The sequence below is a fragment of the Pinus tabuliformis genome, chromosome 2_1 (assembly GCF_031772625.1).
Source record: "Pinus tabuliformis cultivar Carrire ecotype Pingquan chromosome 2_1, CPIR1, whole genome shotgun sequence".
NCBI lineage: Eukaryota > Viridiplantae > Streptophyta > Pinopsida > Pinales > Pinaceae > Pinus > Pinus tabuliformis.
The window spans coordinates 477,500,633-477,572,721 of record NC_142299.1 but is presented as its reverse complement, the minus strand read 5'-3'; the positions used below and the strand labels follow the sequence as shown (position 1 = coordinate 477,572,721).

General features: G+C 38.9%; 1 protein-coding gene across 1 annotated transcript; it reads left to right on the top strand.

The window, feature by feature from the left end:
• The first annotated feature begins 27,862 nt into the window (after nt 1–27,862).
• Nucleotides 27,863–53,554, top strand: LOC149200991 (uncharacterized). The gene is made up of 5 exons (XM_089399655.1): nt 27,863–27,980; nt 28,071–28,279; nt 28,379–28,480; nt 53,100–53,251; nt 53,417–53,554. The coding sequence occupies exons 1-5, from the start codon at nt 27,892–27,894 to the stop codon at nt 53,507–53,509; spliced, it is 645 nt and encodes a 214-aa protein (XP_089255781.1). The 5' UTR covers nt 27,863–27,891; the 3' UTR covers nt 53,510–53,554.
• Nucleotides 53,555–72,089: the final 18,535 nt, after the last annotated feature.

Below are 72,089 nucleotides of genomic sequence, written 5' to 3'. Positions count from 1 at the left end.
CGCTAAGTGGTATATTGAGTTGAATCGCGGAACATTTCAAGATTTCAACTCGTTGGCTATGGCATTCCTAACTCATTTTCAGTTACCCATTCGGTATGAGATAGGGACACATCTCCTTACGTCTCTCAAACAGGACACGGCCACGCATATATCCGATCATATACATGAATGGAGACGGCGTCGTCGCTTGATCAAATTTTGGATTCCTGATCAGCTCCTGACCGATTGGTTCACGACTTCCTTTGTCCCTGTGATCGCGCGAGACATCGCCATGGGAGCTTGTGTAACTGAAGAGCAAGCTATTGCGCGTGCTCAGTACCTCGACTTAGTATACTCTCAGTCAGGTACTTTATATGATTATTTGCCAGACGCCTCGAGACCCGGAACATCCAAAGCTCCGCCAAAACCATCTGTTGACGGAGTTATTGGCTCTGTAAACACGTCATCAAAGAAATCATCCGCGAACCCTGGGAAGCAAAAACAGAATGCTTCTAATGGAAATACTTCTCAGGGTCAATCTAATTCTGGAAGTACCTCCGAGGTTAACGTCGTTCAGTCCACCGCGGTGGATAAATCCTCGAAAGGGAAGAAGAAAGGGAAGGCTAAGAATAAGACCGAACAGCCCAAACAGGACTCCCCTAAAAATCCACCCGAGGAAGGAGCCAAGCGAAAACCTAAGTATCCTTGTCTTATCTGTGATGAGGATCACTACACTAAAGACTGCCCTAGGTGGTCTGAAGTTAGTCGACTATTGAAAGGTGCTCCTGGGACTCCTGCTGTGCTTAAAGAACCTTTCCCTTCTCAGCAAACTCAAACGGTGGCGGATCCATCGCAACCCTCTTCTTCATTTGGCTCTCAAGTATTTATGGCTGGGACAATTCCCATCCATGTCACTACTCGAGTAAAAGAATATCTATCTCCCACCGGGAAAGAGCCGGAGGTCCCCTCCAGTGCTCCTCCGTCCAGTTCTGGTCCTCTCCACATCGAAAGACCTAGCACTGAGACGATTATCCGACCCCCTCCGAAAGGTGTACTCCGGAAGTCTTCTTACAACCCTAATGCTCGTGCTGCCCAACACTACAGCATCGTTGAGGACTTAGCTCAGGCTCTGTCTACTATGTCCGCTCTAGAAGTCCTCCAGAGCTGCCCCTCCTAGAGGAAGTCCTTGCTATCGGCCATCGGTGGCATCGACCCGGCTGACTCAGAGCTGATTTCTTTTGATCTCGAGGGCTATACGCCGAGACTGCCCCACCAAATCGCTTTCCTTATACAGGTCATCATCAATGGCAAAACAATTCATCGTACAGTCATTGATGAAGGTGCCTCAACTCGCATCATGTCCGTTGCTTGCTGGAAAGCTATTGGTTCTCCTACATTGAGCCAATCTCCTACGACGTTAGAAGCCTTTGATGGAAGAGAGTCTCGTCCTTACGGTATCCTCCAGCGCTTTCCCATATCCTTGGAAGGAAAGACAGTAGAAGTGGAGGTCGAAGTTGTCGACGCTAATCTTACCTACAACCTCCTCCTTGGACGTAGCTGGACATACGCCATGCAAGCTGTGGCTTCCTCTCTTTTCCGTGTCATTTGTTTCCCTCATCAAGGGAAGATTGTCACAGTGGACCAACTCTCCTTCTTCGCCTCTTCTTCCGAAGGTAATGTCCCGTTCGTGGAGCATACCTCTAAATCATTCGAGAGTGTGGGAGCCGGACTCTTTAAGGATCCCGCTCTAATGGGTGTCTTTCCCCTTCCACCTCCGAATCTCGCCCCTATTAATATGATTTCCGTGCGTTCTGATCCATGGGTCCTTCCTCCCGCCAATCAGGAAGAATCCTGGGGCGATATGATGCCGTTGAGTCCTGCCGAGCTCAACTACATCGAAATCGTTGCCGTATCAGCTCCTCCCCTCGAACCTGCTCTTTCCAGCGGTGTTCCTGATTCGTATGTTCATTTCCCTTGGCTTGGAGATGATGCTACTTCGGATCCATTAAAGGAAACATTTCCTTCCGATGAAGCCATCATAGAGACCATGTCTCTTGAAGAGCCCCCTTGGTCAGATCATCACCACCGCTCTTCGTTTCTCCCTGCCCATCAGGAAATGATCGCATGTCTCGAATGGTTTGCTTCGTGTATCCCATCCTCGCCCCTCCAAACACCTATTCAAATCTACCAAGTATCTTCTGAGGGCAATATGGGAAACATCACGCAAACCCAACCCATCGACATCTCTGTGAAATCAGGGATTGTCGAGCACATTTACATAGGAGTCACTTGCACTCCAGAGGAAGTTCAACTCTACACTGACTTATTTCGCGAATTTCGTGATGTTTTTGCTTGGTCCTACGAAGAGATGCCCGACATCGATCCTAGTATAGTGGTGCACGAGATACCCACGTATCCAGGAGCCAAGCCTGTTCGTCAGCGCCTACGCCCTGTGCACCCCCGAAAGGCCACCGCCATCAAAGCAGAAGTCGAAAAGCTTCTCAAGGCTGGTTTCATTTACCCCATTCCACTGACGGATTGGGTGTCTAATATAGTTCCTGTGAAAAAAAAGCAAGGCAATATTCGAGTTTGTGTTGATTAACGTGATATCAATCGCACTTGTCCTAAGGATAACTTCCCTACACCCTTCATCGATCAGCTTATTGATGAGTGTGCAGGAAGCGAAATTTACTCGTTCATGGACGATTTTTCTGGATATAACCAGATCAACATCGCGCCCGCTGATCAGCATAAGACGGCTTTTATATGTCCTTGGGGCACTTTTGCCTATAAGAAGCTCCCTTTCGGTTTAAAAAATGCCGGCACTACCTTCCAACGTGCAATGTCCTATGCCTTTCATGATATTCGGCACATTGTGCAACCGTATCTGGATGACCTTCCAGCTCATTCGGCTAAGCGTCAAGACCATCCCTCCCATCTTCACGAAATTTTTCTCCGCTGTCGACACTACCGTATTAGACTTAATCCTCATAAATGTGTCTTCTGCGTTGAATCTGGCCGACTACTCGGGTTTATCGTCTCCCGAGAAGGCATCCGTTTGGATCCCCTCAAAGTCGAGGCCATCCTGAATCTTCCTCCCCCTGCTTCTTTGTAGCAGTTGCAGAGTTTGCAGGGCAAAGCAAATTTCCTCAGACGATTCATTCCGAACTATGCCGAGGTGGCCAAGGGTTTCACACGGTTGTTGAAGCGAGACACACCCTTCCATTGGGATGTTATCGCTCAGGAGTCTTTCGAGCGACTCAAGGGCCTCCTTGTCTCTGCTCCATTATTGCGACCTCCGAACTACCACCGTGATTACACTCTCTATCTGGCCGCCGCCGATACCACTATCGGCATGGTTCTAGTGCAAGAAGATGATGACGGCAATGAGCACATTATCTATTACCTTAGCCGCAACCTCCTGGATACGGAAACTCGCTACGCTTACGTTGAGAAGTTGGCATTGGCCACTGTGTGCGCCGTCCAACGCTTCCGACATTATATCCTGTTGCGCACCACGACCGTGATTTCTGACTGCAACCCGATGACGTACATTTTGTCGCGTCAGTTGTTGGGGGGCAAATACTCAAAGTGGATCGTAATCCTCCAAGAGTTTGACTTGGAATTTACTGCTGCCAAGTCTAAGAAATCTCTGGTCTTTGCTGAATTGCTCTGTTCTTTGCCATCTCCTTCTGCACCCTCTCTTTCGGAAGATCATATCCCGGACGAAACTCTTTTTCTGATCAGCACCCTCGATCCTTGGTACGGGGATATTATTGTTTATTTACAAACCTCCTCGTTCCGCCCCGCTCTATCCAAAGATGCTCGGCGGCGGATCCGCCATCAATCTCAACCCTATCAGATCATAGGGGACACCCTGTACCGCCTCGGCATTGACTCCGTTCTCCGCCGATGTCTTACCCTCGAGGAAGCTGAGAGAGTCCTGAATGACTGCCACTCTGGCGCCTATGGTGGCCACATGTCCGGATATGCCACAGCTCAAAAAATCCTTCGCGCTGGTTATTTCTGGCCCTCCATTTTTAAGGATTGCATTCTTGTTGTCCGCTCATGTCATGCATGCCAGATATACCAGCGGAAGATGCGTGCGCCACCGACCCCACTGCACCCTGTAGTGACCGTAGGCCCTTTTGCAAAATGGGGCATTGATTATACAACCTGTAAGCCTCGCTCGGCCGGGGGGCATGGGTTTATTATCGTTGTCGTCGATTACTTCACAAAATGGGCCGAGGCGATGCCCACATTAAACGAAGACGGTCATACAGCAGCGCAGTTTCTGTTCAATCATGTTATTACGTGGTTCGGAGTTCCACAGGCCATCGTCACAGATCACGGAAAACATTTCCGTAATCACATGATGACCGAGTTGACAACCCAACTAGGCTTACGGCACGATAGTTCAACCCCGTACTATCCTCAGTCCAACGGCCAGGTTGAAGCCGTTAACAAGATTTTGGTTACGATGCTTCAGTGCACTGTTGACATGCATAAGTCTAATTGGCATCTGATGTTGTTTCCCGCCTTGTGGGCCTACCGAACCTCTGTGAAGGATGCCACCGGTTTCACTCCATTTCAACTAGTTTACGGACTGGAGGCTACCCTTCCCATAGAATGTGAAATTCCTTCGTTGAAAATAGTCGTCGAGTTGCTTCCCAACACTACTCCGATAGAGGAACGGCTTCTTTATCTAGAACGGTTAGACGAGACCCATCGCTTAGCCTCTCTAGCCATCGAAGCTCAAAAGAAGAGAGTCAAAACTCATTTTGACCAAACCATTCATCCTCGTTCCTTTGTTGAGGGAGATCTTGTCCTGCTATACGACCAAGCAAATGACAAGCTGGGGGCAGGAAAACTCGAGCCCATGTGGCTAGGCCCTTATATTGTAAAGAGAGTGTTTCAAAATGGGGCATACGAGCTAGTTGACTACGAAGGTAATCCTCTTGATAAGCCTCGCAATGGGTTGTACTTGAAAAAGTACTATGTCTGATTCATGCACTTCAATTCATACATGTGTGTGTCTTAGCAAGTGTGTGTGTGTGTGTATGTTTTCATGTTTTTGGCTTGGTGTGAAAAGCGTGATTGCTTCTTATTGTGTTTTTGCTTCTTGTGCAGATGTCAGGTGCACCTTATATTGGTTTCGCTGATGGTGCCTGCCGCAGCACTCGTAATTTGTCCTCTGCAGCGTGGGTGATCTACGATCCTCACGGTGACTTGATAGATCTTCAAGGTGTGTGTTTAGGTTGTACTACAAACAATGTCGTTGAATATAGTGCTGTTATTGAATTATTAGCCGAGGCAATTAATATCAATATTCGTGCATTGGTTGTTAACCTAGACTCTCAGCTTGTGGTCCATCAGCTCAATGGGCGATATTCCGTCAGAGACCATCACATTTCAAGGCTGTACTTACGTGTTAAATTGTTAGAAAGGAATTTTGACTTTATCACATATCAGCATATTCCACGACAATTAAACACATTATCTGATGCATTGGCTAATCATGTATTAGATAGACATTTGCGTAATTTATAAATCAAACATTATACAAGCAAGCACATAAAAACACAATAATAAACCATAGGAATATGTATATATATATATCGTGTGGCGCACCAAGGCGCTCAAAAAATAAGTGTATATGTCTAGATAAAGCCTGTGTTCTTGGTACATCCGAGACACATGTCTCTCAAAAAACCATCAGTAGGAAATAAAGACCTAGATGTCTACTGTGGTGGGTTATGCTCTCTATAATTTGCAGCTGCCCGTGCCTCCCGCCTCAAGAGGCGGTGCATCATGGGTTCTACCCCCACTTATGGATCTGAGATGCTATGGGGACCTCCTCTATCCCCTGGTAATCTGGAATCCCTGCCAGTAAGCCCTCGAGGTTCTGTATCACAGTCTCCATCATATCGACTCTTGGAGGAGCCAGGGCCAGAGCTCCAACGCCCTGTGCATCTCTCCGTGCCTCTGGGGCCAAACCAAGGGGTCTCGCTGGTCCTACATCTGCATACCATAGCATTTATCGTCAAGACATGTACATGAAATCTACAAAAAGTCTATGCCAGCATATGGCCAGTCCTCCACAAAAATAGTCTGCCGATCCAACCACTTTCGGAAATATACTCCCCATGCCACTGGTCGGTCGCCACCTCCTCGTGGCATGACATGGCCCCATCGACTAGCCCTCGTCTCTCGGGGGCCTCTGGGTGGATCCACGACCATGTCCTGTAGCTGTAATGTCGGTACCCACTCCAGCATGAGCGGGAGTAAAATATACCCATAGCCAAACTTCTTCGACTCACCACGTCGGCAGTTGCTCAGCTGTCTCTTCATACTGGCTGTTACTGCTACTGCCCAGTTGAATATAGTGGGATTCAAACATTCGAGAGCCAATAGAAGATGGGTCTTCGAAGCCTCGTGATTGGCCAAGGAGCCCGCTGCCCGAGTCACCATGAAGAGTATGGTTCGAAGGACGATGTCCTCCACCGTAGGAATAGCTACCTTCCCACTCCGCGTCTTGCGTGCCTGTGGGCACACCCGGGCCATCAGCATATCCAGAGTTTCACCACTAGGTCGCTGCCCCTCCAGAATGGGCATCTCACCTCGACGTGATAACCCGGTCAAAAAATAGATATCTGTATAATCGAACTCGATATCTCGGCCTCGAATCACAAACTTCCCATCAACGGGATTCCAGGCTCTGATTAGGAACTCGAGAAGGTCAGGCTGTGCTCGCAGGCGCGGAGTTAGGAAGAATTTGAGCAACCCGCACGCCCGCATTGCATTACGGCACCCAGCATCGGCGAATGCCGCTATATCCTCATTATCATGAGCTCGCTCTTGCCAAACAAATGCCATTTTATCCTGCATGGTCACAAAAATTCATTAGGGCCCTGTCCATGAAATTTTATACGTTCAATTTGTTAAAAAACTTGTTTCGCAGCGCCAGTGCGACTGTTTTAAAAACAGTCGCGCTGATAATGGCGCCCTTTGATATTTTTCTTGGGTCAGCGTGGAAGCACACGTGTTTTCCGCGCTGATCCGGGGGTGGTCTGTGTAAATATTTTTTGATCAGCGCGGACCCGATAAGGAAATCCGCGCTGACCGAGAGCGAATTGAAGTTCAAAAAATTCGCCCAACTAGCACTTCCCACTGTGAAAATGCGGCTAAAATGCTTCAAAATGGAGCGCATAAGAGGGTGAACTTACCTGGAACAAATTGCAGGGTGGTTGATGTCCGCACGGGATGGAATTTGGTTCGTCAACCTCGCAGCTCCACAACGTCCTCCACGGCTCAAAATGGTAACAATGGTAAAAAACTTTTTAACCCCCTATTTATGGTAAAATTTTATAATTAACTATTATTTTTCATAAAAATGGGTTTTTTGCGATGTTTTTACAATGTGCTTGGTGCCAATATAGTTCTCCTATGTTTTTATGCATGCGGCCCGTATTATCTCGAACAGATTTACGCGTGCGGTATTTCTTGTGCAGGTTAGGACGGTTCAATACACACTTGATCCCGGAACGTCGTCTTTAGGCTCTTTTTCGATGGAAAATAAGAAAAGATAGCCGAGTCCCCCTCTCGGCTCGTTAAAAGGAATGAGAGGCGGTCGCTTTTAAAGCTTTTTTTTCGACCGTTTAACCTCAAAAGATTGTCGGGTGTTTGTCGTTTCGAACTCGTTACTGGCTCCAAAACGACGTACTTCTGACCGCTTTTCTACTTTTTCGGGTCAAAGTCACTACTTACGAAAAGTACTCCTCAATCGTACTGGTCGGGCGGTTCTTTCGGGCATTGTTTTATACTTTTTCGGGCTCAAGAGACACAACTTTACGAAAAAGGACCCCCTTGGAGTTTTCTTTTTGTTGTCTTTTCATACTCTCTAAACAGGAAAAGACGTCGAGTTCCTCCTTTGTCAGACTCGTTAAAGCTTAATGACATCGGATTCCGTCGAAATGACGCTCACAAGCACATGCTATCCCCATCAAGCTTGTTAAAAATAACTGGGGTACTCGCCAGCAATGGTGGGGAAAATGGATCCATAATTATTGTCGTGTCGGCAGTATGTCGCTCTTGAACATGGCACTAGTCTGCATTCATGTCTGGGTGGGGACCTCTCATCTTGTTTTACACTAGCCTCCGTGGGTTTGGGTTATCCTATTTGGCCTCTCATCTGCTCATTGCCTTGTCACCATGACCTCTGCTCATTTGATGTCAAATACTGCCAAGTCCACTGTCATGCCGTCGATATGTTCAAGAGAAGTTGACCTCTGCAAAATTACAACCTCCCTCTGATACCTCACACAAAATATCTTATCCTTCTCTGTCTCGTGTCGATGATGTGGGAAGCATTATGGCCCACCTTCGATCAAGGTCACTTCCTGTCGACTTCAGCTCATTATCCAGGAAGGTGACTTAGAGACTCCCTTCAGGTGCCTTAGAGCCTGCATGCCTCAATGGCAGGTTCTTCGTGTTCGACGTGAGGTTTTCATCATTGGCCTCCGATCGAATGATTCTGCGGGTGTTCGACACCAGCTCATTGATTCACACGCCGCGGATTGTACCTATAGTACCTTGAGGACCATTGTCATTATTGGTGGTACCTCTCGCGTCTGTTAATAGTTTTCATCATTGACTGGTAATCAGACGATGTTCATGCATGTTCGACTTCAGCTCATGTATTCACATGCTTGAACTTGTACTTTGTTCGGGTCGGGATGGAGCGCAAGACCCTGGATTTTGTCTGTTGCAATCCAGGTTGCGATTTTGTGGATTGTTATGATCATTACATGACTCATTGATGGATGGCTGTGCCCATACCTGAGTCTTCATGGATGGCTGCGACCATACCTTTATTATCATCATGGTCTCTTTAGCTGGGTGGCTGCATCCATACCACAGACCTCTTTCGTATGTCTTTTGGATGGCTGCGCCCATGCCTGGACTACATGTAATTGATTATCAGAGATATCAGTTGTACATACGTGCGGGTTCTTCCTGGTGGTGTTCCAGTTCAGCGAGTTTTGTAAAGCATTTCACCCCTCCCACTCTCTCGGGCTTCATGCTTTAGGGGGCATCTGTTACACAGTAATTTGTCACTGTCTCCCTGTCAGTCTTCCCACTGTGTCATGAGTTCAAATTAATCATGCTCATGCTCTCTAATGTTGCCAAATGACCCACTTTGCCAAAGTTTTACTATCATCGCAACTGTTGTTAAAATAACCGCGCTGACAGGCGCTTCATAACAGACGGAATGCGCTGCCAGCGCGGAAGCACACGTGTTTTCCGCGCTGGTCGAATTTCATGAGCTAGCGCGTCTGTTATTCATATCTGATCGCGCTGACATGACCTTCCCTGTTGTTCAGCTGCGATGTCAGCGCTCCAGTGCAGTTATGGACCCGCGCTGATCCAGTTTGGGCGAGTTTGTTCTAACAGCCAGCTTTCCAGATGACTCCAGACCTGGTTGTTGGCCTTGTAGATGTCGCCCTCCCTTCTCTGGCATGTCTGTTTCGTCATTTGAGCGACTTTCCTTGGAGATAAGCTCATCCTCCCATCATTCATGGAGACTCCTTCTCCTATTATGCCTCTACCATTGCCATGAGCAGCTAGTTTGGATAGTTTGGAATTGATAGTGCTTAGAGTGTTGCTGCTAGTGTGTGAAATTGATAGGTAGTTGGTGTGACAAGTGTGGGATTGCTAGAGATCTCAAGGAAGGTTGTGAAGTGTTTCTTTCTTGTGTAAACTTGTGTGAGAGAGAGTTTTTTTCTTGGGAGATCTACCTCCAAGGGTGAATGCTTAAGAGACTTGCTGGCTGAACCCTTTTGAGAAGGATTCGACGTCAAAACTTTGGTTGTACTCTTCTCTGTTATTTATTAATAATAGATGACTATCATTATGGTTCCACTCTCATTGTTTCATGTTTGATGTTGAGTTATATCTTTTCTGACCGATATATAATTGCATCTACTAGATTTTACGCTTGTTTTCGTGTTGTTCTTTGCATGTACAGGTATCTCATCACGGAGATCGTGTGGATCGTGACCGGCCAAAGCAAAGGGACGAAGGCGACATCCCTTCGACGAACACTAGCATTGGAATCCAAGTAGGTTCTCGCCATCTACTTTCTATTTGCAATTAGGAACTTGCGTGATAGCATTGTGTGATTGTTGCTAGACCCGGTCTGGGCTAGTAGGGATCGTCTTTGTCCGCAGAGAGGATTTACCACCTTAACAATATGTATATATATGTACATATATATATATATACATATATGTATGTATATATATATATACATATATACATATATATATATATATATATATACATATACATTTATGTATATGTATATATATCTATATGTATATATATATCTATATATATATATATATATATATATATATATATATATATATATATATATATATATATATATATATATATATATATATATCACGTATGTTAGAGTGTTTACATCAAGATATAAAAAATAGAGTGTTCTAGGACACTTGGCTTTCAAAGCCTACAAAATGTGTAAAAGAGCTAGAAAGGCTATCGGCCTGCACAGTGCTCATGATAGCACGAGACCGCTCTGATCACTCGGCCTAACAGCTGATGCAGTCTCACAGATACTCCCACTGTGTGTCTCTGCCAACACAGTGGCACCTCATCAATAGTGGCATACTCTGGGACTCCTCGAGTTATCGCCTCTAGGTTGCACTCTATTTTAGCTAAGGGGTCTGCCCCTTTTTCATAGTTTGCGCCCACTATCTGATGAGAAACTCGTCATGGTATTGGAGACATGCCAGGTGGTCTCTCTAGTCCCACATCTGCACATTTATCAAAATTTGAATCTCAGTTTACCCTTTTACAAAAAATCATAAAACTTGAAAAAATCTAAAAAACAAATTTGTACCTGCATCATTCCACTGTTAACCTAGTGGTAGAGGTAGATTTGGATCCCACCTGAAATCCGTACCAGCATAAGCATAGTCGTCTACCACGAGTAGTTGGTGTTTTAGCCAAGCGAAAAATTGTGTTGGGTAATGCATATGCTGACCTGTTCCTCCTCGAGGCATGAGTTAACTCCATCTCACTAGTCTGGGATCTCGGGGGGGGGCAGGATTTGGTACCTTTGCCCACTCGCTCTAAAAAGAATGTCACTAGTATCGAACCGAACCTGAATTGCTTCAGGTGTCCATGCTTCCCCTTGTTCAATTATCTTTTCATATTCGCCAGACGAGTCAGTATATAGGTCATGGGGTTACAATCAGAAATCACGGTGGTTTTCCGTAAAAGGATATAATGTCGAAATCTTTGGACAACATGGACTGCTGCCAAGGAAAGCTTCTCAACATGGGCATATAGAGACTCAATGTCGAGAAGATTTTGGCTTAAATAATGAACCACGTGCTCGTTGCCATCGTCGTCATCCTGAACTAACACCATAGCAATAGTAGTATCAGTTGTAGCCAAGTATAGGAAATAATTACATCGATAATCAAGGGGATGCAGTAAAGGATCACTAACGAGCGTGTCTTTCAAATAATCGAAGGATTTTTGGGGAACTTCATCCCAGATGAAAGGAATCCCCTTCTTAAGTAAGCGGGTAAAACCCTTGGTGAGTCCAGCGTAATTAGAAACAAATCGACGAAGAAAGTAGCCTTTCCTTGCAGGATTTTCAATTGCAGCAATGAGGTAGGGGGAGGTAAGTTGACAATGGCCTCAACTTTTAAAGGATCGATTCAGATACCTTTGCAGGACACCACAAAACCCAAGAGTCAACCAGATTCAACGCAAAAAACGCACTTGTGCAGATTGAGACGGATGTTATAATGTCGACATCACAGAAATATGGATCTTAAGTGATCCAGATGGTCATGACGCTTAGCATAATGGACTGATAAGTCGTCAATGTAAGGCTGAACAATGTGTCGAATATCGTGAAAAGCATTAGACATTGCTCCTTGGAAGGTAGCACCAACATTTTTTAAACCAAAAGGAATCTTTTTATAAGTGAAAGTGCCCCATCGACAGATAAAGGTTGTTTTATGTTGATCAGCTGGCGATAAGTTGATATGGTTGTAGGCACAAAAACCATCCATGAATGAGAAAATCTCACTCCCAGCGCACTCGTTGATGATCTAATCGATAAATGGAGTGGGATAATTGTCTTTTGGACATGCACGATTGATATCACGGTAATCAACACAGGGATGGATCATGCCTTGCTTTTTAGCAACTGGCACAATGTGGGACACCCGATCTGTCAATGGGATAACATAAATTAAACCTGCTTTTAAAAGATTCTCCACTTCTGCTTTAATAGCAACAACCTTTCGAGGATGCACGGGGTGAAGCCGTTGGCGAACAGGATTGGCACCATGATAAGTCGGTATTTCATGCACCACTATTGTTGGATCAATATCAGGCATTTCCTTGTATGATCACATGAAGACATCTCGAAATTATTTGAAAAGTTGAGTGTAAACACTGATCTCATTTGGAGAATAGGAAACCCCAATATGAAAGTTTTCGACAATTCCAGGTTTAATGGAAATGTCAAGAGGCATAGTTGCAGTGATGTTTCCCATGTTACCCTCTGATAGGACTTCATGCACCAGGACAGGGGTTTGAAGTGGAGGCATTGGGCAATGAGAAACAAATGCTTCAAGACACAGAGGCATCTCACCGAGGTTGGGAATAAAGGAAGAACAATGATGGAGATTGTTCCAAGGAGTTTCATCCAGAGACATGACCTCAACGATACTCTTGTCGATGGGGAATGTCTCGTTCAAATGATCCTGAGAATCCCAAGAACCAAGCTAAGGAGATGGCACATAAGTGTCCAAGTTCATACTGGAAACAACATGACTTTCTGAAGCAGCCATCGAAGCCAAGGCAATTCCTTGATAATTTTGCTCCAATGGACTTAATGGCATAGAATTGCCAAATGAATCAATTTGATATGGAGTAGGAATAATCCAAGGATCTGTAGAAACCGAGATCATATTGATTGAAGTAACATTCAGAGGTGGGACAGTAAAAGTACCCATTAAACCAAAGTCTTTGAAGAGACCTTCCCCCACACTCTCATAAGGAATCTCAGTATTTCCCATGTAAGGGACATTGTCATTCGATGAACCGAAAGAGAAAAAAGATAGTTGGTCAACGGTGACAATTTTTCCTTCGTGAGGAAAACAAAGCACCCAGAACAAAGAAGAAACCACACAAAACATAGCATGGTTCTAGCTTCACCCGAGAAGAAGGTTGTAGTTGAGATTTTCATCTACAACTTCCACTTCTAGTTCAATGGTCTTTCCTTCCAATGTAATCAACAAGTTTGTGAGAATACTATATGGATGAGAGCCTCTACCATCAAAGGCTTCCAAAGTGTTCGAGGACTGGTTAAGAGAAGGAGAGCCAATGGCCTTCTAACACGAAATACACGTGATGCAAGTGGAAGCACCTTCATTAATAATAGTCTAATGGATTGTCTTTCCTTTGATAATAACCTCTATTAGAAAGTCAATCTGATGAGGAAGATGAGGAACGTGTTTTTCAAGATCAAAGGTAATCAGTCTTGAATCGGTAGGATTAATAACACCTATAGCAGAAAACAATGATTTCCATTGCGTTGGATAGGTTTGGGGAACCTCCAAGGCAAACATCGCCGAAGGTGCTTGAGCTAAATCCTCAACAATGTTGTAGTGCTACGAAGCTCTAACATTCGGATTATAAGATGATTTCCGAAGCACACCCTTCGGAGGTGGTCGAATTACAGACTCACTGTTAGGGCGCTCAATATGGAGCAATAAAGAACTGGACGGGGTGGAAGTAGAAGGTATATCGGTAACTTCTTTCTCCATCATTTGCTTATGCAGGGTTTGATAGTCCTTTGTTCGAGTAGTAATCGAAATAGGTGATGAACTTTGCATCATGAAAACTTGGGAACCAGAGGAGGCAGAGGATTGTGATTGCTCTACCAATTGTGTCTACTAAGATGGAAAAGGTTCTTTTAAAACAACCGTAGTCCCTTTCAATAAGCGATTAACTTCAGAATGTCGAGGACAATCCTTGGTGTAATGATCTTCCTCACAGATGAGGCAAGGATATTTCGGCTTCCTCTTAGAAGCATCATCAACAGATGATTTGGGTGGATCTTGTTTTGGGGCATCGACTTTGGCTTTACCTTTGCCCTTTTTCTTACCTTTAGAGGCCTTATCTGCTGTGGTAGACTGAACAACATGTACCTTAGAGGTTTTACCAGGACTTGATGAATTTTTCGAAGGATTATTGGAACCAGTGTTTGAAACAGATTTCTGCTTCGAAGAAGCTTTCATGGAAGTCTGAGACACGGAACCAATTACACCATCAACAGGTGGTACATCAGGAGACTTTGATGTTGTCAGATCCAAAGATGGTCTCGAAGCATCAGGCAACATCTCATACAACGTGCTAGATTGCGAATAGACTAAGTCTAGATACTGAGCACGAGCAATAGCTTGCTCTTCAGTAACACATCCACCCATAGCTATATCCTTAGCAATCTTGTTAACGAATGATTTTGTGAACCATTCAGTCAATAAATCATTAGCAATCTTGAATTTGATGAGGCAACGCCAACGTCTCCATTCATGGATATGATCAGAAATGTGAGTCATGGTATCTTGCTTAAGGGATGTGAGCAAATGAGTGCCAATTTCATATCAAACCAGCAATTGGAAGTGGGCTAGGAATGCCATAGCCAAAGAGTTTACGTTAGCGTAGGTACCTCGAGGAAACTTGATATACCATTTTGCTACAGCACCTGTGAGGGTTCTTTGAAAGAGGCGAAAACGTATAGAATCGTCGACATATGAATTGTAGGAGCACCATAGGTGATATGTCATCACATTGGCTTACGAGTCCCTGTGGTATACCTTGAGGGTATTGGTAATTTCCAAATTGAATCTGACCATATCCACTAGGAATAGTGGATTGACCAGGCTAGACATAAGCTCCTGCTTGTGGAATGTAAGGTGGATTGACCAAGGCTTGCGAACCATATGGGACATAAGCCTGTTGGAGTGGAATCTGAGCTATATAAGGTTGTTGGTACTGGATATTACCCGACTCGGATGGACCAACATGGTTAGGAATACTACCAGAATAAGGTTGATTAACTCCAACCATGTGAGTTTGTAATCCACTCACATTGGTTTCACCTAACAAAAGAGGAATATTCGGATTTTTCCCCCAAGTAGTGGCACATTCAGTCCACTTGACGGAGGGGTGCAAGAACTAACTGAAACCTGACCTTAAACAGTTAGTTGCACCGTAAGGGTCAGTTGAAACAATGATATAGGTTGCAATGGAATCGTAGGTTGAACAAGAACTAACGTGACAACAGTCTGTACAGAAACTTGAGAGGTCACATTTGGAATGAACGGACCACAAGCAGGCATGGCATTAGATGACCAAATAGGATTTTGGTATAATGATGAAGCATTGGGCATTCCTGAATCCAACTGAGCTAAAGTTGTATAACCATGTGGAAGCAAAGCTCCACTGGTTCCAGGGAACATGTGAGATGGGGTTCTTCCTACAAAAGGAAAACCTTCAGGAGGAAATTCATAGTCTTGTTCCTCATGAACCTGAGGAGTGTGAGTCGTGGAAACTTCCAGATGACCTTGAGAGAGGTTGGTATTTCACCTTCTGACTCCGTATATGGAAACAATTGGTGTTGAGGAATCCAAGATGTGTGAGGAGATAACTCTAAAGGAATACCGGGTTGATCGTAATGACTGTAAGGACGCTGAGGAGATATCACAATAGAATCAAATAACGGATTTGGCGGATGAATAACAAGCCTCTGCGGACTCTCAGGGGTCTATATAGGATTATCAAGGGTATCAGGATCAGATTCTTGAGGTGACCAGGAATCCGATGGAGGTGGACGAGAAGACAGGGGTTGGATACTTGGAACAATCCCAAGTTCAAAACCTTGATCTTCAAGTGACTGAGGAAGCTCCAGATGAACTCCTTGGGAGGACCCTTCAATATCAGACAATGAAGGGGAACTGTGAGATGAACTCAATGGTTCAGCCACGATGACTTCCTCTCAAGAGAAGAAAAGGAAAGGAGGTTTGTTGAGGGCTTTCTTAACAATATTGAAATTAACAGGGAATTACTCAATATTAGTCCAAGAAGCAGCTGCTTGGGTTCGACATGTTTATCGTGGGAAATTATTTTTAGAAACAAAATGTTTGCCTTTTCATTTTTTAAGAGTCAAGAAAAGGACGAAAAGGTGACCCTAGTCGCTTTTGATGGTTTAGCGAGATTGAAAGGAAAAGTGCTCGATGATCTTTTCAAATTTAAAGAGTCAGAAAAGATCGAAATGACCACTCAGGTAACTCTAGGCAAAAGGAGTACCAAGTAACCGTGAACTGCAATATACACCTCAACAAATAAATTTACCAAGGACTTGACGTACGTGCAGGAAATCTCCCTGAATGTTGTGTTCGGTGTATCACATTTACAAGGCGGCAGACTCAACTTCCTATGGATAAAGGTTTGCAACCTATAAGGGTCTCCCTTTATATACTCGACGGTACGAGGAGCACAAGTCCGTGCTAGCACTATCTAATGCAAAAGCGAACGACAGCTGCTAAGTTTTATAGACGCCGGAACACGTCTCTAGCCTAGACCACTAAGTATGACCGTTAATGTTTCAAATGCTCCTTATATTAATTGATAGATTTTAAAGTTGATCTTGAAATTAAATTTCGATTTCAAGGCCTTAATGATGTTACCTATCCCTAAAATGCAGCTAAATAATGAAATGAAATCCTTCAATTCGATGAAAGTTATTTATGAAGGGAAGAAAATCACCCAAATCATGCATCAAACCAATGATCAATGCATCAACGACAATTTCCAATGCTTAATACAAAAAATGAAATCTAATCTTTCATTTCACAACAAATGCAATGCCCAAAAACAATCTTAAAGTAATCTGCCTTAAGATGCAATGATATATTTTATTTTCATTTTTTCACTTTAGTGCAATCAATGTAATCTAGTGCAAAAAAGTAAAAGAGAATGCAAGCAAGCCAACAAACATGAAAATCTCTTTCACATTAATGATTTGAATGCAACAAAAAAATGCTTCGAAAACTACTTAAAAGATAAACACTTTCGCTTTCGCTTTTCGAAACACAAACTCAAAGCAAACACTTCCTTTCGATTCAAATGAGACAATCAATTTGTAATCTATTGTTCATCAAATATAACTTAAGCGACTTTCACCGTGTCTACTCAATCTGACATTAATGAAAACAATTTAAGACTCAAGAACCAAAAGTGATTTGTTATTATAAATATTTTTGGCCAAAAAAAAATAAAAATCACATTGAAAATATTTGGTCAATGCGTTTCGAACCAGCTAGTGTGGTTCATCTTCAGGACAAGATGAAGAGACTCACAAGTAGGCTAAATAAGAAGAAAGGTCAACTTAACGATTAGATGAAAACGACTATTTTTGACTAGGGAGGGAGAATTATATTGTTTTCAAAAATAGTCGTTTTCGTCTAACCATTAAGTTGACCTTTCTTCTTATTTAGCTTGCTTGTGAGATTTGTCTCTTCATCTTGTCCTGAAGATGAACCACACTGGTTGGTTCGAAACACATTGACCAAATATTTTCAATGTGATTTATTTTTTTCCCGAAAATCTTCATATATTAATAAGTTCTGGATCACAGAAGCTTGAATTCGAACAAAAGTGATTTGTAAAGGAGGACCAAGGACACAAAAGACTCTTTAACACAGGTAATTGATCTGTGATGAGAAGACCAACGAGCGGATGAAGGATGACCTAGAAGACCTACAAACCCTAAAAGGCTAATCAATCTTCAAACACACTTAAACCAAGTTAAGAGGCGATTGCAATCAAACAATAAAAGAGTCAACTAAAATCACATTGGTAAATCACTGGGAGAAGGCAAAAAGAACTGAAAACAAGAAGACAAACCCTAAATTTCTTTAACTTCTGTTATCATCGCACTTGTTAAGAGAAAAGCAATGATCATCGCTACTGTAATCAACACATTCGTGATATTATCATGACTGTTAGGGCCAAAAACACAATGGGCGAGAAAAACAAAGAAAAAATACAAAATCTCAAGAACAGCTCAAATCAACAACCTTCAAGCATCTACCAGAAAGTGAAACTAGTTACAGACAAGCAATGAAGTCTGGGAATGGATGGTTGATCAAACTCATCAAAAGACAAGGTGAAGAATTGGAAGGAAAGGATCATAGGCTCCCCAACGGAGTCACCATTTTGTTGTCAAGGTTAATCCTCTCTGTGGACAAAGATGATCCCTCTAGCCCAATGAGTGGGTCTAGCAACTGAAGTGACAATCAACTAGACATCTTCCTAGGTTACAATTGAAAATAAGAACGAAAGAGATGGCCTACCTCATTCTGATGCTATTCTGATCTCCTTTGTTGAGGACCCTGAACCACTTGTATCACAGGCTTGTTCCTGCTTCTCTCAGTGTTTATATACCTGCACAAGTGATCAAGACACAACAAGGCATGCCAAAACGAATAGAAAATCCAATAGCAACCTACTTAACTGATCAAGGAATGTCAAGCTAAATGATACATGAACATATGCATTTTGGGAAGATGAACCAGTAGTTGTGTATTATTAGAAAATAAAGGGAAGCTTACAACCAAAGCCTTGATGTTGATAGGCTCTCCTTGAGTGGTAATCCAAGTCCAAGCCAAGAAATCTCCAAGCACTCCTCCTCTAATTCAAATGAATAGCCTCTAGGCACAATCTTAGCATAAGGGTGCAAATAGACATAAACCAACCATTTGGGAATGGGAGAGGATGAATTTGTAGGCTGGAAAGGGAGTTAGGACCTCTCCAAAGATAGGATTAGGCCCTCATCTCAAGGAGGTAGCTCATAGGGATAAGACCAAGAGGCCAAGTTTGGAGGATTCGACCTCATCTATGAAAAACAACCTCCAACTCGTCGCTCTATATGCTTCTAGATCACGAAGCTTCTCATCCTCTTTGGGATCATTGCGGGTATGCAAGGGAACATAGCGATTCCATCATTGGTCAAGTACAGTGAAACGCATGACCATCGTTGTTTTAAGTCAATTTAGGGTTTTAGAGCTATTTCTTCAGGGAAAGATCAAGGCATTTTCCAATCAGTGCCTTAAGAGGGATATGAGTTGCATACATGAATGAGTACATTGCATAATGTTCATGTTTCAAGCACTTTAGGGTATGTCACACAGAAGTCTAGGAGGTGTGACAAAATAATGTGTAACAGGACCCAACCAGTCCACCTGGTTGTTATACTCTTGCCTTTAACTTCCTTGTATTCATGCACCGGCTTCATCCGGGTCTTACATTACATGTTGAGTTTCATTCATCTCTCCCCAAGCTCCATTAACTTTCCTCTTCTCCAAACAATTCCCAAGACCCTCAAAACATAAAAGGAAAGAACAAGAAACAAACAAGAAGAAAATCATGAAAAACCAATAACAATATGACACCACAAACAAAGTGGCATGGCCATGCACCAGACATAAATGAAACTGCAAATAGGCGCAAACAAATCACAAAAGACTGAAAGTACAAAAGTCCCAACGAACACAATGACTCAATCCCCATGGGTTCCCAACGCTTCCAAAGGTAAGCTCAACCTGAGCCTTCTTCAAGATTTCATGGCAATCTCTTTTGCCACGCAATCCCTTGCATCATACTACCACAAACACACAATTGTCAATGCATAAATTAACATAAAAATATACCGATTATCTTACCTTGTCATGCCAAGCACGTTGCCTTGTAACTAAACACATCCATATATCACCTTTCAAAGGACTCAAATTCCTTGATGAATCTAGCCATAACTAGAACCATTTGTTATACCTGTCAAATACATGTTCGTAAATATAGCACATATCCACATAATGTCAGACAAAATCAAGGTTAAGAAACCTTCTTGTATTCATTCATTTGGAACTGCAGCTTCCAAACATTGCCAAAGGAATTCTTACCAAATTCCTTCATTTTACCTTTTTCCTTGCTATAATTGAGTCTTACTATGTACTATCACATCACCCAGTTGTTAGTTATATAAACAAATCAAATATTACCTTGTCACGCTAAAGCTAAGCATGTTACCCTACAATTGTTCACACATGTCAGTCACGTGTTCATAAGGATCAAGACATCCTATCTATTAATTTGAAACCAACCTTACCAAGACTAATAGCCATATCATAATTTTAATTAACTTGCAATCATTAGTCACAATACTACAACTAGTACCCACTTACACTCAAGTACATATTCATTGTCTCAGCACATCTTGAGTTAGTATAACCATCTTAAGACAAGATCATTCCTTCATACAATCTTATAGACACATACGCATACCATGCACTTAATCAAACATTCAAATAACCTATGAATATGCCGTGTTAGATAAATCAAATAGGCTACATAATCAAACTCATACCTCGATGTATCTCAGGGGAGGCTATCACATCTGCACAAACTAATCCAGATTAACATGATACATATAACATCAAGATCTTAAATGCAATGAACATAATCATCATGTGTATGACCACAATGCATATAACAACAAGACACTACCATGCATGACTGTTTGACGCATGTGCATATGACTGCACTGATTAACTAACATCTATCATGAATGTAACCACAACAACAATAGAATGATAGGCATGTACATAACCATAATGCATATAATAATCATTACCTAACATACTTGCATGCCCAACATACAAACCTGTATGCCGATTTGCTCTTACCCCAAGGTCTAGTGTTGTATCTCACTCTAATGATTTGCATCTCCTACTCCATCTCAGCCAATCATATCAACCTTATAACATACCAACAACATCATGATGATACAAGACCATAACAAAGACCATCACAATGCATGCATAACAACACATACACAACTAACATGCATGCATGACAAACACATTCTACCCATCCAGTCCAAATGTTTGAACCTAGAAGCTCTGATACCACCCTATGGTATCAGATATCACCTTGTGGAATTAGATATAACCCAAAGAACAAAGACCCGCTCTAATACTATTTTGTAACCACCTCTCCCACATCTACCTAATTTCACCGACTTGTCGGGGTAAACATGAGAGGGAGAGCTACTATGACATGAACCGACCTCTAAGCTTCGCTTATGGAAGTGGTGTTGACAACTAAACACACCAACCACAAACCAACATCCTAAAATACTTACATGACACTCAAAAGCTAAACAATAATTCCTAGTGCCCAAATCTTGAGCTGATTAGTCATTTTACTGACCTAGACACCTAGTCATAGGTATAACACTGCATCTAGGCAACTGTAACCCTCTAGTCGCATGGATAACACTGTATCTAGGTGATTGCAGTCCCAATTTCTCAATTTTGTGCCTGCAATTGTGGAATCAGTGCCACCTTTTCAGGGCTAGACTCCAGATCACTACCACAAAATTGATGAGACTTTCCAAAACAATAAATGACATAAAGGCAAAGCCTCTAACACAAAACTTGATAAAGGACTTGACATAACCAAGCCTAACAATGATATACATTTCGTCAAACATATGGCAAACATGTACTCTGCAAGTCATGAATGCATATCTGAACATAATGATCTTATACTTATTTGAGAATCATCAAGAAGGTCTAATTCCCTCTCACAATAGATATAAAAATATCTATTAGGTCATGCATTCAATGACCATTCATTTATCAATCAAAACATGTTAAGAGCCATAACTAGAAGATGTTGTGAAACCATGCTTATAACCAACATATAACCAGAATAATAACAATGATATAACAACCATCAAAGGCACATAATAACAAGTACACTTACTCATAAAAATACCATAGGAAAAGAGCTCTTATTAACATATGCAAAACAAACCAAGTCAGGGACTTCCACGTACCACCCAACCATAGATTGGAATGACCAAATCTCTCTTTCAACCAATCACGCCCACGCCATATTCCAAGTGTGGATGTGGGATCTCATGGAATAAACCAATCAAAACCAAGCCAAGGCTTCCAAAGGCCATACCACCTCAACCCTCAACTAATGATTCCACCTCATGGTTGGACATCACTAGCTATCACCAGACCGATCTCTACCTAAGTTGTCCAGGGTTCCAAAGCATTTGTTTCAACCTAGCGTCGAGACTAGTAACTCAACCCACAACTGTCACAGGGCTCCAAAGCATTTGTCCAACCAAGGTTCCAAGACTAGTAACTCAACCCACCAAGGGGCTCCAAAGCATTTGTCCAACCAAGGCTCCAGGACTAGTAACTCAACCCAAGATGTTATAGGGCTTCCAAAGCATCCAACCAAGGCTCCAAGAACTAGTAAATCAACCCACAACCATAAGGAACCTGTGCACTAATCAGAAATAACAAGTGGAAAAACCACAACACCATGGCTATCCAGGAAATGGCAAGGCTGGGCAAAACCACTATCAATCCAGGAAATCCTCCATGCTTACTAAGAAACCACGTGCATGTACTGTGCATGCTAAAACTAGCAAGGAACCATACGTGCAACTCGATATCTGCAAAGAAATCCAACTGTAGTTGTTGATCCTGCTATTCCCTTGAGCTTTCCCGCTTTCCTTTGCCCTCTTTCTCCAAATCCAACGTGCTCCAAGAAAACTCTATGTGTATAATAGTTTGAGAGAGAGAACATAGAGAGAGAGCTCCACCATAGAACTAACAAAATCTTCAACTGACAAAAGCCATGAACTGATCCTCATAAGCCTTTTTATCATTGAGGCCTCTATTTTCTTCATTTTACTTTATTTTTCCTTCAATTTTCCTCTCATGCAATTCTCTGGCCTTTCACCTTCCTTTTCTCCTATTTTCCATTATTTCACAAATAAAATGCCAATTATTACCTCTTTGCCTTTGCCAATTTCCTTAGCCATAATAAACCGAAATGAACACCCATTAAGATTTTTGCCCACCATTCAGCTTGGAATATGTGTCCCATGATTTTGGTTTAATTTTTCCTTTATTGAATTTATTACATGGATTTTTAACTAGGGCTGTTACAATTTGTCATTGTTGAAGAAGTAATTCCGTTGTAAGGGTTTCTGTGGCCTATCATTTGTATCAGTTGTTTAACATCATTTAGGAGCTGTTGAAGAAGTTTGCTTTGTTGTAACAATAAGGGAGTCATTGTCTTATGTTTTGCAACAGTGGGGTTTCTACAACACTGTGCATTCATTAATTGAAGAAGGCATACTACCAAGTACTACAATAGTTGAAGGAGTATGGTAGGGCCTCATCATCATTTTGAGCTTCTCTATCATTGATGTGTTAATGTGTTAAATTCCAAACATATTCAGGATATACATTCTAAGTAGAGGTTTGCAAGTATAAGTAGATATGAAGCAAGGGTTGACAGAGATATGATATGAGATTGGTATGATTGAGAACTGATGCTATTAGGGTTGGTGTAGAAGGTTATGTTTGCAAGAAGCACGACACAAATTGCATGATTCAGGACTGATAACATGGTGATGTTGAGATTAGCTTGGTTGTGGATTGTTGAAGAGAAGTTATATTGCAGTTAGAGTTTTATTAGAATGTTGGGAAGATCTGCATTGCAAAAACATAGATTGTTGTTGTTGTTATGCTTGATGTACAATGACAAGGTTGAACAGTGAGAGCATTGAGTTTGTTGAGGTGTAGCATTTTTAGAGGCATCACATCATCTTTGGATTGCATATAGTGATCTCACATTAGCAGAAGAAACATAGGTAAGTTGTACAGTGGTTTGATTGGTCAAAGCTTGTGTATCTTCCAGTGGTTCTAGATTGGTTAGCTTGAAGTTGGGGTTAGCTTGAAGTTATTAATTGAATACCTTTGTATGTGGGCCATTGTCCCTGGTACGGGAGCCCAAGTTTAGTCTTGATTGTGGTTTGAGGTAGCAAAAGTTGAAGTGTGGAGTAGGGAAGTTGAATTGTACAAGGGGACTAAAGACTCCTTTAGATTGGAGTTGTAAAACTCTTTAGGCCTTAGGGAGCATTAACATCCTTCTAACCCTTATTGGTAAAACCCTTGGGGAGTTTTGTACTTCTTTCTAGTTTAGCTCGTAAATTTAAATGTAACAATACATAACAATGCTTTGTTGAGAGAAAATCTTATGTACATTGTCTATGTGATGTGATGATGTTTCATGTTTTGTTTGATGCTCCAAATGTTTAAATGAATCTAACCAAATGTGTGAAAAGAGTGAAATATTGATTCACCCCCTCCAAGCATTTCCAACATATCTATCTTCAAATAGATTAACATTTCTCATGAGCTATATGACCTAACCAATTATCAATGGCAAAGCTTCCAATCTCTTAACGATGATATTATTGCATCGATTCTTTAAAACTCCTCAAAAGTAATCCCCCTTCCAACATCCTTTGGACCTAATATGTTTTCCACTTTACTTCAACATTTGTAAAAAGTAAACACATATCATAATTAAATGGTGTTATTTTCCACTCCTTTTCACATTAGTATACAAACACATTAAATGATGTATGCTATTTTCATATTCTTTACCTAAAAAAACATCTAACTTCTTTTTTAACATTTCCAAATTAAAGCCTTATTTTTAAAAACCAATAACATAAAAATACAAAATTTCCATAAATACTTAAATTTCCCCCATTATTTTGTTTCCCATTACTAAATAATTTTACCTACACCATCCTATTTACATGCATGCTTCTCTACTCCAAATCAATATAAAAGTACAAAAATTTTCTTTGAAAGGAAAAAACCCCTACTTCTTTGCTCATCACTTTTCCAACAAAATCCTTCCTTCTCTACCCACAGGGGCAGGGCCAAAACCCTCAATCACGACGCGAAGGGTGAAGATGTGTTCAATGGTCTGATGAGCTAGTCGAAAACCTATCCCATAGCTTTGAGTTGTCTCTGCCTTCCAACCTTTATGATATTCCGAGGCAGTGCCAAATTCATGTTGCTTCCCCACCCCCTTCCCGTTACCTATTCTCAGACAAAGATAGTAGAGAGGCCATTTGGGGGATGAACAATAGCAAAACAACTAATGAGGAAGGCTACCAAGTAGTGTTCTTTAAACATGATTTCCGTGATTTGGTTAGTTACTTGGTTGATCTCTTCAACCATGTAGTCCGTGAAGGTTTTCCATCGGCATGGTCACACCACATCATCCATTTGATCCACAAATCAGGCTCCAACTCAATTCCCAATAACTACAGAATGATCATGGTGGGCCACATGTTCTCGAAGTTGTATGCTCCTATTCTACATAGGATGCTCTCCAATGACCTTGAACAGAGACAACTGAGAGCTAGGGGACATGCAAGTTTTCAACCAACTCATCAGACCATTGACCACATCTTCACCCTTTGTGCTGTGATTGAGGAGGCACGACATTGCTCTTCGAAAGTCTAATGTTGTCTTGTAGATTTTTGGAAAGCTTTTGACTTTGTTTCGAGGGAAACCTTACTCTAGAGACTTAGAGGTATTGGCATCTCGATGACCCTATTGACAACTATTATGCACCTATATGAGTCTGTCCTTGGTCGTCTTTGCATGGCTCATGGGATGTCTGATTTCATTCGAAGCACTATTGGGGTTAAACAAGGTTGTCCATTTTCCCCTACCCTGTTTGGGATCTATATTGATGATTTGGAGGCTTTTCTACATGACCATATCCAAGACACTGATGGCTGCCTGCTTCACTAGGTCTTGATATCTATTCTTTGCTGACAATGTGGTCCTCCTCTTCTCATCTCCAGAAGGATTACAGAGGCAACTGGATGCCTTAGCTTTGTTTCGAGATCTTCGATAGTTGATGGTCAACCTGGGTAAAACCAAGGTTATGATCTTCAATGGGGTGAAGAAAACTTTGGACCTTCACTTCCTATTCAAAGGGGAGGAGGTTGAGATCACCAACACACGCACATACTTGGGGGTGCAATTCTCAGGGCCCCGCTTCAGTTTGTGACCAACACTTTAGCCTCAGATCAACAAAGGATATGGATCCTTAGCCATTCTTGAGAGACAATGCTTTCGACATCACTTCCAGGACATCTCGTCCAAGATGAGCGTCATGGACACCTTGATCTGTCCCATTGTTCTATATGTCTCAAAGATTTGGGGATTGTCTTTACTTGAGTTGGATTGCGCTTCAGTTGAGAGAGTCCAGATTCTTCTTCTCCGCTACATCATTAGATGCAAACAAACAATACCTCAACACATTATCCTTGCAGAGTTTGGAGCTCAACCCTTTCGGCTTGAGACAGTCTTCAGTTTGGTCTCATTCTTGCATCGTGTCCTGGGATTTGCAGAATCGATAAAGAGTAGGGACTGTTACCCTTACTTGGCATATTGCTCTTCTGAGACTATTGCCCATTCTACTCCATCGGGGTGGGCTAGATGTTGGTTTACAGGAGTTTTAGATCTCTTAGAGTCAACGAGCATTCAGTTGGATCGTCTCCCTCCTTTATGATATTCCTTGGATGCTCCTGGTCACCTTCTACCTACTGAACATGAGTTGAACAAGATCATCATGGAGGAAATCTACATGCAGTTCGTCCAAGTCACCTGGGTCAATCCTTTGGGAGGGTTGTGCCCAAAGATGGCCTTCTACGTTGAGCACTTCTTGGAGTTGAGAGACATGCTAATTATTCGACCCCAGTATACGTTTCACCATTGGATGCATGCTCTTCACATTCCTCTAGGCCAGTTTAGAGTAGGTTCTCATAGAATTTGGCTAGAGATGAACCACCAGATTGATAGACCAAACAAAATCTGCCAGGTATGTCATTTACAAGAAGTAGAGACCGGGTGCACTTCATTTTGGATGCCCTATCTACTACGAGATTAGAGGAAGGTTCCATTGTTTGTTCAAAGACTCTCAGATCCTCATAGACTTTTTCAGGTATCTCGTTTAGAGATGTTTGGCCCTACATATGCAGGAGACTCTCATGTTCCGAGCGTATATCTTCAGCCTCCCATCAGACCAGACCCCACATAGAGGATCACGACATTTTTCAGGCTACTACCTTCAGGCAGGGGCACGAATAGAACGATTGGTATTGTTTCGTATCCACACTCTAGACCAGTGAGGATCTATGGGACCTCACCCCACTGTACAAGATCTCAACAACAAAACCGTCTCAGATCCGTCCCTGGGAGACGGACTAGGTCCTCTAAACCTCAACATTGCGCGAACTCCCCTAGAAAATGAGTTAGTGGACAATCTGCACCTCCCATTGGCCCCTCATCGGGCCAACAAACTTTGTGGAGTTTTTTTTATTATATATATATATATATATATATATATAATTTTATTTTATTTTATTTTATTTTTATTTATTTATTTTTTTGTTTTTTTCAGTCAACCTCGTATGTTAGGAGAGATAGGTCTAATCCTCAGACCCATTAATTAGGGCATTCCATACATTGTATCTTTTATGTTCCTCCATTGTACCTTTTATATTCATGCATTGTATTTTCTTATAGGAGATCGTTTGGTTCTCCCGCATTGTATAGACATCATTGTACTCAACAGTGCCTTTGACCTACTTTATGGTCATTAGTTGGACATAAATATAATTAAATTATCTTATCTTATCTATATACAACTATATTTTATCTTCGAACATAAACTTTTATGCTCATTAGTTAGACATAAATATAATTAAATTATCTTACCTTATCTATATACAACTATATTTTATCTTCGAACATAAACTCTTAAATAACCGTAGAGGAAAATTCATTTATTAAAAAAAAAGGTTTTCAATTTATTTTTTAAATGAACGTGATTGTGCTAGAAGAACTTAGGCTCCCTAACAACGGTATTCAACGCAAGGCACCGTTGCAATCTTTTGTGCAAAACTCAAGGTGAGTGATTTAACTTCGTCGTTTGTGCTGTGGAGGTTTAGTAAGGGTTTACGAAATTATAAATGTGCCCTGTTGCCATGCATATCTCAGAACTTGGGCTAAGAAGGCCGAAGAAAGCAAGAATCGTAAAATGCAGGTCGCCGTTAAAAGAGCCCTCTACGAGGCTCTCAGAAGGCCATTTATTTATCATTCAGTACAAGCTTTTCCATCATCATCTCCATCCCCGAAATGTTCAGACGTCGAGCGATCGAATATTTGCAGGAGCTTCGGCACGTTGGTCTCACGGAATAATACACAGCGTATGTTGGTACACTATCTGCTGCTTGTTATATATTTTCCGTGATGCTTAGGTTACCCTCAGGTATTGTTCTCACTTTCGGAAGGACTATTTTTGGCAGATGTTAATTGCCAATATTCGGCGGATAGCAGAATGCAGCGGTTGTATTTGTCCACAGAAACAGAGATTCTAAAAGAAAACCTTATAAAAGAAGAGGCTACAGGTTACAGGCCTTCTGACTCTTTTATCTTTTGCTTTCTGCTTATTATTTTTACCTTGTCATTCACTTCAGTGAGCTAGGTACCCCAGGTCAGCCAGTATTAACGCAGTTCAAACTCATTTTAAGTGGAGAAAGATTTGAGCCTTGTACATCTCCGAGGCACAAGTGATTTGTCCTCCTTAAACACCTGCCAATACAAAGATTGCAACAAGGAACCAAACTGTTCACCAAGATTAACAATATGCCCATAAAACAGGGCATATCCATTCATTTATACAGATCATGCCAGGGGAATAAGAAAAATAGATTAAATGAAAATATTAGCAGCAAGTTTGATACACTGGAAAAAAATTCAGAATGAATAATGTTACTATTTTGTAACGAGACAAAAGAGTATGATTGCAATAAGTACTGTGTATTGTGCCTTAACAGTGGCAGCAAGAGTTCGGTTCCCGATACTGTTAGTGTTAGCATTATGCCTTTCGTTACTTGGGTTAGTATGGAACTTTCGAAAAACTGCTGTTCATGATTTACTCGCCTATATGGCATCAATGCCAACATGGCTGTAATGCATAGATGGATCAGAGATCAATGCTTTACCAATTTACCAGTGTTCCATGGGGATGTGTCCCCAGGGTGGGGGTGCACTCTCCACGTTTCCCACTCTCCTGGGATGGGGGACGCCTAGGGAAATGTTTCTCCACAACCTCCTTTCGGGGAAACTTGTGGAAATGCAGGGGTAAATATTTCCCCAATGTGGGGATGCATTCCCCCAAAAAAGGGTGCTTGTGGGTGGTCTCCCACAAAAAAGAGAGGGATGTTTAGGCATGCCCCTTGAATTTTGCCTAAAAACAATGATTTATGAGTGGGAAGCCTAATATTCAACCCTAGGGCCTTATTAATGCCATGTAATTAATAGTAATATTAAATATTCTCCTTTATCTTTCATTTTCATCTTTTTACTTAAATATTTAACATTACCATTAATTGTTTCAGGATGTTTGAGAGTGGTTCCAACTTCATTGGATTTCATATGGAGAAAGTTGAATTTTAGATCCCACTCAAAATCCAACAAACTTAATAATTTTCAGGATTTTAGGATTGAGGGGATTGCAATGTTTCTATTGGATTTTATCATGTATAAGAATACGGAATTAGCATTTAATCAAGAACACCAAGCCCTCTATGTACCTACATGTTGGTGACATTGATTGCTGAACTCCTCTATTATGACCCTAGAAAAAATGTACCCATCACTCAAATAAAATCTCGATTTGATATGTTAAGCTCTTTCTATCTCATTTTAATGCTTAAAGGGTGATATTGATAATCATGATCCCAATATAGGCAACGATTTTGATGATATGTAGGTATTTGTTGTAGTATGATTTTTTATGGACTGTAGAGACTATCCAGAGCCTCTTTGTTGCTGTACTTTTGGTTCAAAGATGGATTGCACTATGTGCTATTTCGGTTATATGCACCCTTAGTTGCTTTATATGTGAGAAACTTTGCATATTTGTGTATAATGGTTTGGAATCATATAGATGCACATGAATATTTATGTATTTTTTCAAAATTTTAATATTTATGTATTTTTTGGTTGACTGGTTTTTGGAATTGGTTCCCTATTTTGGGGTTGAACTCTCTGATGCTTAGTACAGTTCTAACAACATTGGTTTGTTGTCCACTATTCATTTCCAATTTTAACTTGAGTCTTGACTCTAGATACCAATGATCTTTGATTAAATCTTTGACCCGTCACTCTTTACTATTTTTGAGTTTGAGTGATTTGAATTTATTATTCCAGTATTCAGACTTTAATATCCACTCTTTTGCTTATTACTAAGCAGATTCTATGTAATGTACCCAAGGGATTAATTAACCAAAAGGGACGAAGTAGCCTCTCGATCCCCATAGGCTATAGTCCTCGACAAAGGGGAAAACCTCCAAAATACCCAAGGTTAGGCAAGTTTTGGGGCATCTAGGGCAAAAAAGCTCGAAGTTGGGGCTTGGTGTGAACATCACTCAATTAATTAAAGTGAAAATCCCCCCATGAAAATCTATAAATACAAGAGGCTTAGAAGCATTTGAGGTATCACTGGATTGGTTCATTTTGTCTTTGTTCTTCCTTGAGCCCAAAGCTCCAAGGGCTTAAAAATTAAGATCCCCTTTTACTCTTAGACTAGTTTCGGTGGAGGTGATCCCATCCTACCTAGTCATTCTCTTTTATTTTTTCTATTGGTTTCTTGTTCTGGCACAAGGTTTCTTCATACAAGGGACAACGAAGTATTTCAAGTCAAATCTGTGGAGCTAACCAATTTCCTCAGAAGCTAATATCTTGGCTGGATCATAGTATTGGTGGCAGCACCTTGGAGATTCGTTTGAAGCAGTCCGAAATTCCTGAGGTTGGAAGAGCGAAGTATTTCTGAGCTAGATTCCTAGACACATCTTGGAAATTTGTTTGAAGTAGTAAAAAATTTTGAGGTTGGAAGAGCGAAGTATTCTTGAGCTAGATTCTTGAACATTCTGAGGCCGAATTATTGCTTAATCTCTGTGAAAATCGCTCTGGGCAGTTCGTTACGCTGTAACAGGTTCACATTGGACCCTAGTAATGTTTGGCAAAATACTTGAGGCTAATAGAGACTGAATCATGGGGTAGGCCGGAGTTCTGTGCAGACTTCATCAAACAAATTACTCGAAGATAGGTCGAAGCCCTTCTTGAAGCTCGACGTCAACCCTTTTCTCCATTCTGAAATCATTCAGTTTGTTAACTCTGGCTCGCAAGTAGATTCGTGACTAGGGTTTTCTGAGGATTTATATGCTAGTAAACCTTGAGGTCAGGGGTGGTCAAATCGTGCTCCTGAACAATGTCTATGGCTATATCCAGCCAAATCGAGGTTCTTTGAGGAATTTCAGTCAAACAAAGAAAAGTAGTAGTCCCATGCAAGCTAAGAAGGGTTCTTCCATATTTACAAACTGGTTAGAATAGCTTGGGCTTGATATAGTAGTCTTAAATATGTTTAGAAGTTGTATTGAGTTATACTGAATGACGTGGAACTAGAACTATTGAACCTGTACTATACTGATTTGTTGGATTTGTTGAGAAATCTAGGGCATCATGAATTAGGTGATTTCTCTTGATTAGTAACTGCTTGTTAGTATTTTTTACTTCATTCGATTAGGATCTTCTCTTTGCTTAAGTTATTAGTCTTCTTCTTCATAAAACAACTGCCAATGCATAAACATAAATAGACAAGAGACACAAAATGTTGGCTATGAGCCAGGGCCAAAGCCTCTCACTCTTTGAGAGGAAAACCCACACAAATTCTTCTTATAGAGATTCCAATTGACAAATACCAAGACCAAGATCCTTGACCTAGTTACCACTCCAAGACCAAGACACAAGTTCTCTTGACTGTCATTCTCCTTCTTGTTTCCTCTTCTACTTTGACCTTCTTAACATCGAGACATTGTCATCACTGAGATTTGATCGTTGTCACTAGGACTATCCTTGACTGCGATAACAACAATGTCTTCTTAATGAGGTAGCACTGAGACCTTTGACTGAGATTCCATTGTATCACTGTGATAGGTTATTGAATTGTAGTTTCTTTATGACTCTGAACAACGATATTCGTCATGGCACTAAACTGTGGCTTCTTCACAGAACTGTAGTCTTTATACCTCCTTCTGAAACTGTGTTTATCAGACATGACACCTAGCTGCATCACTGTAGTCTCAAATGGAATTAAAGAGTTATCCGAACTTGTTACTATGCTCATCCACTCGAATTTCAGAGGGATCCAAATTCCCTTGACTGAGATTATATCTAGATTCCATACTGTTCACTGTACCCATCCGAGTTCCATCTGAAATTGTCTCTGTCTTTACCATTGAAAATCTCAGAGATATATCGAATTGTGTGCAATGCGAAAATCCTTCACACCTATATATAGTAGTTGGTCCTTCATAAATAAGTCGACATGTGTTAACTTGAACAATTGTGTCTCTTTTTTGAGTGAGCCGACATGACTCTTCTATTTCAATTTGAAGCCACTTGAAGAGGAGGATCTTGTGCTTGTCTTGGAGGGCTTATAGACTCATGACATTGACTTTAATGACAAATCCTAAGGCTCCCAATTGGAACCAACTAAAATAAAATCTCTTGCTCATGAAACCCATGAAGCAAGCATTACAAAATCATTTTATTTTTCTTCTTTTCATCATTTACAAAAATCACAATTACATGTCATTATGAAGACCGAACCTAGTTACACTTTTCAACGCTCCCTCTTAACTAGGGAGGTATTCATAATGGTACTTGGTCATTCTCAATATGAAGAATTTCTCATAAGAAGAATCAGATTGGTAACCCATTTGTCTAGCATCATTATTTAACCAGCATTGTCCCATAGCAAGGCCTTGAATAACAATTCTATCCACATGGTCAGAGCACAATGCTGGCAAGACCAATGATTTATAGATACCATGATCATCGTCTCTCAAGGTACATACTCCACTCGGGCGTTCACAAAGTATGAGCTACTTTTGGACTATTCTTATCTTGGGTAGCCAGTGCTCAAAGAATATCGGTCCACTACGACTACTCTTATCTTGGATGCCCTATCTCATCCTCAAAGAGCATCATATGCTAGATGTTTACCCAATCCTCCATTCTATCTTCCCAGGTGAAGAATAGAATGATGTATCTATCTCTCCCTCTTAATTAGGGAGAACATATCAATTCCTAAGCTCCCTCTTGGCTCTGGAATTTCCAAGTTTCTTCCAAGTAAGAAACTTGTTTTTAGGCTCCCTCTTAATTAGGGACCTACAACAACTCCTCAACTAGCTGCTTAAAGAGCTCCTTCCTTCGATGTCATGAATTTCTTTGTCAAGGAGTCTTCATCTTTTGTGGCTTCTTCATAGGGCACAAACCATCCATCACTTTCATCCATGGGTCAATCATGTCATTATTCCTTTCATCAGAAAGTGATCCATTAGTCTTCATCTGACCTTGCTTCATGTCATGTTGCTTCTCTTGGCAGACCTGCATAATTCCAACCAAATGTTTGTTCAAAAATAAGAAATGAACAATTGAATCAAAATTACCTTTGTAATGGTCTTTTCATCATGACATCTTCGAGTGTGCATCAACATCTTGCATACATGTTGACATATTTCCCAAAGATATCCATTGTCAAGGGTCTCCATCTTTTCGAGACTTCCATCAGAGTCTTCATATCTTTTCAGGAGATTTCCTAGTCTTCTGGATGTTGATTGCCTTTACCATGGTTGCATATGTCACGATTTCTTCCTTCCTTTCTTCACATATTTCATTTCATTCCCACGAGCTTTCAATAAGAGTTCCTAAATTGTAGTCAACCACCTCATATTTCTAGTGTGACTCATGCCTTCCTGTATCCTTTAAGAGGAGGAGGTCCTTTCCTTTGATCACGCTTTTCAAGATTGAGCAGTGATCCATGTTACTTGCAACCATACAACATGACTTTATAATATTGAATACAAGCATACATACCTCATTTACCTTTAGGTCATCTAGGCTTCTTTCAACAACTTCCTTGATTGAAAAGAGCTTCAACCCCTTGATCTGCTTCATCTCTTATGTCATCGGACCATCATCTCATGAATTCCACAAGTTGGAGTTCTTGATGAAACACTTGCTTCCACTCTAAATTAGTGAACCTTCTGATGAATATTCCATCAGTGAGTCTTGAGGATCTTTCATATCCCTATCCAACAGATGTTTCCTTTTGACTTGATGTATGATGAGACTTGTCTTGGATGACTTCTTCCTTTCCTTAAGTTTCCAATGAGGTTCCCAAGAGCTATATCCTTCATATTTGATTGCCATTCATGTTTCCTATGATGATGTCACGAGCTCTTGCTTCTAATGCTTTCCCTCTTTCAACTTCCTCCACTTCTTTGGTGAAATGGACTTCTTTTCTATCTTTCTTGTTATTGCCCTTCTTAATCTTAGGACAATCTTTCCTATAATGTTCCTAGCATTGTATCTTAGCAATGTTCTTCTTTCCTTTCGACAAATGTTTGAATACTTTTTGCCCTCAACCTGTTTTCTCCTATATTGCATAGAGACCACATGGGATAGCCTTCTTATCCTCAGAGACATTTGATACTTTGTTCATCAATTAGTTTATTTAGAACAATGAAGATTATCTCTCCCAGATCTTACAATTGAGATCTTATGAAGATAACCCTTTATCCTTTGATACCTTCAATTTGTGTAGATTAGATCTAAGTGATGTTACCATCTTTATTGCATCTTCAGAGAATTGTTCTACCGGTTTATCATATATCTCTTTGATGTTTCCAATCCTGCTATATAAGGATGAGGGGACCATTGACTGATTTCATAAGAATCCCTTGAGCCCTTTGATCCCTTTCCATGTATTTAGATAATGCTTGACCTTCGAATGGTGTGGACTCTGGAGACTTTGAAATGACTTCACTTTCTTTGAGGACTATGTCTATCCTCCTTCTCCATGTAAGCAAGTTCGATGACCCAACCAACTTATAGATATCCTTACAGAATGAAGTCATTTTTATCAGATTTAGATTATAGAATAAGAGATACTTACTTGGTTAAGTGAAGATGAAATCTTCAGCTTGATTCCTTTATTGATGATGATCGACAAAGATGACTTGATGCTTCTCGGATGATCCTCTTTAAGGATAAGGAGGTTCTTGCTTCAACGAGGGGAGATTGCCTCCCTTTCATGACAACGCTTTTCGATTTAGTCTTTTATGGATGAACAACCTTCAATGAGAGGGAACTTGCCTTATAGCTTTTGAAGATGATGACAATGCCTTCTAGCCTTCAAGATACTACGACTTCTTTAGCGGTGAATGAGTGTAGATCAGAATTACTTATCGACTTTCTCCAAGATAATCTTAGTCCTAGAAATGCTTCTATACTTTGGGCCATCTTGCATTGTAGATCTCCTCATTTGATGAAGGCCTTTTGCGGTTTGATGACTAGAGCATCCAACACTTTTGCTGGTGTAGACTTCTAGTTGCCTTGATTTGTAGATCTATTTGCCTTGAGTAGAAATAAGGCTTTTGGCCTTGATTATTTTGATTGGCTTTTAAAGGCACTTCAAGTCTGTGCCTGCTTGGATAAAAACACTTAAATAATTCGGTCACATTTTCACATGAGGATTATTTCTGGCTGTTTGCTGTCACAACAGTCATGTTTGGACACATTCAGCCCTTATTTCAGGCATATCACAGTTGTTTGAGCTTGCTTGATCTTTAATAAAAGTAAGCTGCTGATTGGAGACCATATGAGACTTTGCTTGAAGAGCAAGGTTTTTCCTTTGCATATCAGGTTGTTGATTTTAAGGAGTTCTGGTTTACAAAGAGAAGGTGGAGCTGTGAAGGATGTTGACTTTGTTTGAACTTTGAAGTGATGATGGGGTGCTTCTTTTACTTAGATTGGAACACTGTTATGCCCAGCAGATGAGGGCGCTTATCTTCTCTATTTTTGTCACTGCTCTTGTCCCTGTATAGCATGTAATTGGTGAGCTATCCCTTTGTGCATGAGGATCAGATGTTAAGGCGCTGATTTCAATAGTTATATTCAGCATTAGGTGCTGCTTTTCCCAGGTTTGGTGTTCTTTTGTGCAGGAAGATATGAAAGGAGAAGGTTGCCCCAAATGAGGCTAATCTGGTGCCTTTTCCAGACAAACACATTTTTTTAGCATGTGGGAGGTTGATTGACCAGCAAGCAAAACATATTTAGGGGCTAATTTTGAGAAGTGGATAGTACGAGATAGGGACCACTATAATTAGTGTCCTTTAGTTACTGTTTGGGCAATCTAACTTAGGGTTGTTTCCAGCATGTGTGCACTGCCATTAGGGTTTGAAACATTACTCCTGTTCGTGTCAAGTTCAACATGGTTTTATAATGCCTTTTGAGGGATGAAACGAGCATGTCAGGTGCTGTTTTGAGTCCCATTTTTGGGCATATGTTTCATGTTATCAGGATTCAGTGCTAATTCTAGAGGAGTTTGTACCCAGTAGAAGGGTGCATCATTGGAAATGTTTTCTTGTGTGATCTAATGTTATTTTTACCCTAGAGAGGGTACTTCTGTTCTTGCTATTTTTCATCATGATTGGCACCTCTTTTGGAGGATCCTACTGCTGCTTTTGGCACTGGTTTGACTCTTGGAAGGTGTGCTATTATTGAGAAGGGAGTGCTTCACATACAAATTCAAACTCAGCTTTATTCTGGTGCTGGTTTGGAGATATTTTGTTCTCGAGTCTGCCTTTCTTTAATTTAGCAGGTGTTCTGTTTAGAAGAGTAAAGTAGGATATATTTAGCATGAGAATTGCAGATTTAGATCTAGACCACATTCATGGACATTTGTCCCATCCACACATGACCAAGAAATGGGTCAATAGGACTAGTGGGTACAATCAATGCCCACTAAACTGTTAGAGTGTCTAGAACACTCCTAGATGCTAAAATGTTATCAAGTAAAAGAGTTACAAATGACAAAAGAAAAAGAGAAACATAGGCTATTCCAATAAGCTTAAACAAAGATGGGCAATGGAAGAACATGTATGGAAAAGCTACAGAGCAAGGGCTGAAAGCCAATTGGGAGTAATGATGGTTGACCCACCTAATGATCTCTATTAGTTGTTTGAAAGGGTTGGTTACCAATTTGATCCATAGACTATAGAGCCTCCTTGTGGAGAACCAACAATTAAAAGCTGATCAGCATGGAGCAATTATGGGGAAAGAGCATCAGAAATTTGGAAAGTCAAGGAACAATGACAAGATGTAGGAGCTATTGCTTCAACCTTTAACAATTCTCAAGAATTGGCGGACATATTATGCCAATATTTGTAGTCCATTGAAGGTAACTCAAGCTTTGATATAGTAGTTGTACAATTGACAAATATGCCACACTACACCATAGAAGTTGGGATAATTTGGAAGTCCAAATCACCCAAGAATGCAAGGTGGAAGTGGAATTGCAAGTGCAAGAGAAGGATTAGTTTTAAGAAGTGAAAAACACACAAATGGAAGCCACCAGGGTGACCAACCATATTTGGTATGTAGATCAACAAGTATGCCACTTGCAAGAAAATGATAAACCTGACTACACTATAGTCCAAGAGGCGCCAATCCATGAGATGGATTATCTGGTCGAATTTAGAAAGATGAATATCACAAAGGAGTAGACTAAGTCACCTGATGTGTTCTTACCCCCTCATGTTACGTATTTCACGTGTCAGACACTGAATGTACGTGACATGTGTGTTGAAGTATCTAGGGCAAGCAAAGTTAAGATGATTCTTCGTTACATGATAACAATTTGTGAAGTATTTAAACAATTTATCTTAGCTTGATGTTTACTTCATTATTAGCATGTGTATGTTAACTTCATCAAACTGCTATCAAAACAAAAGAGACAAGAACACAAATGTTTGGCTATCTGCCAGGGCCAAAACCTCTCCTTCTTGGAGAGGAAAACCCATGCGTAAATTCTTCTTATAGAGATTCCATTGATGAATATCAAGACCATGACCCTTGACATAGCTAGCCTCTCCAAGACCAAGACATCTTATCCTCTTCCTAGCTAAGATCATCAACACTGCTGCACTGCTGAAGTCATCTTTGTTGTATCACTGAGATCTTCATCATAGCCTCTATATTTCAGAGATCTCTTGTCTCCATTGAGATCTTCATTGTGATCTCCCTTGATCAATGTACCGAGGGCATTATTGTTGTTATACCATACTTGAATCATCACTGAACCTTAGCTGGAGATATCATCATGTTGGCTGTGAGCAACAAAGAGTATACATTATAATAGAAGTTCCGAGACAGTGATATTGAGGCCATATGAGGACAGTCAGAATTCGAGGTTCATTCCATCACATACATACATCCTTTGTCATGGAACAGGTTCATCGAGGATGTGATATACATATATATCAGTATGCCGAGATTAAACATGAAGCCGAGACTCCAATAGATACATAGTCCTTTTCGTCCATTCGAGATCTATACATGTGAGATCACTGCGTCATCAAATATATATTCTCCTTCAGGTATGCCGAGATATTTAGCCCAGAACGTATAACAATGCTACGTTCTCTGAGATCAGGTCATGATTTGCTCTTTCTAGCCATTTGAGATCTAGTCTGTCTGCCCTTAAACCATCCGAGGTGCAGACAAACCTTGATCTCTTGACTACGGCTCCTCCATGCTTGACTGCAGCTATCTCACTTGACTGCGGCTCTAATTGTGGCTACCCTCTATTGCGGCTCCTCTTCTATGCCTGCAGCTCTATCTCACTGCGGCCTCCGATTTTTTCCGCATCATTTTCGTGTACCCTTCATGGGTATTTATAGTGGTTATCCATATATGTAAGCTGACCTTATCTCATGAACAGACGTGTGCATTATTTCAAGCCGACATGACATATTTATATATTTTAATTCATTTCTTTGTAGCCGACGTGATCATCTCCTTATTGCTTCGCTTGCAGACTTCAGAGGGCTACTACATTAGTTAAAGACTTGTACACATTTACATGGACTTATGACATGATTCTTTGACATAGAAATAAATTCTAAAGACATCAAGAAGAAGTCTTTCACCTAATGACACCTCTTGCTCATGAAACCCATGCAGCAAGATTACAAAGATAATTTATTCTCTTTTATTACATCACATACAAAGATCATGTTATTATGAAGACCGAACGTAGTTACACTTTCTTCAACGCTCCCTCTTAACTAGGGAGGGTACTTGGTCATTCTCAATCTAAAGAATTTCTCATAAGAAGAATTAGATTTGCAATCCATCTGTTATAGCATCATTTCAACCAACATTGTTTCCATTTAGCAAGGCCTTGACTAGCAACTCTATCTCTTACTTAGATTAGAGCACACATTGTTGGCGAGACCAATGACTGATAGACACGCATCATCATTGTCTCTCTTAGGGTCATACCTACTCGGGTGTTCTCTGAGTATGCCCTACTAGGACTATTCTCATCTTGGGTTCCCAACCCTCAAGAATATCGGTCCTCTTGCCCACTCTTGTCTTGGATGCCCTAGCACATCCTCAAAGAGTGTCGGATGCCAGATGATTACACAATCCTCCATTCTTTCTTCCAAACTAAAGACAAGATTTTTTATTTTTTATTTTTTTTATTTTGAGGAAAAACCTGTGAACAGATTTGAAACCAACGTTTTGGACTAGCTTAGTGAGTCCATCATTAGGGCAATGAGATTTGTTTTTGAGAAGAGAGAGCATGAAAATTAGGGAGCTTATTAATAGTTATTTGAAAAATATTGCTGTTGTCTTCATGAGTAGTCGGCTTATGAATGGTATTTTCATTAATACTTATTTAATTAGATAGCTATTTATTATATTTATTAATATTTATTTATTTAGTTATAATTTTATTATATTATTCTTTATTTATATATATTATATTATTCTTTATTTATTTATATTATTAAAGACAAGAATGTTGTGTCTAACTCTCCCTCTTAACTAGGGATGAGTTCCAAGTTTCTGTTAACTCAGAAACTTACTCGGGTTCCTTTACTCATAGGAACCTCCCAAAGCTCCCTCTTATACATGGGCTCTATCATCAGTACTTTATAGGGCCTTCTAGTTGATTGGTGATCCACGATCTCGATGTCACCAATTTCTTCATGTGTAGGGTTCAGCCATCCATCATTTTCCTCCGTCATGTCATTCCTTCCTTCTCAGAAAATGTCCTCCTTGGCTTTACATCTGGGTCTTCCTTCATAAGCTCATTGCTCTGGATCACAAGGTACATAGTTGTGACATCCTTCACAACTTTCCTTTCCATGATCCTGCACACATACCCAGACTTTTCCAAGAGGTCAAACACCAAAAACAAATCACATATTACCTTTTGGTGATGGCCTTCTTCCAGTGACATCTTCTTGTAGGTATCAATCATCCTGCATTCGTGTTGACACCTCCCAATGATATCTGTTGTTAAGGGTCCCCATCTTTTCAGACTTCCATCAAAGTCTTCACATCATTCCGGGAGGTTTCCTGATCAAGTCTTCCCAATCCTCTGGATGTTGATTGCCTTCATCATGGTTGCATGTTTCACAACCTCTTACATCCTCATGTCTTTCATTCCCAGAAACTCTCATAGATCTTCAATGGTCATCAACTACCTCATACTACATTATGAGGACATATAATATTGATTTCTGTCTAACTTATGTCTTTCTACATCCTTTCAGATGGGGAGACCTTTTGCTTCTTGATCATGCTTGATCCATTTTATTTGCAACCACAGAACATGACATCACAATATCAAATACAAATACAATCATAATCATACATACCTTATTTTTCTTTAGGTATCTTTCGGCAGCTTCCTTGATTGAACGGTTCTTCAATCCCTTGCTCTGCGTCATTGTTCATGTCATTGAACCACCATCTCATGAGATCCAAGAGTTGGAATTTCTGCTGAAACATTTGTTGCCTTCCTGGACCCGTAGATCCTCCGTTGAAATCTCTATCAGAGATCCTTTAGGATCTAGTATATCCCCATCTGGCAAATATTTCCTTTGACCCAGATGAACTCTTCCTCTCCTTCAATGTACAATGAGATTCCCAAGAGCTATGTTCTTCATGATTCATACGAGCTCTTGCTTCCATGATGCCATAATGCATTTTACTATGATCATATCTACAAGGACTACTAATAGGATCCTTTTTGAGAGGGACACCATCTCATTCATAATGGAGATTTATTACTCTCTCTTTCACTGATCCTTTCTTTGGCTTCCTCCATCCTTCCGGCAATATGAGTTCCTCTTCTAGAATATTGTTTTGTCTTACTAACCTTCCCTTTACTTATTTGTACTTACATGTGACTCATCACTTTGCCTTTCTCTATCTGACATAGAAACCATAGACTACTGATCGAGGTAACCTTCTTATTCATGGACATCTGTAACCTTGCTTATCAATATCAATATCAATGATGATTATTTTCTCACCATTTTTCCCAGATCTTGTAACTAAGATCTCATGAAGATTTTTCTTCATTCTTCTTTACTGCATTTCAGATAGTATATCCTTATGCAACCTTCTTATGTCTCCTTTCTTACTTCATAGGACCTTCATGACTTCAAAGGAGAACTAAATATACTGACTTCATTTCTTCATTAAGGATTCTGTCAATCCTACTGCAAGAACCTTTTGATGACTTATCTAATCCATAAATCTTCTTGCATTGATGTAGTCAATAAACCAAAACTTGATTATAGAATAAAAGATACTTACTTGATATGTGAAGACAAGATCTTCACCTTTATCATTGAGGTAGATGCATTGATGCTTCCCCTGAATAGGATCCTTGTTGAAGCCTATCTTCAAGCCTTCAAAATAATTGACTTGAATATCTGATCCTTGCAGCATTGAGGTTGTTGGCCATGATGTATAGAGACTCATTAAATAGCGTTATCATGGTTGTGTCAACGAACACCTTCATTCTTCATCGAGTTCTGTTCATACAACTTATGACTGAAGTGTAATGAGACCCATGATCTGATTCTGTAATGATTGAGATCGCTGTGGTATGACATATACCAAAACTGTGGGAGTCATCAAGGATGTTGCAATGAATCTTGAGATTTGACTGCTTCATCCTTTTGACTGTTGTCCTTTAGAACCCTTGACATTGTAGATTGTTGCTGTAGGCTGCCTTCTTTGATATAGGTCTTGATCTTTGATTGTTGATCCTTCAGCTAATTTGATGCCTTGATGTCTGAATGTCTCTTTTCTGCACCTTTCCTTGACTGTTGAACCAATCGCTCTAATACCATGTTGAAGCTAGGGCAAAGCAAAGTTAAGATGATTCTTCATTACATGATAACAATTTGTGAAGCATTTAAACAATCTATCTTAGCTTGATGTTTACTTCATTATTAGCATGTGTATGCTAACTTCATCAAATTGCTATCAAAACAAAAGAGACAAGAACACAAATGTTTGGCTATCTGCCAGGGCCAAAACCTCTCCCTCTTGGAGAGGAAAACCCATGTGTAAATTCTTCTTATAGAGATTCCATTGATGAATATCAAGACCATGACCCTTGACATAGCTAGCTTCTCCAAGACCAAGACATCTTATCCTCTTCCTAGCTAAGATCATAAAGGCTGCTGCACCGCTGAAGTTTTCTTTGTTGTATCACTGAGATCTTCATCATAGCCTCTATATTTCAGAGATCTCTTGTCTCCATAGAGATATTCACTGTGATCTCCCTTGATCAATGTACCGAGGGCATTATTGCTATTATACCATACTTGAATCATGACTGAAACTTCGCTGGAGATATCATCGTGTTGGCTGTGAGCAACAAAGAGTATATGTTATATCAAAAGTTCTGAGACAGTGATACTGAGGACATATGAGGACAGTCGAAATTCGAGGTTCATTCCATCACATACATACATCCTTTGTCATGGAAGAGGTTCACCGAGGATGTGATATACATATATATCAGTATGCCGAGATTAAACATGAAGCCGAGACTGCAATAGATACACAATCCTCTTCGTCCATTCGAGATCTATACGTGTGAGATCACTGTGTCATCAAATATATATTCTCCTTCAGGTATGTCGAGATATTTAGCCCAGAACGTATAACAATGCTGCATTCTCTGAGATCAGGTCATGATTTGCTCTTTCTAGCCGTTTGAGATCTAGTCTGTCTGCCCTTAAACCCATCCGAGGTGTAGACAGACCTTTGACCTCTTGACTGCAGCGCCTTCACGCGTGACTGCGGCTACTGCGGCTCTGACTGCGGCTTCATCTTAGAACCATTCGAATTTTTCCACATCAATTTCGTCTACCCTTCATGGGTATTTATAGTGGTTATCCATATATGTAAGCTGGCCTTATCTCATGAACCGACGTGTCCATTATTTCATGCTAACATAACATATATTTATATATTTTATTTCATTTCTTCGTGGCCGACGTGATCATCTCCTTATTGCTTCACTTGCAGACTTCAGAGGGCTTGATTTGAGGCATTGATCTTGGTCTTGGAGGGCTGCTACACTAGTTGAAGACTTGTAGACATTTACATGGACTCATGACATGATTCTTTAACATATAAATAAATTCTAAAGATATCAAGAAGAAGTCTTTCAACTAATGACACCTCTTGCTCATGAAACCCATGCAACAAGATTACAAAGATATTTTATTCTCTTTTATTACATCAAATACAAAGATCATGTCATTATGAAGACTGAACCTAGTTACACTTTCTTCACCACTCCCTCTTAACTAGGAGGGTATTGATAATGGTTCTTGGTCATTCTCAATCAATGTTGCGAAAATCGCGATCAGGATTTAATCGGCGAGGGAAGAAATCGGAAAAATTCGGGAAAAAATCGGTAAAAATCGGGAAAAATCGTAAAATACAAAAATTTTCATTTTTTTTTCAATTTTTTTAATATCTAAAGCATCTACAACATAAAATAGATACATTGACACATAAATATGATAAAAGAACTAATAAATAAGATGTGTAATATCATTTCTAGTGCTATATCACACATAACAGTGAATCATGTCTTGAAAAGTAAGTCTTGACTCTTGAGTCCCAACTCAGCCTCAAAATATCAACAAAAAATATAATAATGTATCTCATATCATGAGTCATATACAATGAAATGAACCAAATAACTAATACTATTGATTTCCTCTGCCGCTCTTGCGAAAAAATGCAATAGCTTTCCCTTTCCCTCTAGATGTAGATGCCAGTGGAGTTGGCAGTGGACTCTGTTGTGCTCTAGAAGCTGAAGAACTAGGAGCTATAGGACGTAGACCATGTCCTCTACTAGTGGCAGGGGTAGCCTGGGTAGGTGGTGTCACCTCCTCCTTCTGTTGCTCCTCCTCCCCTTCCTCCTCCCCCTCTATGCCTTCCACTATCTCTTGCTCTAACCAATCAACGACAGACTCCATGAGAGGCGTCTCGGCCTCAACCCTCCATGCAACAGTGGTGTCAATCCCATCCAATGAGATGGCCTCCATATCAGGTATCCTCTCAAGTTGCCTCACCCACAATCGAAGATTGTAGTAGACGTAGACCATGTCATTAAGTCGCTGGGACTCCAACCTATACAAAGATCATAAAATAATAATTATAAAAAAATATTATTTAATGAATTCCAAAACTTAAATGGAAATTTGGAATATTTTAAGTTTTAAGTTTAACCTGTTGCGCTTCTTGTTGTGTATTTTTTCAAATACACTCCAGTTGCGCTTGCATCCTGAGGAGCTACATGTTTGGCTGAGGATTCAAATGGCAAGCTTTCACAGATGGGGTTCTCTGGCCCCATAGCGAGTCCACCATGCATCTACAACAAAATTACAAATAAAATAAACATAAGAAAAAAATGAAATTTGAAAGTTGAAGCAAAGTATGAAGTTATGAACTTGAAGAGACGATGAAATTTGAAACAAACTAAAAAATACCTGGCATTTTAGTCTTCTTATCAACCACATCCATCTCAAAGCTAAATGTGCCACTTGCCATCCTGTATATCTCCATTTCTTTGGAGATTTTTGCACGTTCTGCTGGAGATCGCACCATCCTCTGAACACAGGTTAAGAATCCATCCATGATCTCAGCCTCAAATAAGAACCCACATGGGTAAGAAAATGCGGGGTTCAGGTAGATCCCTGTAGCATGAATGAGACGATGGAATGTGTTGTTCCATCGTTCATCAATCACTTCCCATAGGAGGAGTTATTTCTGAAACCCCCCATCTCCCTTATCATCATAGTAGACTCGAATGGATTCTTTGGCCTGTCCATGGCCTCATACAAATAGCCCATTGTGGGCTTCTCATCATCAACTAATCGAAGAACCTTTACCAAAGGTTTAGTAACGCTGCACACCTCCTGCACTCTTGTCCAGAAGTTTTCCTGGTATGAAACTAATTTGCATATGGCATCTCCCTTTGGTTTGCAGTTAAATGTCAAAGCACGCCACTCATTTGAAAGAAACATTCTCTTCACATCCCACATAGAATTCAAGAGGGATTGAAGAGATATGAAACTGGTGGCAAACTGTGTAATGGCGGAGCACACCAACTCCTTGTTGTTGGTGAATTTTCTCATCAAGCTAAGCACAAATGCATGATTATATATAAATTTTGTAATGTTTTTTGATGAGTCAACAATATCTTTGACAAAGGAAATTTTTCCTATGTCCTCCAACATCAAATCAATACAATGTGCAGCACAAGGTGTCCAAAATAAAGTAGGATGCCTCTCCATAAGCATCTTGCTAGCAACAACATAATTTGCAGCATTGTCCGTTATGACTTGGACAACATTTTCAACACCCACCTCCAAAATAAACACATCTAGCAAATCACATAATAATTTTGCATCTTTGATATGTGAAGATGCATCAACAAATTTCATAAACATTGTCCCCTTGGGACAATTAACCAAGAAGTTTATAAGGGTTCTCCCCTTTTGGTCGGTCCAACCATCTGACATCACAGTGCATTCTGTTTGTGCCCATGATGCCCTAAACTCCTCCAATCTTTTGGTGCAGTCAACCTTTTCATCTTGAAGAATGCGGCCTCTAAAGTCATCATAAGAAGGGATTTTGTACTCTGGGCCAACAATTGCAATAGCATCAACAGCAGGCTGGAAAAATTGATTATTCCTTGCAATGTTGAAAGGAATATCACTCCAAAGGAGAAGCTTGCCCAACAACTTGTCAACTTGTTCTTTCTCTTTTTTTTTAAGCATTGAAGTGATAGATGGTTGTGAATTAGTCGTGGTTCTAGGAACAAAAAATGATGAGGTAGCTACAGGGTTGGTTGTAGGCATTGATGCTGAAGTAGAACCAGTGTCACTATCATATTCACATCCTAACACACTCCTTGCTAGTTGCTTCTTCAGATCTACTTTGGTCACTTTGTCTTGCTCTAATTCTTCCAATGATCTCATGGCTCTTCGGATGATTTTCGCATTTGTATTGGTGCAAGGCCCTACATCACGTCCAGGGATTTGTGCAAGGTGATACTTCAATCTGTAAACCCCACATGACATATGTTGCCCACACAACTTGCAAGACAAGTTTATTCTATCAAACCCTCCATCAGGTTCACCAAATTCCCACAGAGGGTCCAATTTCCTTGGCATGTTTGTAACTTGGTTGAACTCTTGAGTTTTAATGTAAGATGAAGTTTGAAGTTGAATTTATGGCACAATAAGAATTGCAAGTTAAAAAAAAAAGTACATACATGACACAACACATTGAATTTTTGACAAAAAAAAAAACACTTTAACTCAATCCAACAATAATAGAAAAAATGCACATTCAAACCCAATAAAAAATGATGCAAAAAAATAGAGCAAGAGAAAAAATTAAACTAATAAATCTAACAATCAAGTTTTTGCATTTTTGACCAAAATGAACCCTTTCCACTCTATGCAACAAAAATGAAAAAAAAACCATCAAACCCACTCAAAAATCATTGATAATCAATGGGTTATAGAAACCCAAGAAAAAACAAGAAAAAACAAGAAAAAACCAAAAAAAAAGGGCCAAATTTGGTGCCCATACTTGGAAACCACGGTTTGCTGAAGAAATTTGGTCCAAACACGAAGTTCTCTTGCTTGGGATGCTAGAATCTCTCGTTTTTCTCCACCTCTGCCCTAGTAGACGCCTTCCTCTCCTCCTCAGCTCTCAAACAAGTCCGCTGTCTACTAAAAATGAGAAATAAAACTCATTAATTTGCTTATAAAACGCATTGTCCTGGAGGGTCGCGATTTTTTTTCTTTTGAATCACAATTTTTTGGAGAAAATCACAATATTTTCAGCGATTTTTCGAAAAAAACAACTTTGTAAAAATCGGGCAATAATAACAACTGAGTCAAAAAATCGCGATTTTCACAACACTTCTCAATCTGAAGAATTTCTCATAAGAAGAATTGGATTTGCAATCCATCTGTTATAGCATCATTTCAACCAACATTGTTTCCATTTAGCAAGGCCTTGACTAACAACGCTATCTTTTACTTAGATTAGAGAACACATTGTTGGTGAGACAAATGACTGATAGACACGCATCATCATTGTCTCTCTTAGGGTCATACCCACCCGGGTGTTCTCCGAGTATGCCTTACTAGGACTATTCTCATCTTGGGTTCCTAACCCTCAAGAATATCGGTCCTCTTGCCCACTCTTGTCTTAGATGCCCTACCACATCCTCAAAGAGTGTCGGATGTCAGATGATTACACAATCCTACATTCTTTCTTCCAAAATGAAGACAAGAATGTTGTGTCTAACTCTCCCTCTTAACTAGGGATGAGTTCCAAGTTTCTCTTAACTTAGAAACTTACTCGGGTTCCTTTACTCATAGGGTCCTCCCAAAGCTCCCTCTTACACAGGGACTCTATCATTAGTACTTTATAGGGTCTTCTAATTGATTGACGATCCATGATCTCAATGTCATCAATTTCTTCACGTGTAGGGTTCAGCCATCCATCACTTTCCTCCATCATGTCATTCCTTCTTTCTCAGAAAGTGTCCTCCTTGGCTTTACATCTGGGTCTTCCCTTCATAAGCTCATTGCTCTGGATCACAAGGTACATAGTTGTGACATCCTTCACAACTCTCCTTTCCATGATCCTGCACACATACCCAAACTTCTCCAAGAGGTCAAACACCAAAAACAAATCACATATTACCTTTTGGTGATAGCCTTCTTCCAGTGACATCATCGTGCAGGTATCAATCATCCTGCATTCGTGCTGACACATCTCCCAATGATATCTGTTGTTAAGGGTCCTCATGTTTTCAGACTTCCATCAAATTCTTCACATCATTTCGGGAGGTTTCTTGATCAATTCTTCCCTATCATCTGGATGTTGACTGCCTTCATCATGGTTGCATGTTTCACGACCTCTTCCATCCTCATGTCTTTCATTCCTAGGAACTCTCATAGTTCTTCAATGGTCATCAACTACCTTATACTACATTATGAGGACATATTATGTTGATTTCATCTAGTCTGACTTATGTCTTTCTGCATCCATTCAGAGGGGGAGGCCTTTTCCTTCTTGATCATGCTTGATCCATTTTATCTACAACCACAGAACATGACATCACAATATCAAATACAAATACAATCATAATCATACATACCTTATTTTTCTTTAGGTATCTTTCAGCAGCTTCCTTGATTGAACGGTTCTTCAATCCCTTGATCTGCTTCATTCTTGATGTCATTGAACCGCCGTCTCATGAGATCCAAGAGTTGAAATTTCTGCTGAAACATTTGCTGCCTTCCCGGACTCGGAGATCCTCTGCTGAAATCTCTATCAGAGATCCTTCAGGATCTAGTATATCCCCATCTGGCAAGTGTTTCCTTTGACCTGGATGAACTCTTCCTCTCCTTTTATCACATCCAGTTTATCATTAAGCAATTACACTTCAAAAATTCAACCATAAGTGCTCAAAGACAATAGAGATCACATTGCACAAAGATAACACAATATTTACCATGGGAAAACCCACTTGGGGAAAATCCAACAACCTTTTACTTAGAGAAATTATTCAGTTCAATAAGAGATACACCTAATTTTGCTAGTCAAATATGATGGTCAAACTGCTCTCTTGTCAAGTCAATCCTTTGCCCAACAAACTTGGCCTTGTTTGATCTGCCTAGGCCGAAATTAGGCCTCCCAGAATTTTCCTAGAAACTCAGCCTCGCTTCCCAGAAAATTCAGGCTTGCTGCCTAGAGTATGCTGCCCAAGAGTTCGACCTGCTGGCCAAGAGTTCGACCTACTGCCCAAAATATGCCGAAAAACTCACACGTGCGAAGTTGCAGGAGAGAGAAGCACACGTGCGAAGTCAAGGAGAGATAGAAAAGATACTTGGGATGTCTTCATCCTTCTTCTTCTTTTCCTTTGCTTGGATGTCCAAAAGATGTCTTGTCTTCTGAGAGATCAAATTGTGCTTGAAGGAGGAGGTCGAATACCTTATATATAGTGTTGTAGCTGGTCTAAATGGGTGTCTCTTCGCTGGGGCTGACTTGACTTGAAGGAGGGCCAACTTGATAAGTTTGGATCCAAAAATTCAAAATTGTCTTTTGAAACTAACATAAAGAACATGCCTTACATTTTTCATTATATATATTTCAAGGGCTAAAATATTAATTATGAAGACTGAGCATAGCTACAAAATTCAACACTTCCTCTTATCTAGAGAGGTAGTCATGCCGCATTAGTGCATTAAAAACTTTTAATTCCTATGCAATTTGGTTTCAAAATTGAAGTCCTCCTTGGATTCACAATACAAAAGTTTTGTGTAAGCATTTTGTCAACAAATAGTGCCAAAGAAGATTGACCTAGGATTAATTGGTTTGTTTACAATGTGATAATATTGTTCAAAACTTCAAAAGTCTTTTCATTGGGTTTTGTCATCTACTTAAAGGATGAAACATTTTTGAAGAGGGGTGACTTGTAATGAACGTAAATTAGATTTAGTCATATAATAGTTATTATGACCTAAGAGTTGCAACTCTTAGCATGGATGTTTCCCTTGGGCACTATATATGGAGCCTTTTTGACTGCCTTCCATCACTGTATAATTCATTCCTATTAAATATAATTTATGTGCCTTCTGACATTATATTATGGGTCCTTATCCCTTTTTTATATGATGTCCTAGTTAATGAACTGTTTGGTTCACTCTCAGTGCTTTATAGCCCAGTATGTGAGAGATGCTGTCATTTAACATTACACTACATGAAAAAAAAGAAATTAAATAAAAAATAAATAACTACATATGTACATATGTACATGACAACATCTAAAAAATAAATCAACATATGTCTATCTTGAACCCAGATTTCTCAAGCACTGAGAGACATCAAATTTTTTAAGGTGAATTTTTTATTGTTTAATATGAAGGAATAAATAAATGACATGGAATTAAATGATAAAAAAATTTACACCTTAAGAAATTTGATCCCTTTTGGTGCTTGATAGATATGAATTTAAGATCGATCTATGCTGGTTACTGTTGTTAGGAAAGAAATTTACATCTTTTTTCATGATTGAGGAATTGTTATAATATGTTGTAATGTTGTCAAGTGGCTACACTTGTTTCTAGAATTTGAAGTCATCATTGGCAGGGCATTAATGTGCATGTGATGGAGCATCAGTAAACTTATTAAGATCACCCATATGACTTATTATTTAAAATTAGTGGTTATGTGGCTCATTATGCCTTAAAATAGCATTGGTAGGTGGTTTTCATTTGTTCCACTTCCATTACATGGAGATGCCTACTAATTATCATGGCCTCTATTTTGAGAAGCTGATGAGGTCTTTGCTCATCCACTTGAATATATGTGTGGATCATCTATTTGGTCAATTGTCATTAGCTTTATACTCAAGAAGCCTTCGGAGGCTTATTGTAACTGGGTTTTGATATTAATGAAGTGATTCAAATCTGATAGTGGTTGTTTCCCATAAATAGCTATTTTACCACTCTAAATCAGGTGCTCGTCTCTCTCTCCCCTCCTTAATTTTTTATTTGACTGCTTCATGCTGATAGTTATCAATGACACTTGTTCATGATTATTGATCAGTAATATGGATATTGAGTTGTTTATCATGTAGTGATTGTTCATGTTTGTATTAATGTTAATCACATATTCATGATGCTGCTGAATACTAACGGGAAAGAGATAACTCAAGGGAGAATTGAATTGGACAGAGGATAGAGATAATTTTTACTAAAGTTCATTTCTTACATGACGGTGGGAGTTTCAATCACAAGAAGATATGATTCCTCTTAGCAAAGGACTTGATTGGCTAGCCAATCAGTAATTTTGTATTCCAAACATCTAACATGATGATATTCTATATTCATTGAGAATAGAGAGGCTTTCCTTATCCAATTGTATTGATTATTTAATCTTGAGTTTGAAGCTGAGGAGGTGTCCATCAAGTTTATAATTGTTTGAAGTCTTCTTCTGCCTCAATATATTTAATTCCAAATTTTAGAGAGGCCTTTATTCCCCCATTCAAGGCTTTCGTTTCCACTTGATTATTTGTGTCCTTGCTAATATTTTCTGTGGAGATGGCTGGAATGTTATCTTTCTGATCCCTGAGGACTTGTCCAGTTCCAGACTTTCCTCTATCTTCTTTCACAGCTTCATCAAAATTCAGCGTTACTTGACCTTATTTGGGTGGGTGTCAATAATCCTCCAAAGAACTTATTAGCTATCATTTATAGGGATCCTCATATCTTGTATTAGCTTTGCAAACTCAAGCATATATTTTGGGTGGGTATAAAGATTGCATCTAAGTATGCTTGTAGGCTTTCTTTTGATCCTTGTTACCATACTACAATTTCTAGTCCACTTTTCCTCACATGAAATCAATATGGTGAGTGAATACAATATGCATGAAGCTTGGTAAACCGGAAGAAACAATCAATATCTGGCATGATGAGAGAAACCCTCAGCCTATATGCCTTACGATCTTTACCTTGCCGTCATCTTACAATCTTTAGGTTTTAGCCTTGGGTACTTGACACTTGTTTTTTGCTATGGTCTGTCTTAATGGAGAAGCTTGATGGTCTCTGCAAATTAAGATGCCCTTTCCATATCCATTATAATATTCAAAGAATCCCAGCAGATTAGGTAACCATGCACTTGCAGCTTACAGTCACTTGCAGTCCAAGGCTAAATAGTAAATACCCATGTTGTATGAGCTGATATATTAAGGCCTGGCTTTTCTTTCCCAGATCTCTTTCATTTTTTTATTTCAAACTCTTGCTCAGGGTCTCCCTTTCAATAGTTTATAAATATCACACACATCGATACAGACACACATGAAGATTGCTGCTGGGTGCAAAAATACTTTGGTGGGCCAGTCCTAGATGCAAGTGCATTTCATTTAACTGCTATTACTTATAACATTATTGTTAGGTTCTATCACAAGAGACATTGTGTATCCTTACATGCAGTGTATTTTATGCTTTAGCTACACTTTTTTAAATATGCCACCAAAAATTTGATGCAGGTTTTCTTCGCCGGTCAGCTCTTTATCGTTCTTCAAATGGGGATTTCCTTCATTTACTCATTCTTGCAATGACTTGATAGTTTCATAGCTTCAAGGGTTAGTGGTCTCTTATAGCTATTATAAGCACGGTGTAAATATTCTATTGTGTCATTAACCCCTACCCAAATAAAATGAAACTCATTGTTTAGCTCGCTATTTCATCATATCCTTGTCCATGCATTTGTTCCATCTGGAATCAACAACCCTGGTGTCCATGGGTTTGGCATGACAAGGTCTCTCTATTTCCAACTATCTACTTTATTGTTTGTTGAATAATTTCTTTCTACTTCTTTTATGTACCTACTCACTGAGCAGTTCAATTGACCTACTTTTGGTTATTTGCTGAACATTAATAACCTTATTCTATCTTATGTATCATGTTATAGTTTGCAGTTATAAATGATTGTTCTAACATTTGCACTTTTTAAACTCTATAGAAGCTGTACAGGAGTTGTACCTTAAAATTATAGACTCAGTGAAGGCTAAAGTTATGCCTCCGAATGCTTGGCGTGATTCATTACTGAAAAACTGTAAGAACAAGGAGGATGTGGAGTTGGCTTTTGAAGTCTTGGAGAAGCTTCGAAAATTTGTAATACACAAGAACTAAAATTATATTTCAATTTTTTTTTCGTTATCAGTTTACCCATGTATTTGCTATGAAAATTTGAAATTACTGATTGTCGTTTTCACAAATGGCTCTGAATTTGTCAGCTATTACTTGATAACCAGTTTATGAAACATTTTTTGGATGCAGAACTGGCAGTGTTCCAACTGGGCCCAACAGATTACTTTAGCAGTTGTTTCTGCATGCATTCGTGCAAATTCTCCACACCTTGGTATTGAATGACTGAACTTGTATTCTTAGAACTATCTGAGCCTTAATTAGAGTTAGTGTTATTCCTTGTTATTGCCTTATTTGTCTATAACAACTATGAGTTTTCAGATATGCATGGAGCATATTTTGTGATTCTGTCATCCATTTATATTAAGGCTACTTGGAGATTGCTTTATGTTTCGCAGTAAGGAATGTATGCAAGTTGTGATCATATCTAATGATATTTAAAGGAATACTTGTTTAGATGTAAATAGCATGTTTTTTCAGTTTCTGTTGGATCCTTCATGACAAATAAGGTGCACTTACGTATTCAGGACATGCTTAGCTGCTTTATCTCTCATCATGGTCTACTTATCTTGAAGAATTTGCAGTTGCCTTTTTTTTTTCTGAGATAACTTCTCTGTTTTTCCCCTTATCAAAATGTCGAAGTTATGGCAGTGTTCCAACTGGACCCAACAGATTATTTTAGCAGTTGTTTCTGTATGCATTCGTGCAAATTCTCCACACCTTGGTATTGAATGACTGAACTTGTACTTGTATTCTTAGAACTATCTGAGCGTTAATTAAAGTTAGTGTTATTCCTTGTTATTGCCTTATTTGTCTATAACAACTTTGAATTTTCAGATATGCATGGAGCATATTTGTGATTCTGTCATCCATTTACATTAAGGCTACTTGGAGATTGTTTTATGTTTAGCAGTAAGGCATGTATGCAAGTTGTGATGATATCTAATGATATTTAAAGATATACTTGTTTAGATGTAAATACCATGTTTTTTAAGTTTCTGTTGGATCCTTGATGACAAATAAGGTACACTTAGGTATTCAGGGCATGCTTAGCTGCTTTCTCTCTCATCATTGTCTACTTATTTTGAAGAATTTGCAGTTTCCTTTTTTTTTTCTGTCAGAACTTCTCTGTTTTCTCCCTTATAGAAGATAAATTTTTACAATAAGAAGATTCTTTTATTCCCGGTCACTGGCTGATGGCCATGGAAAGAAAATATCCACAACAGGAAGCAAATCATAATACCCAAGATTTGATCCCCAGTTCAGTCTTGTGTATGTATACATATGATGAACGACTAAAAGATGAATGATAATATGTAAGATTGTACAGATAGTAAAAAAGATATGTCAGTGTCTGCAGAAGAGAAGGACAAAAGAATGGGGGCTATGACTCCACAAGAGGGAAAAGACAAGGGGCTCTTAAGTAGGCTAAGGGAAAGGACCTTAGTAAGTGACTTAACCCAAAGTGTTTGCAACCTTAATTATGTTCCTTGATTATTAATCAATTGCTGTTTATTAAGCCTTGTGGTGGTTAATACATGAAGGAGGTATGTGGGTTTCCATAAGGATACAAGGTCCTTTCATGCAATGCAAACTTAAGCTATACTTTTTTGCTATGCAATTGAACTTTCATTTGATGGAAGGTTTTGATAAAGGAGTTTGAATGTGTTGTATTCCGTTCAAATTAATGGAGGGACCCCAACTATCAAGAGTTCAAATTACCATGCCATGAGCTTATTGTAATCAAACCATGGAAAGCTACAACTATGAATTATGAGAGAATTGTGGTTGTGAGGAATGATAATTATTGTCATTGATGAATTTTGCTACAATTGATAAAACATAAAATTCCAGTTGTGAAATTTCCTGGCCAGCTTGTGCTAGAGCCCTTTAGGGAAGTGGGATAGCTTAAGGGACTATTACTTGAGTTGTGCAGGCTAACAAGGAAGAGGGCTATGTATTGGGATTGCTATAGGTGTAAATATTGACTGAATGAATTAGGTTATGACAAGAGAATTATATACAGAGAGTTTGCCTTTAGGATTCATAGCCTCAGCTTATGGGTGTCCTTTGTTTTAGAGATAATGTTGAATGTTGTTGTCATTGATGCCAACGTCAGTCCTTGAACGCTCTTAATATTTGTTTAGTTTGCATTGATTGGAAGCTCCAAATTACAAGAAGCCCTGGAAGAGAGGAAGGGAAGCCCTAAATACCCTGCACTTCTTTAGGAAGATGGATGTAAAAGACAATGATTTTGATCGCGAGGCCATCATCATTTGATTCTCCTCGTTGTGCCGATTCCAATGGTATGCAATATGCCTCACAACTCTTGATGGTTGAGGAGATATGGTTGTTCAAAGTTGAAGTCCCAAAGTTTGGTCAAGAAGCCCCACAACGAGATGATAAGGGCAACTTATTGATTGGTTATTAATGTTTTTCTTCATTCAAGAAAATTAACTTAAAATTTTGATGGGCCTATCCTAGTCAAAGTCAGATTGCAAAAGAGGATTTTATCAAGGGTAAATTAACCAAAAAATTGAATTAAAGTCGACCTTAATGACTGTTGGTTTTTGGCTCAAAATTTTCATTTTGAAATTCAAAATTCAAATTCGTTTGTAGGTTGACTCTAGGGAAAATTAGGCCATGTTGGCCCCTCCTAGAAGCCTCCTGGAAGTTTCTTGAAGCTCAACAGCTAAATCCTTAGCCACGATGGGTTGCTCTACAATAATGGTGATATCTGAGGAAGCTTCGAAAGGCCCAACTTCTTCATCAACCACAACACTTCTGCTAAAACTCAAATAATTATAATCGGTGTTAACATCAACCAACATATAAGCTTTATAATCGGATTTGTGGTTCTGCGTTTTTTCCGAAGTTCCTTGAAAAATGGATCTGCAGCGGCTCGATCCATGGTTCCAAAATGGATCTATTGCGGATCTGGGATGTGGACTGTTTTGTAGACTGGTTTTTTTTGGACTTGAATTGGGCTTTTGAACTGTTATGTGAGGAATTATGTTTATCGAACACTCCCAAGGTGCCCCTTGATGCTCCCTAGACGCTTCCAACCATTTTTAACATTACCATGAAATGACTCAGGTTGTTTGAGAGTGGTTCCAACCCCATCAGACTTCATATGGAGAAAATAGAATTTCATATCCCATTAAAAAATTAGCAGAGTTAACAATTTTCAGGGTTTTAGGATCAATGGGATTGTGGCATTTCATTAGATTATATCATGTATGAGGGTATTGTTAATTTTTGTAGCATCAGACAGGTGTTTTGGTCTTGACTTTTGTTAGAGAGGCTAAAGAACCCAAGATCTCCAAAACCCAGAAAAGGTTTTAGGACAAAACACCTAGAGACAACTCAATTAATTTATTCGATCAATAATTAGAAATGCCTAAGTCTAACTTAGGAAAACTGATTAATTAACAACAATTAATTGAGAAAGATCAAGAAAGCTCTAGAGACTCACATGGATCGAGTCTAAGATGATCTTAGCCATTGATAACGATTTAATCGTGGTCGTTGGTGATCCAATGAGAGATTATAAGAGCAGATAGGGATGGAGATAGACACATTAGAGACATAGGGAAAGCAAGTTCCTTGGGCAGATCGAGCTATCCAGTTGTATAGATTCAGCAGGAAGAGTAGTTCAAGCCAAAGAAGGAGAAGCATCATTGATTGAGGGAGCGACAGATACATTTCCAGAAGAGATTCCCGACAGCAGTAGCAGGGAGGCCGAATAAGTAGTGTGAGTAGCAAGAAACTCCAGTGCGAGTGCCAAGAGAGAAATCGTTTCAGTTGCTGGAGGCCGGAAAAATCGTCCATAAGGCAGAGAAAACTTTTCCAGAGGTAAAGGGAGGTAGGATGACTCATTTGAAGCTAGCGAGTAGGTCGTGCAATTTTCCCATGTAAGGCAGTGCGAATTCCTAGAGGCCAAGTTTCTTATTCGAGTTTGAGCAGGTCAAAGGGAGGCCGAGCTTATTTGCAGAAGGGAGAAAATTTCTCCCAATAATTTTGCCAGTAGATTCTCCAGAGGATTGCCAGTTGGGCATCCATATTTTTGTACTCAGATTTTGCTTCCGCATAATAGTAAAATAAACCCTCTTTTGTTGCACGGGTTTTCCCTTCAGAGTTTTTTCGAGGATTATTGTCCAAAAATATTGGTGTCATTTTTAGTGTGTGTGCATCTATTTTCTTAGTTCCAACATTTTATTTAGCTTCCACAGAATTTATTTGTGAAGAATTGTAGTGTGATTTATTCGGTATTAATCAGAAAATTAATAAACTTATAACTAGTTATAAGAGTAAATTCCAGTTACTATAGTTCGAGAAATTTTCACATGGTATCAGAGCATTGAAGATCAGATCAGAGGCTCAGTAGCGAAAAAAGAGAAATTGTGCAGGCTTAGAGGTAGTTTTGAGCACGAATTTCTCAGATCTGTGTAGGCCACCAGGAAGTGTGAATTGTAGAGGCAACAGGGTTCGATTCCAGTTCTAAGCTGGAGGAAAATTTGATCGGCCTCAGAAGCAGAGTTTGCAAGTTGTGGATTTGCCGGATAAAGGGTTCCAATGAGCAGATCAATGATTTTGTTGAGCAAATATGGGCATTTGCAACAGGTTTTGTAGTAGCAGATCAACGCTGGGTGGAGGAGAAAAGCACACAAAGAGAGGAATTTCCAAAATTTCTTAGAGGGTTTATAGATCCAATTCGTCAGGAGGAGATTCAACATTTCTAGTTGTAGTAGGCCATAACAGTTTTGCCAGTCAGCCAGTGCGAGCTTTAGGAGCATCAAATTGTGTGCTAGATTCCAAAGAAGGACTTCTGGAAGGTTGAGCGAGTTGCCCAGTTGAAGTGTTGTAGGTAGTGTGAGGACTGGAGGAGGATTTATGGAGGAAAACAAGAACAAATCTGCACATTCTTAAAGGGGTGTGAGTAGCAACAATAGGGCCAAAGGAAAGAGAGGAAGTTCCTTGGTTCATTTTCCTAGTTTTTGAGTTTCGCAGGGATGGCCACAATGGGTCACAAAGATTAGGATAGACTTTGACAGAGCCTCTAACATTGGTGTATGGAAGGCTAGGATGACTTTCCTGTTAGATGAGCATGGAATGAAGGAGTTGCGGAAAATGTTGTTGTCGTACCTACAAATCCTCAACAATAGGCTAACTTCAAGAAAGAAATGGCCAAGGCTAAGAAGATGATCCTAGATGGAGTTCAAGATCATATTGTCTCGCATATTGCTAAGAAGGCAACAACAAGGGAAATGTGGGAAGCTGTTGTGAAGTTATACTAGGGTCCATTAGAGAATTGTAAAATGATTCTCAAGGAGAAGTTGAGGACCATAAAGATGATGAAGGGTGGAGTGACTCCATATCTCACCAGAATTTGAGATGTTCGTGATGAGTTAGTAACAATAGGTGAGAAACCAGAGGACGAATAACATTAAATGGGTTTACCAAAGACTAGGCAACATTTGTTCATGGAATTACTGGACGACAAATTGCTTGATTGGGAACACCTATGGAGTGATTTCACATAGGAGAAGCTAAGGCTCAGTCTTGTCTAGGGTACCACCAACAGTAGTACCAAAGGGCCAAAGGTTAAGAAAGATGAGGAGAATGTAGCCCTTGCATCTAAAGGGAAGCCGAAGAAAGGTCCCAGTTGGGGACAAGGCTCAAAGGGAGGAGAGAAGAAGAAGGAGGATCTGTTGAAGATCAAATGCTTTAGGTGTGGTGAGTTTGGTCACTACAACACCCAATGTCCCAAGAAAATGAAAGACAAGAAGGGGGAGCAACAAACTATAGCTTCGACAAAGTTAAATGAGTTAACCTCCAGGCTGGAGGAGTTTGCATTGATAGTGACTATACCTCTAGATGGAGGAGGAGCATGATGCTTCAAAGTTGTAGGTTTGGGTAGTGTCTAAGGAGGACAGTATCAGACAGGGGTTTCCTCTTGGATCATTACCTTGGCTACGGAGGCCCACAATTTTTAGCAGTCGGATGATCAATGTTAGAAGACGTAGTTAGATCTTGAGAGATAGTGCAGAGACTAGTTGTAGTTAGTTGCTAGAGGGGCGCAGAGACAGTTTAGCGCAAACAGTTACTCAGTAGACAGTGCAGAGACTAGTTGCAGTCAGAGACTCAAGAGACAGTTGTAGAGCCAGTACAGGAACAATGGATCCGTAGATCAGTTCTCAATTGCAGTAGTTGCAACAACAACAACATGAGATTAGATGCAGCATAGGTAGTGCAGGGAGGCACAGAGCAGTGTCAACAATAGTGCAAAAGCAGGCTGGTTCAAATACAACGTTAGCAGATGAATTAAAGTATGAGTATTGGTTGATGGACAGTGAGAGCTAGTTGTATCACAATTGTCAGACATTGGCAGCATGAGGTGGTCTAGCTACAAACTTCAGGCTATTCATTAGGTTGATGAGTACTGTAGTGGAGTGGAGAAGACATGGAACACTTTCCTCGCTAAGAGAGAGTGTTAGTTTTTGTAGCATCAGACAGGTGTGCTGGTCTCAACTTTTGTTAGAGAGGCTAACAAACGAACGATCTCCAAAACCTAGAAAAGGTTTCAAGATAAAACACCTAGAGACAAATCAATTAAGTTAATTGATCAATAATTAAAAATGCGTAAGTCTAACGTAAGAAAATTGATTAATTACCAATAATTAATTGAGAAAGATCGAGAAAGCTCTAGAGATTCACATGGATTGAGTATAAAATGATCTTAGCCATTGATAACGATTTAATTGTGGCCGTTGGTGATACAACAAGAGATTATAAGAGTAGATCGATGGGGATGGAGATAGACACACTAGATACACAGAAAGAGAGAGTTCCTTGGGCAGATAGAGCTATCCAGTTGCAAATATTCAGTAGGAATAGCAGTTTGAGCAAGAGAATGAGAAGCATCCGTGATTGCGGAAGTAGCAGACATTTTCGGAAGAGATTCCCAACAATAGAGCAACAGTAGTAGGGAGGCTGAAATATTAATGCAGAGAGGCCGAATAGGCAATGTGAGCAGCTTGAAACCCTAGTGCGAGTGCCAAGAGAGAGATTGTTTCAGTTGCGGGAGGCTGGAAAGATCATCTGGAAGGTAAAGCGAATTTTTCCAGAGGCAGAGGGAGGCAGGACGACTCATTTGGAGCCAACTGGCAGGCCTTACGTTTTTCCAAGGCTAGGTAGTGAAAATTCTTGGAGGTCGAGTTTCTAAGTGGAGTTCGAGTAGGTCAGAGGGAGGCCGAGATTATTTGCTAGAGGGAGAAAATTTCTCCAATTGATTTTTCCAGTAAAGTCTTCGGAGGATAGATAGTTGGGAATCTGGATTTTTGTATTCAGATTTTGCTGTTGCATAATAATAAAATAAACCCTTATCTGCTGCATCGGTTTTCCCCTTGGGGTTTTTCCAGGGACTATTGTCCAAAAATATTGGTGTCATTTTTATTGTGTTTGTGCATCCATTTTCTGAGTTCCAACATGTTATTTAGCTTCCACGTAATTTATTTGTGAAGAATTGCAATGTGATTTATTTAGTATTAATCAGAAATTTAATAATTTGCTAACCAGTTAGAAGAGTAAATTCCAGTTACTGTAGTTCAAGGAAATTTCATAGGTATGTGATTGGAATTTGATCAAGAGTACCAACCCATATATGTACCCCAGTGTTGGTGGTGTTGATTGTTGAAATCCATTGACATGGCCTTAGAAAAAATGTACCCTTCGCTCAATTAAAAACCATTGATTAGGCATGTTAAGCTTTCTCTTCCATATTGTTGTTGAGAAATCAGAGCATTCATTAGGGTTAGATTATTAATTGATTTCTCTGAATATTGACATTTACTTGTGATACATTATTACATTATCATCATCATTAGTATGTTCTTTCATCAAGATAAATGCCAAAAACAAGTAGATCACAAAGAAAACAGTAAAGACATCAGAGATAGGCTCCAAGCCAGGGAAAATCCCCTCCAAAGGGGAAAATCCAAAGAAATCCTTCTTATCGAATTTTTTTCAATGAAGGCTTCCAAGACCAAGACACCAGATCGCCTCATCAAATACCACGCCTGCCACCCATAAAATTTATCTCACCTTGCCATGTTTCTGCAATAATTTGACCTGTGGAAACCCTAACTTGCCACAAGAAATTCACATCATCATCAAACAGAGAGTCTCCTTTTCTTTGCTGCCCTACAACCTTCTCCAAGGACACTCACATCATCTTTAGCTGTAGAGTAAATCACCAAAAGATAGATCCCAAGTAAATGTCAAATGAGGTTGAGTCCTCTTCTTTTTATAGGCTTTCAAGTGGGTGCTCAAGCCTCTCCTAGGCCGACTTGGTCAAGTTGGTGGTTTCTAGACATTTCCATGACATAAAAATATTTTCTTTACATTGATACATGAACCCTCCAAGGGATTTACATTATTGTGTTGACTTTGACTCAAGACTAAACCCCTAGAGCGCACATAGTGGGTGCTGCACCTAGGACCAATGACCATGGGCAAGAAACCCATTCTCAAAATAAATAATTTTTCTTTTACAAGAATATTTTTCTTTTTCTTTCTTTTGACAAGTACAATAAAAATCACATCAAGTGATGGTTCAAACACTATTATGAAGACCGAAACTAGTTACAACTTTCAACCCTCCCTCTTAACTATGGAGGTATTCATAATTTCGAACTTAATGTGAGGTGCTTCAGAAAACCCTTCATGCATCTGCAACCAAAATTCTAATGATAAGCCCAGGATTAAAACTGGATGGGCTCTTTCAGAAAATGCAATCTGGGAGTTGGTTGGTTCAGCCGAGAACTTCCCCTAATGCCCGGTAATCTAAAAAAAGGATTTCCTGCACAGCTTAAATCAACCATTAACATAGAGGGAGAAAACAACAGTGAAATTCAGATCAAATGGAGATACCTGCCATTATATTCAGAAATTAAACTATCATTCAAATTCCAAAGATCAGACAATATACCTATGCCTAAATCAATCTTCATCAAGTTATTATCAATGGCTGAAAATAAAATTATGCAGAAAAATAAAACATCTTACAACATTTCCAGAAGAGTAACACCAGCAAGATTTTCAACCCCAAAGTCTTTCTTTATTGCACAAAAAATGACTACAAGAGAGCTTTCTTTAGCACAAGACTCACCGATCGAATCTACATCTCAAATGACCCCTGACACCCTATTTAAAGGAAAATTTCCCAACGGCTAGTTCGAGTGATCCATGTCAAAATGATCTCGACCGTTGATGAGGATCAAAATCCCTTTTAATCTCATCCGTCGAATTTTTAAATATTAAAAAATTAAAATTTTCATTATTTATTTTTTCAAAACTTTGACTGATTGATTCATGATCCGGATTAACCACAGTTCTTAGTTCATTCTGCCAACGTTTCAAACCCCAAAGGGGGTCCATCATCAGGACAAAATAGAAAGAATAGGAATGAGAGATTATTGAGAGAGAAGAGAATGCGACCTGGAAATAAATACAAGAACCCTAAATTCATAGATAAAGGCCGACATATGATTTTAAAATAGTTAATATAAATTAATAATATGATTTATATAATTAATATAATAATCAATATAAATTAATTTATATTAGTTTATATAATTAATATAATAATAATATAAATTTGCTTTAATTGTTTTAATTTATTCTTTTCCTTTTTAAATTTTTATGAATAAATTTTATACCATAAAAATATTAATTATTAAATTATAAATAAATATTAAAATCTATATTATAATTTATTTATATTAATTAATATATTAATTAATATAACTAAATTATATTTAATTATATTAATATAAAAATGATATATCCAATATATATAAATTAAATTAAATTTATGATGATGATGATGATGATGATGGTTAACGTCCGCTGAGACCAAATAATGATCTATCGGACCTAAAAAGACAAATTATTTATTTTGATTTAAGATTTTATTCCTATGCTCAAAAAGCTTGGAGAGAAGCCTCCCGAGTTCACTATAATTTTGGCATTGTAAAAGGCTAGGAAGGTCAGTATTGTAACAAAGGTTGTGAAATTGAGATCTAATGTGGTTGTATGCAGGGCACTCTAAGAGGAAGTGGTTTTCATCCTCGATGCTCCTATTCTCACAAATATGGCAGATCCTTTCTATCCATGGCGTTTTAGGAACTGCCCAGCGGCCAGTTTCACTATGGAGCTCATGAGAATTCGTTCTAATCTTTGCTATATTAATTTTCTTTTTTGAGCTAGTTAGAATAGAGAGATACTTTTGATCTTCAAGGGTGGGGTTGATGACCTTCTTATAATAACTTAATTTTCTTTTAGACGCTAAATCTTTCTCACACCACAATTTTTCTTTGAACTTAGAAGTAACAATATCTTTAATGTTATTTATGTTTTGCAAAGCATCATTCTCATTGATCTCCCAATAGTTTAACCAGGCCCTTGTGTCCTTATGCCATCCTCGGTTAAGCCTTAGGTGATTTTGGCTGGAATTTAATTATATAATCCTTCTAATTTATATTATAATTCATCTATATTAATTGATATAACCAAATTATATTAATTATATTATTATAATTAATATATATAACTAATATATCTAATATATATTTAATAAATATAAATTATAATTAATTTATATAATTATTCTAATTTATATAATTTATATAATTAATATAATTAATTTAATTTAACATAAATTAATTGATATCCTTAATATAGTTTGATTATGAATTAATTAATATAATCTATAAGATTTTATAAGATTTTAATATAATATAATTAATATAAATAATTAATAAGATTTATATAATTAATATAATTAATAAAATTAATATAAATTAATTTATATTAATATAATTATATACTTATATAAATAATATAATTTAATATAAGTTAATTAATTAATATAATTTAATAAAATTTTTAATTTAATTAATATAATTTTTAATTTATAAGATTTAATAAGATTTTAATAAATAGAATAATTAATATAAATTAATTAGAATGATTAATAAAATTAATTAATATAAATTAATTTTATTTTATTTTATTTTTTATTTTTTTAGTTATTTTTAATTTTTTTATTCTTTTTATTTTTATTTTCGGATCCTTGAACTTAGCCTTTGGAAAAATCACCTAAGACCTAGGACTTATGAGGGGATTAAAACATTTTCTAACTCTCAAGACACTTTACATCATGACTTTTACAATTTATATTAATATAATTATATACTTATATAAATAATATAATTTAATATAAGTTAATTAATTAATATAATTTAATAAAAAATTTAATTTAATTAATATAATTTATAATTTATAAGATTTAATAAGATTTTAATAAATAGAATAATTAATATAAATTAATTAGAATGATTAATAAAATTAATTAATATAAATTAATTTTATTTTATTTTATTTTTTATTTTTTTAGTTATTTTTAATTTTATTTTTTAATTTTTTTATTCTTTTTATTTTTATTTTCGGATCCTTGAACTTAGCCTTTGGAAAAATCACCTAAGACCTAGGACTTATGAGGGGATTAAAACATTTTCTAACTCTCAAGACACTTTACATCATGACTTTTACAATTTTACATCTCAAGGGGGAAAACCCATTTGACATAGACCCTCATAGACCACCCAGTTCTGCGACACAAATATAATCTAGCAGATCAAGCAATTTGTAATAACCTAACTAAATAGTTAGAATTATTTCCAAATTACTTTTACATAGACTCGAAGCACACTAGGATTCCCCTAAGATTCTAATGACAAAATCCATTCTGGCTTTGGGGTTAGGCTGAAGGAAAACTTTGCCGATCATGGATTGGTGAGACAAAAAACCTTTCAGAACGTAGATTATCACTAGAAAATTAGGTTTGCCTAGGTAATTGACATACATGACTCGGATCTGTTAAGATTATTTACAATTTACACATGCAGACTGGGTTTACAACATAACATGATCGGGCTGATGATGATTGTCGAATGGCATGGACATGTCGATTAAGCGCTATCTCTTTTGCGAAAAAAGGGGGTGTATTGCTATGGGTAGTTGACACTTAGTGGTCAACAAGGCCATAGTATCATTTCTTGTCATTCTAGCATCACAAAGCTCATTCTTCAAATTCATTGCTTGACCAATGTTGTTGATGGCATATAATCCAACTAGGGAATCATACATCTTCTTTGAAGTGTCAAGATTTGTGACATATGGAATCAAATGATCTCTGATAGAATCTACAATAGTACTCTTTGATAGAATCTCACATTTTTCTTTTCCTTCATTATCTAAAGGTTCAGTGACCATGCCCTTCATAATATCCAAGACATTCTTTGCAAGAATGAGGTCAATCCTTGTCTTCCAAGCCCTAAAATTTGTAGCTCCTTCCAGCTTGTTCTTTGACTTCATAGAGGAACCCATGGATGTAGATAAACAATCAGATTATTGATGTAGGTCTCCTCAAAAGTGATCTTCCATGCCCTTTCCTTTACCAAAGCTCTTTAAGAGTGATCTCAATGTCCTTTTCTTCACCAAAGCTCTGATACCACGTTGACTTTTCAAGTGGAATAGACACATACACTAATTTCTAAAAAAATGATAATTACTTCTAATGATGTGATATTCTTTTATCACTTCCAGTTTGTCATTAAGCAATTACGCTTCATTACTTCGACTATAAATGCACGAGGACATTAGAGATCACAATGCACAAAGATAACACAAGATTTACCCCGGGAAAACCCACTTGGGGGAAATGTTAATTTTGGGCAGCTAAGGAGAAATTTCCTAGCATTCCGTCCTAATTATGCAAGCAAAAGAAAATGGATCTCTCTCTCTCTCTCTCTCTCTCTATATATATATATATATATTAAAAGGGGATTTATCTTTGGAGGGAAAAGTGTTTAATAAAATTCAAATTCATTTCAAGTCGGCTTAATTGGAATAGAAAGGCACCTCAAATAATATAATAAGAATCCCTTTTCTAAGCATTAGACACACAACTCGATTTTGGTCCTTTTGAATTATTGGCACTTGGTCAAGAATGTTTCATATTATTTGTTGGTTACTGCGGCTCATATTATACTCCAAGGCTTTTGTGATTATTGTTGAAGCCCGTGTATGCTATATGTATACTCTATGGATAGCTCATTACATTGACGACATTACATTAAAGATCTGGTGGCATGATTTCTAAATTGTGGCTCAGTTCTAACTCATGCTTGTTAGGTCAACATCTCACAATGCTTATTCATCGGGTGGCTTCATGGTTTGGCATCGCTCTCCACTGTGCAGTGGCTCAAAGTTAATTTGTGTATGGTCGCGACTTGCATCGTTATGGATATCTCTGTGATATGTAGTCTTGACTCGTATATATTTGGTCTCTCTATCTGGGCATCGCTTGATGGTATGATTTGTCTTTGGCATCACTCAATGGTATGATTTTTGTCGTTGGCATCGCTCGATGGTATGGTCTATGTCGTTGGCATCGCTCAATGTCTTGGCATATCATTTACAGTCTTGGCATCAACCTTGACATCATATATGAATTACAGTCTTGGCATTGTATGTATTATAGCTCGACATTGCATATATATTACATTCTTGGCATCACATATATCTTCAGGTCATGGTGTTGCACAATGTCTCTTTGTCCATGTCATCACACGGTCTCATGTCTCATAGCATTGCACAATTTCATGTCTCTTTGTATTTGGTATGGCACCAATCACATCGCTGTTCACATTGTTGTTGGGCATTGTATATGGTATGGATCTCATCGCACATGGTATGGCACTCACTGCATTTCATCACATCAATTTATGGCGCTTATCATATATCATATGGTACTCACTGCATATGCTTTCTAGTCTCATGTGGTATGGTATATGGCTACAAATTACTGTCAATGTTATCAACAGTCTATGCATTCCAGTATATGCGTATATTGCATCATAGTTCATCATTGTTAATATGACAATCCAATTAAATGTGTATGGCATCTCAGTATTATTTATGGTCTAGCTACAGTTCAGTATTATATGGTTTCTCACAACACAATTTTATTCATGCTCACGATCTCACAAAGTACAATATTATGTATGAGCAATATTGGTTTCAGCTATATGGCGTATGGCATCGTTACAGTCTAGAAGATGTAATGGATTTGTATATTGCAACCCTCATATCAACATGACAAGTTATTGATATAATATCCCTCCTATTGTCAGAGGATTTTGGATGGTAACAGAGTTTGTCAACTCTCTCAGATGTATCTCGTATAGGTCATAAACAAAGTTGTGAACCCCTTTTAGCCATAGGTGGCTTGACTTGATTTATGATGCCTCACATTGATGTACCTTGTATCACATTTGAACAATTGATGAAATCTACTAATAAGAAGAAGAATTCTGGGTTTTCCCCCTTGTGGGGTTTTGCCCTACTCTGACCAATCCTGATGTCTCTATGTGTGGCTTTCTTTCTTCTGATGTTCCTTTTACTGTTCCGCTGTACTATTGATGATGTTTTTTCTACATAATTGCATATGTTGTAATAATGCTATAATGTGGGGTGAATTTAATATGTAAATAATGCAATGCAATTATCAAAGCAAAGAGCAATGTAGCCCTTAGAAAAATTAACATGGTATTAGAGCTGGGCTAAAGAAAAGTCATGTATATCACCCCTGTGAAGACACCATTGATGGAAGCAAGTAAAGATGGCAAAGACCTAAAAACAATACTAAGGTTTGAAGGAAATCCTAGGCACCTTTGTTATAACAAGAAGACTTAGGGTTTGATTATTATCTGAGGTTAGGGTTTGAATGAAACCCCTAAAGTTTGCTTGAAAGGAAGGGCTTGCTTGAGTTTTTGAAACCCCGGTGTGATCTATGAGAAATTGCTCCAACATTAGGAGAACAGCATGTTGAAGATTGGGCATACATTGATTGGACATGACAAAGGATACAGGTAATGATCATAAGGAGGCATCTTTATATGTGATGAATGGTCAATAATGCCTTTGGCTAAGAGGGAGAGAGGATCAAGAAGGAGCTGATTACTTCCTTCAATCCTTGTCAAAGATAAGTACCTTCTCGGCTTATATTATTTCTTTATAACATTGCTTTTTGTTGAGATTTATTTTGATTGTTGCTTATCCTTCCCGCCTGAATATTTTAAGTATTTGAGTTTTTCTAACCTTCTGATGAAGATGTGATTAGTTGATCCTTCTTAAGGATCATTTGGATGATCGCTGGTGTAGGGAGAAGAAGTTGGTGCAGGAACAGGGTGAAAGCTAGTACAAAATAAAGAAGAAGAAGCTAGTGTTGAGAAATCTAGGGCATCACTCTTCTTCTTGTTTCCTCTTCCACTTTGACCTTCTTAGCATCACCGAGATCTTGTCACTGTCTTCACACCGAGATCTTCTTTACTGTGAGAACTCCTTGCTGTCATATAACTGAGACCTTACTTCTGTGAAACCCTTGCAAGTTTATCTTTGCCATTTTGTACTTTTGACCGAGCTCCTTCCATCAAAATAGTCTTTGGACTCCTATCCGAACTTACTTCTACACTTTGTTATCAAATTCAAAGAGATTCAGACACTTCTTGACTATGATCCTTTTCGCACTTCAGAGAGATCTGAACTATGGCCTTCACCGAACTATGGCACCTCAGAAATGGTTATCTGAACCTTAGAAGTGATCTGAACTTGCCTTTTTAATAGGCCACCCGAAATCCGAACTTGTCTCTATCACTGTCACCTGAAAACTCAGAGAGATGTCCGAACTTCACTGTGTAAATGCGAATAGTCTACATGCTTATTTCTAGTGGTTGTCCCATAAATAAGCCGACGTGTATTCATTAAGGGTTGTGTCTCTAAATAGGTGAGCCGACATGTGCTATTTACTTCATTTGGAGACCGACTTGAAGAGGAGGACTTGTCCTTGTTGATGGAGGGCTATTTGACAAATCTATAGACTAGTATACATTCTTCATAGATGATATTGACTCTATATGACTTATATAACAAATCTTAAAGGCTCTCAATGGGAGCGACCTAAAATAAAACCTCTTGCTCATGAAACCCATGAAGCAAGGCATTACAACAATAATTTTGTTTTCTTCTTTTCATCATTTTCAAAAATCACAGTTTCATGTCATTATGAAGACCAAGCCTAGTTACACTTTTCAACACTCCCTCTTAACTAGGGAGGTATTCATAATGGTACTTGGTCATTCTAAATCTTACGAATTTCTCATAAGAAGAGCCAGATTGGTAACCCATCTATATAGTAACATATCAACCACCATTGTCACATAGCAAGGCCTTGACTAACAACTATATCCACATGATCAAAGCATGATGTTGGCGAGACTAGTGATATATAGACACCATAATCATTGTCTCTCAAGGTACATACTCTATCCGGGTGTTCATCGAGTATGACCTTCTTTGGACTATTCTTATCTTGGATAGCTAGTCCTCAAAGAATATCGGTCCATGACTACTCTTATCTTGGATGCCCTATCTCATCCTCAAAGAGTATCAGATGCCAAATGATTACCCAATCCTCCATTCTGTCTTCCTAGGTGAAGACCAAAATGATGTGTCTATCTTTCCCTCTCAATTACAGAGGACATATCAATTCCAATAAAGGAATGTACTCATTCCTACAAAAGGAATGTACCTAAGCTGCCTCTTGGCTTAGGAATTTTCAAGTTTCTTCCAATTAAGAAACTATTTTCCATGCTCCCTCTTAATTAGGGACCTACAACAACTCCTCAGTTGCTGGAAGAACTCCTTCCTTCGATGTCTTGAATTCTTGTCACAGAGTCTTCATCTTTTGGGACTTCTACATAGGGCACAAACCATCCATCACTTTCATTCATGAGTCAGTCATGTCATCACTCCTTTTATCAGAAAGTGATCCATTAGTCTACATCTGGCCTTGCTTCATGTCATGCTGCCTTCTTTACACCATTTTCTTTGGAAGGATCTTACATCCTTCTACACGGTCCTTTGGGAACACATCCACAATTCTTCCTTTGGCAGTCTTGCATAAGCCCATCTAGCTATTTGTTCAAAAATAAGAAATGAACACTTAAATCAAAATTAACTTTGTGATGGTCTTTCATCATGACATCTTCTAGTTTGCATCAACATCCTACATACATGTTGACATATCTCCCAAAGATATCCATTGTCAAGTGTCTCCATCCTTTTTAGACTTCGATCAGAGTCTTCATATCTTTCTGGGAGATTTCTTAGTCAAATCTTTTTGGTCTTTCAGATGTTGATTGCCTTTACCATGGTTGCATATCTCACGATCTCTTCCTTCCTTTTTCACATATTTCATTCCTAGGAGCTTCCACTTAGAGTTCCACAATTGTAGTCAACCACCTCATACTTCATATGAGGACATATTATGTTGATTTCATCTAGTGTGACCCATGCCTTCCGACAACCTTTCATAATAGGAGATTCCTTTTGATCATGCTTCTCAAGATCGAGCAGTGATCCATGTTACCCGCAACCATTCAACATGACTTTATAATATTGAATATAAGCATACATACCTCATTTACCTTTAGGTCATCTAGGCTTCTTTCAACAACTTCCTTGATTGGAAAGAGCTTCAACCCCTTGATCTGTTTCATCTCTTATGTCATCATACCATTATCTTATGAATTCCACAAGTTGGAATTTCTGATGAAACACTTGCTTCTTCTCTAGATCGGTGAATCTTCTGATGAGAATTCCATTAGAGAATCTTGAGGATCTTGCATATCCCTATCCAGTAGATGTTTCCTTTTGACTGATGTATGATGAGACTTGTCCTAGATGACTTCTTCCTTTCCTCAAGTTTCCAATGAGGTTCCCAAGAGCTATATCCTTCATGTTTCCCTATGGTGACGTCATGAGCTCTTGCTTCTAATGCTTTTCCTCTTTCAGCTTCCTCCACTTCTTTGGTGAAACAAACTTCTTTATGCTCATAGCACTAAACCTTAGCTATGTTTTTCTTTCCTTTCGACAAACGTCTGAATACTTTTTTCCCTCAACCTTACTTCTTCTATCCTGCATAGAAACCACAAGTTTTTGAATGGGATAGCCTTCTTACCCTCATAGACATTTGTTACCTTTTTCATCAGTTAGTGCATTTAGAATAATGAGGATTATCTCCTTATCATCTCTCCCAGATCTTTGCAGTTGAGACCTTATGAAGATATCCCTTCATCCTTTGGTACCTTCAATTTGTGTAAATCAAATCTAAGTGATATGACCTTTCTTATCTCATCTTCAGAGAATAGTTCTATCAGCTTATCATATATCTCTTTGATGTCTCTAATCCTGCTATATAGGGATGAGAGGACCTTTCACTGATTCCATAAGAATCTCTTGAGCCCTTTGATCCCAAGACTTCTTTTGAAGTAGACCTTTCTTCTTTGATCTAGGGTTTGATTCTTCAATGTAGATCTTTGAACTTCTTCTTTGATATCCTTTGACTTGTTTTGATGCCATTCTTGAAACCCAATCCTAGAGTGTCTGTTTGATTACATGCCCTTTTCTTGACTTTGACACCTTAGCTCTGAAACCATGTTAAGAAATCTAGGACATAATTAGTTAGGTGATTTCTCTTGGATTTGTAACTACTTGTGAGTGTCTTTTGATTTCATTAGATTAGGATCTTCTTGTTGCTTAAGTTTTTATTGTTCTTCTTCATCAAACAACTACCAATGCATGAATGTAATAGACAAGAGACACAGAATGTAGGCTATCA

Excerpts from the sequence above, each read along its gene's own strand:
- LOC149200991 (XM_089399655.1), top strand. The coding sequence starts at position 27,892 with ATGAACGTGATTGTGCTAGAAGAACTTAGGCTCCCTAACAACGGTATT. Across the intron at positions 27,981-28,070 it reads TCTTTTGTGCAAAACTCAAG|AACTTGGGCTAAGAAGGCCG; the intron begins GTGAGTGATTTA and ends TGCATATCTCAG. Across the intron at positions 28,481-53,099 it reads TATAAAAGAAGAGGCTACAG|AAGCTGTACAGGAGTTGTAC; the intron begins GTTACAGGCCTT and ends TAAACTCTATAG.